Source organism: Thamnophis elegans, chromosome 1 (assembly GCF_009769535.1).
Source record: "Thamnophis elegans isolate rThaEle1 chromosome 1, rThaEle1.pri, whole genome shotgun sequence".
Lineage (NCBI taxonomy): Eukaryota > Metazoa > Chordata > Lepidosauria > Squamata > Colubridae > Thamnophis > Thamnophis elegans.
The window spans coordinates 165,588,882-165,659,854 of NC_045541.1; the positions used below are offsets into that span (position 1 = coordinate 165,588,882).

Genomic DNA, 70,973 nt, shown 5'->3' on the forward strand with positions numbered 1-70,973 from the left:
GCCTGGAAAGAAGAACTACAGGGACAGAGCGTGACTTGCGAACCTCATGAATCATCTTAACGATGCTGTCCTTCCGATCCTGAGAGAGGAACACCTCCCCCGCTACAGAGTCGATAATGGACCCTAGGTGAAGCAGCCTGGTGGAGGGCACGAGGTGGCTCTTCTCCAGGTTAATGGAGAACCCCAGGGATCTGAGAGTGTCGATGGTAGTATTCAGATCCCTTGCAGCTGAAGCAGAGGACCTGGCCAGGACGAGTATGTCGTCAAGGTAACAAAATAAACGGACAGGGAGGGAACGTAGGTGACCAGCAGCTGCAGCTAGCACCTTGGTGAAAGTCCTGGGGGCTGAGGCCAACCCAAAGGGCAGGGCTCTGTATTGGAAATGGTCCCCCTCATGGGAGAACCTCAGAAACTTACGGTGTTCCGGGGCGATCCTGATATGCAGGTATGCCTCTGTAAGGTCGATGGAGGCAAGGAAGTCGCCCGGCCGGATGCCCTCCAGGATGGATCTTAGAGAAGCCATTTTGAATTTACGGTATACCACCCTGGAGTTGAGTAACTTAAGGTCCAGGATGGCTCTCCAACCCCCCGAGCTTTTGGGCACTAGGAAGAGGTTTGAATAAAATCCTGACCCTTTTTCCCCCTCTGGGACCCTCTCGATGGCCCTGATGTCGAGGAGATGTTTAATGGCCTTGGCCTTACGGGCCCTCCTGTTTGGGTCTGAGGAGGAGGAGAAGGTGCGGAACCTACTGGGAGGAAGGGAGCGGAACTCCAGGCGAAGCCCGAGCCTTACCGTCTGGAGAACCCACTCATCCGATGTGATACGCTCCCAGGCATCCGCAAACATGGAGAGGCGACCGCCGATGGGGTGATCCGGGGGCGGATCACTTGAATCTGCGGAAGGGACGACCGCCTCCTCCACGAAAGGGCCGCTTCCCCTGGTGTTGGCCCCTGAATCTGTTCTGAAATTGTCTATCCCCCTGCCTCTGAAATCTGGGGTTTTGGTACCTCTGGCCTTGGCTGTCTCCTTCAGGTGGTCTGTAGGAGGTCCTCCTAGGGTACGGTGCATGGCGGAAATCCGACCGCTTGTTCGTTGACGGGAGGATCTTCCGCTTGTTTTTATCCTCCACAAGGAGAGGCTCCAACGCCGTCCCGAATAACTTGTCCCCGGTGTAATCCGCGCCGGTTAGGTGCCACTTCATTCGGGATTCCGCCTGCCAGTGACGTAGCCAGAGTAGTCGCCTAGAAGCAACTGAAGAAGACATAGCACGCGACACATACTTTACCGCGTCCAAGGTGGCGTCCGCTGAGAACTGCGTTGCCGCAAGCATCTTGGAGATGTCCTGCAGGAGTCGCACTTCAGAGGCTGGGGTCCTATCCCTCAGTTGCTCCAGCCACAGGACCGTGGACCTATTAAAAAAGGAGGCAGAGGCGGCTGCTCTGATAGCCCAGGTGATGGCCTGGAACGTCTTGCGCAGAACAATGTCTGCTCTCTTATCCTCAGGCTTGAGGCAATTAGCGGTGTCTCCTGCTACGACCGTTGAGGAAGATGTCAAGGTTGCCACCGGGTTATCCACTTCCGGAACCTGCAAGGCTTGGGCAAAGGCTTGGTTAAGATTATAAAACCTTCTTTCATTCCCCCCTGGGGTTGGAAAAGACCCTGGCTTTACCCACTGAGATTTGAGCACCTCCATAAACATATCTGGGGTGGGGATTTCTTCCTTAGCTACGGGGGGCCTATGGAAGGGCCCTTTCTTCTTCTTGCTTTTGCCCTTGCCCGAGGACTCAGCTGCGGGTTGGGGATCCGAGGGTGGATCCAGATCAGCTGTGGCTACTGCCTTGCGTAAAAGGGAGCTGAACAAGGAGGGGGGGAAAAGTCCCGCTACGGTGGAATCCTCCTCCCCCTGGGGGACCTCATCCTCCGAAAACCCCACATCCTTTAGTTCCCCTTCCTCGAGGTCGGATGCCTCACTAGCCGTGGATGGGGAGGGAGACCTGGCTTCCCTTGCAGCCGAGGTGCTAGGGCGATCGCTCAGCCCTCTGGGGGGATCCTGGGGGGCCCTGCTCCTGGGAGCCTGTGGCTGCTGAGTTAAGCTAGAAGCCATAACCTGGGCCAAAGCTCTGGCAAACATGTCCTGAAAGCTGCTGGTTAGATCAGGCAGCTGAGGCTGAAGCTCTGGTGGTTGGGAATATTCCCTGGGTTCAGGGGATAGAGGTGTTAGGCGAGGCCGGGCTGGGCTGGCTGCTCTGCGGCCAAAGGGATCCGCTCTCGAATCCAGTAGGGGAGCAGGGGAGAGAGGAGGAGAAAGAGAGCTGTGCCTTCTCAGAGATCCCCCTGGAGAGGCTGGGGATGGAGATCTGCGTACAGCCCGGGCAGAGGCCCTGCGTGGGGAGCGAGATCTGGGGGGGGAAGGGCTGATGGTTGCCCTGTAGTCCCTGGCCGAGGCCTTGGTTGCTCTGGTTTCCCTCCTGGGGGATGGATTCCTGGGTGCCCTGGCTTTGTCCCTCCTAGATGGGGATCTGCCTCTGGGAGCAGGGGAAATCGCTCTAGAGGACCCTTCCTCTGGATCCACACCCCCCGGGGCTCTGGGCCTAGAGTTTTTGCTCCTAGTCGCCTCTGCCATTACTCACGGTTTGTTGCTCACCCACGTGCTCCTTCTGCAGCCGGCTGAAATAAATTCCCTTCCTAGGGATAGGCTCCGCCTCTCTCTGATTGCTTGCAGGCTCTGCTGCTGCCGGCAGGCAAGGCCCTGAATTTCCCCCCGGATCACCGGCGGGGCAGAGCAGAAAGGAAGCCTCTTCCGGCTTCCTACGGCCTTGTGAGTGCTTTCAGTGTCAGAACACTATTTACACACTCCCACGTGCTCCTAAAATGGCGACAATCCAAAATGGAGGCAGCTGGTGCCGTCTGGAGTCTCCTTCCTTCCTCCGGTGGAAGCCTCTTTGCAATCCTGGAAGGGTTCTGGGTTCTCCGGCTTCCCTGGGCTCCTCCAATCTTTGTCTGTAAGTTTTTCTGTGATCCTGGCCCTTCCTTGCAGGCTTCTAATCGCGCGCTCTGGCAAGCCGAGGCTTGATGAGCAGCTGGAGCACAGCAGAAGGCAGGTGAGGTCAATTTAAATTGAAATCCCTTGCTGAGGCTTTTCTTGAGAGTAAAAAAAACCAAAAAACTCCTGAATCTCGGATGGAAAGGAGAGCAGGAAAATCGCTCCAATTAGGCCGAGATTGAGGTTAAAGTGGGGAGCCACCGGACCAGCAGGAGGTGTGGCTTCCAAAGATTTCCTCAATCTCCAATAGGCAATCAAGATTAGGTTAATACCCAATGGTTACTCCTCCCACACTTTCTCTTCGGAAACTGATCTGTTTCCGGCTTCCGGAGGGCTTCTGAGGGGCTGGGGGAGGCCATTTTCGCTTCCCCAGGCTTCAGGAAAGCCTCCAGAACCAGGGGAGGGTCGTGCATGCATGCATGGGAGGGGGTGTGTCGCGCCTGCATGTGCAGGTGAGCGGGGAGGATTAAATTAGTGTGGGCATACATGCATGCGCAATAGCGCGCCCACGGACAATTTTGGCACACCATAAGAAAAAGGTTCGCCATAACTGGACTAGGTCATGAATGACGTAACGGAGTCTCCTTCCGTGTAATTTCCCACAGATAGTAGGACCGTTGAATAAAACAGCAAATAAGTTAAGAAAAGTGTAGCTGAGCACCACTAGGATGCCCAGTTGGAGCCATAGAAGCATCCCCAGCAAGAGGAACAAATTGCGGCCTAGCAGCTTGCTTCAGCCTAACCCAATGGGGCTCCTGGCGATGGTTCCACCACAAAACCGCACTCGACTAAACCGCGTCCAACTAAACCGCGTAGCTGACATCATCAACAGAGCGACAACAGCACGGAGACAGAAGCACACTGTAAACCCTAAACTTAAAATTAACCCCTAAACCTAACCCCCCTAAAACCTAATCCTAAACATAACACTAAACATAACCCTTAACCTAATCCTAAATCTAACCCTAAACCTAACCCTTAACCTAACCCTAAACCTAATCCTAATCCTAACCCTAACCCTTAACCTAACCCTAACCCTAACCCTAACCCTTACCTTAAGTTGAATCGGCTTGCTTTCAAAGCGCTATTTAAAGCGCCCTTCTTTCTCCGCGCTGGCTGTTGTCGCCCTGTTGATGACGTCAGCGACGCGGTTTAATCAGGCGCGGCATAGTCGAGCGCGGTTTTGACGGGTCACGCCTGGCGATAGCAGGAATTGCTTGACTGACGCATGCCACCAACTTCCAGGAAGCCTTTTCTCTCGAGAATGGGAGGGCACTGCTTCTCTGGCACCATTGGGATCTTCAGACAGTGACAATGGGGAGCTGAGGCAAAGCATGATTTGGGCAGGGAAACAGGAATCAGAAGGTGGCACTGCCTGAGCAAATGGGGAACAAGATGGCCAAGGAAGGCCGCGTCTGGCTTCTCAGCTGTAAGGGCCGTTCTGCCAGCTCAGGAAGCGGGAGATCTTTCTGTTAGGAGAAAGGATTTGTACCAGGCATGGGGGGGTGGGAGAGAAGCATATTTGGGGTAGGTTTTGGGAGTAGGCTTCCTAAATTATCCTATAAAACCCTAACCCTATTAGCAGGGGTGGGTTCCAGCTGCCATTACTACCAGTTCGGTATTAAAAAAAATTGCGCCCGTGCAAGCGAAGCAAGGACACATGCCAGACATGCCCTCCGCTTGCATGCACATTTTCATTTAAAGGGATCTGCGCATGCGCACATTAAAAAATGAATGAAAATTACATTTTTTAAATGAAGATTGTTCTGCGCATGTGCAGAACAGAAAATCAAGATGGCGCTGCTGATTATAGAACTGGTATGGTCACATCTCCACCAGAATTACTACCGGACTGAATAGGTAGGAACCCACCTCTGCTAGAGCCACGGTGGCGCATTGGCTAACGTGATCACCGGCTGCCAGCAGTTTGACAGATCGAATCTCACCAGGTTCAAGGTTCACTCAGAGTTCCATCCTTCCAAGGTCAGTAAAATGAAGACCCAAATTGTTGGGGGCAATAACTGACTCTGTAAACCGCTTAGAGAGGGTTGTAAAGAAACTGTAAAGCAGTATATAAGTCTAAGTGCTATTGCTATAAATCAAGGGAGGGCAACTATGAGAACTTCTATGACCTGTGGACTTCAACTTCCAGAATTCATAGTTGGCCACTTTATAAATTGTGATGACAAAATAATACAGTGTGTACTACCAAACCGGGAAAGAAAACTAAATATTGGAATATTAGTTACTGAAAAAGTTGCCAGCCAAGAGGGCCACAATGAAACCTATTAAGTTCAAGGACTAAAATTGTATTTTATGCTGTAGTTTGAGAACTTTGTTTTTAATTTTTGTATCAAGTTATGAAAAGACACCAGGGTTGGCAGTTCTGAGGGGTTGGTGCTTGTTAAGGTTTGAGAACGCTGATTTATGTGCAGAGACATCATTTTTCACTTCTTCTTTCTACAAAAAGCATCAGGCTACCCACTTCCTTCTCAGGAAAAAACCTTCTTTAAAAATTATCACTGCTCTGTCTTGGTCTTGCTTGACAGGCCTTCCACCCGCCAACTCTCTGCTTTTTTAAAAAATACCTTGAATTATTTTTTTCCATTTTAAGAATCAAGCACGTGAGGAGCAAAGCGAGAAACATAAGCATGTGCATTTTTGCGTTAACACATTTCATTTTATTATTATTTTTTATGTTGAAGTACCGTACAAAACTTTTCATTTTCTTTTTATCTTACAGTAACAAATCCTGACGCAAATACTGGAGTTTACAATGATGTAATAAACATTTCTTTCCTTTTTTTTAAAGTGAAGGAGCCTGGAAAGTATGGCTGGAATGATGTGAGGAAGGGAAATAAAGAGGTGGTTGGTATTATTGCATATATCTAGGATGAGAACACACACAGACACGGAAAAAAAAAGGAAAACTTTTGCTGCTGGAATCCCATTCATTCAAGATTGCCCTTTTTCTGCACGGGAGGAGCACGCAGATCCAGAGGGGCATATGGCCGTGAACCAAGAAAGAGCCCTCCTCCTTGCTAACTGGAAAAGAACGATGAAAATTACAAAAATAATCATAATTCCATCCTTTAATGGAGGTCAGCAATGGCATCAAATTGGGGCTTTGATAGGAAGACAAAAGAGAAAAAAAAATGCAGGCTCAGACCAGAGACCGTTGTTTGCGTGTGCGCCCGCATGACACAAAAATCACAAGGGTTTGTGTGCGATATGGGTGGTACGGACCAAATGGCTTTAGAGCAGCTCTTGGAAATGGAAGCCAGCCCTATGTAAAGCAGGCCAGGTAAGATACAGGTGGACGAAAGCCTACGGGTGAGAATTACCGAGAACTTCCTGCCTCCCTTTCCTTTTGGGCAAAAGTTTGGAAATGAGGTTATGGCTTTTTATGCCAAAGAGCATGCAGTCAAGCCGGCAATCTCCAGGTTCATCCAGAAATGTGGTACAGGTACAGCCCTGAGAAGCAGGACTGGCTGGGATGCCGAAGCGGAGCCCTATCAGAAGGGATGTCACACCTGGTCTCGCGGGAAGGCTGGGGATCTCCAGCACGGCTTGCTAGCCACAGCATGAGGGTTCAGAGAAAAGGCAGGCTCCGTCTGCATCCTGGTTAAATGGAGCCATGGGGGTGGGGGGTGGGGAGGCTGAAGTTGTGAGAGCATTTGAATGGGCATCATTCCCTCCCTCCTCCCCCCTGCCCCCCATCGCCCATTCAGCAGCAGGTAAAGTGCTTGGAAAGCAAGGCAGATTGAAAGAGTGGGTAGAAGCTTCGAAAGACCACGATCATGGAGTTTTCTTTTCCGCTCTCCACTTTTGCATATTTAAGAACAGAAGCAGCTGCATAGGAAGCTAGAAAGGGATCACTGTCATATCACTCTACACTGGGAAAGGGAAAGAAAGCCGGCACATGGGGAAGAGAGCCACTGCAAAGCAGGCTGAGTTTTGCCAGGTGAAGGCCGACATAGATGGAGGCAAGGCAGCGGTGTATCCCTCTGAAGTCTGCTACCGGTTTGGTGAGTCTGCTACCGAGGCGCACCCACGCAGCGCTAAAAAAGGAACATTTTGAAACCTTCCGAGTCTGCAAAGGTAAGTAGAACAGCAAGGGGGAAGAATCCGCTGTGCCACACGATTTAGATTAGCTAGAAAGCAGGAAACCTGATGATTCCAGCTAATATAAGTCGCGCGTCACAGCTGATCGTCACCCAGCTGATTGTCAGAAATACCAGTTTGCGTGAACTGGTAGCATTTGTTACTACCGGTTCAGGTGAATTGGTCAGAACTGGTAGCATTTCACCCCTGATGCAGGGCCTGAGGGGTTCTTAAACCATCTCATCCGGCCCTTCCCAGGCAAATCCAGGAGGGAGAAAACGAGGAAAGGAAATAATGGTCTCTCCACGAATTCTTAGGGTTTGCCATCCTGCAGAAGCAAACCCCCCTCTCCCCGAAGAATAGCTTCTCTGTTGAGATCGTGCCCAGCAGTATAAGGTAGGATCCCTAGCACCAAAAAAAAGCCACTAGGAGAAAATGAAGAAGGAATTCAAAATGCACCAGCGAATGTAAAAAGAAGTTAGCTTAGAACAGTGATGTTCAACCTTGACCACTTTAAGTTGCATGGACTTCAATTCCCAGAATTCTGCAGCCAGCATGCTGAGCTGAAGTCCAAGTATCTTAACGTTGACAAGGTTGGGGAAAAAAAATTCCAGCTTAGAGAAAGGAGGGTAGGCAGGAAAAGGAAGTAGAAGAGAAGAGCCACCGATGGAAAGCAAGAACGATAGGCAGAGTTAACAGTGAACACAAGAAGGAAATCTGGTGGGGAGGGGGCTATTTGATCCCATTGGGCAGTCAAGGAAAGGCAGGCCATTCATCGGAGGTTCTGGAAGGGGAGGAAGTGGGAAGTGGTAGGAGAGGGAAGTGTTCATCTCGGAGGAGGCTGGGAGAGGATCGGGTGTGCCAGCGTGACATTGAGTGAGTCATTGTGCTGCACGAGGGAGGTGTGCTTGTAGTGCAAAACCAACTCCTTAAGCGAGGCGTAGAGGTTGTAAGGTTCTGCAAAGCCGTAGCCTGTTGCTGTCTTGTAAATCACGCAGTGTTTCGTGTCTCCATCCACCCTGCAAGAAGAAGAAATTGAGAACTTAATTAACAACTAACACTTTGTGTCATTAAACATTGTTCAAGAAAGACAAAGAACCACATAAAGGCAAGGAGGGACAACTGGGAATGGGATGAGGAGCACATCCACAGAGAAAGTGGTTGTTATTCAAGATGCAGCATTTAGAATAATATTGAAAATTTCTTGGAAGAACAGGTACTGTATTTTTCGGAGTATAAGATGCACCAAGATTTTGAAGAGGTAATTTTTTTAAAAAAAGTTTTTGCACTCTGCAGACCTCCCAAACCCTCTGCACGCCTCGTTTTTTGTGGAAAACGGGGCAAGCAGAGAGTTTGAGAGGCCTGCAAAGTGCTCCTGGAGGCTGAGGGGGAGGGCCAAAAACAAGCAAAAAACAGCACATTTTTGTGAAAACGGGCCCATTTTTTGCCAACAAAAGGGCATGCATAGTCTTTAGAAGGCTTATAAAGTACTCCTGGGGGCTGGGGGGGGGGAAATGAGCTAAAAACAGATCATTTTTTGCTCATTTTTGCCCTCCCCAGCCCGCAGCAGCACATTGCAGGCCTCCCAAACCCTCTGCACAGCCATTTTTGTGACGGGGATGGGGTTTCGGGAGGCCAAAAATGCTGTATTCAGTGTATAAGATGCACCCAGATTTTCAGCCTCTTTTTGAGGGGGGAAAAGGTGCATCTTATACTCTGAAAAATACGGTAATCCTCAGTTAACTATCATAATCAGGTCTGGGAACTCTTGTCGCTAAACAACTCCGGCATAAAGTCAAAAATAATGTAACCGCCCTGATTTATGATGGCAATTCCGTTTGTTAAGTTTGAAGTTATGTGACTGCAACTTGCAGCCAGCTTCCCTGGTGGATCTGCTTGTTGAAAGTCAGCAGTGAAAGTCGCAAATGGCAATCACATGATTATGAGTTACATCTGAAATTCAGTCATGTGACTGCTGGGATGCCTGGTACCTCGAGGACCAGCCATAACCCTTCTCATTCAGCACCATCATAACTTCAAATAGTCGCTGAACAAGCGATTGCTAAACGAGGATCACACGCTTTTATTAAAGTAAACCAAAAAAAAAAGGCAAATACTGCATCTACAGAAAATTCAGGTCATAATTGGAGAAGCTTTTTGTACCAGGTCCCCAACCTTTCTGGTGGGAGGGGGGGGAGAGAGAGGATGACTGTGCACACACCTGCAGTTTGCATAAATGTAGTTTCACAAACAAGTGTGAATGCTAATGCAAGTGGAGCTGCATGCGCAAACATGCTCATCACTTGTGCAGCTCAGCTCCAAAGGAGCCACGGCCCGATACAGGGCTGCACCCCGCGGGTTGGGTATTCCTGATAGAGAACAGATACAATATCTTTTCTAAGGTACAATGTCTTTTCTAAGTCACAAATGTTTTTTATAGGCATGCTTTATTTTTATCCTTGTTAAGCGTTGGAATTATTTGATTAAGATAGGCGGCCGTATAGTTTTGCCAAAGAAATAAGTAAATAAATCCATCATAGACAGTGTATGCTCCTAGCAATTTCTGAAAGCGTTTATTGCAGTGGTTCCCAAAGTAGGCCCCACGCCCCACAGGGGGGCAATTTGATTTTTAATGGGGGCAATTTGAGCCTTGTTTAAACCAAGTGAATGGCCTTTTAGGCTTTCTCCGCCTGAGTAGAGTTCACTTTTTGAATAAAGTAAGAACGATATGCCAGGATTTTAGAGATGCTTAGGTGGGGCATGGCCAAAAAAACATTGGGAACCACTGGTTTACCGTGAAAAATAACGAATATTTCTAGGTGTTACAAAGAAGAGCATCTTGGAAGAGGCATCCTGTGCCGTGTGAGATAAAACAACTTTTAGGGAATATTGACTATCGTATTTTTCACTCCATAAGATGCTCCTGACTATAAGATGCATTTAGGTTTAGAGAAAGAAAACAAGAAAAAAATCTGCCTCTGCCTCCCAGCGCCCATCCGGTATTCATATGTCTAACGTCCTTGCAGCAAACAGCATACAGTCTGCCCACTCCATGTCGGCTGCCTCCGCAGGGGAACGCTGGAGCCTTCGCCTCCAACAGCTGATCGACTGTTGGATCGGCCTAGCGGAATACCACCGATCAGCTGTTTCACTGCTGCTGTTCAACGCTGCTGGCTGTCACCCATATTCACTCCATAAGACGCACAGACATTTCCACCCTCTTTTGGGAGGAAAAAAAGTGTGTCTTATGAAGCAAAAAATACGGTACATGATACCAAGTTTCACCACAACACAGGCAGCAACTGATTCAGGTCAGACAATCCAGCAAGTCAACTAAAATGAACGAAGTTTGGTTTCTAAATGAATGGAAAAAAAGACGACTCACACCACAGAGCAGGCGTAGCATCCTCGCTGGCTGCTCTCCCGAATAAGAAAAGTCCCATCACGCTTGCCTATCAGCATTTCCTCTGCCTGGGTGCGGTTGATCTTGCCTACATACCATGTCCGCTCGTCGTGATGGGGCAGCTCTTCCTCATCCTCCATCATGGAATATTGGCTGAAAGGCAGAACTAATGGTGAGAACGCAAAGGGGAAGCCTGGCCAGTTCCCCCAAAAGCAGTTGCCCAGAAGACTGGCCTCCAAGGGCACTGCCACTACCAACAGAGAACCCCACAGCCTTCTTGCCAGAGCCCTGAACCACGGGCATAATCCTCCACCTTGATTTGTCTTAAAGTATGTCCTATTGTGGAGCCTAAGCATCTTAAACATCCCATTAAGATACTTCCTATAGAGAGCCATAGTGGCATAGTGGTTAGAATGCAGTACTGCAGGCAAACTTTGCCCCCAGCCTGGAGTTTGATCCTGATAGGGCTCAAGGTTGACTCAGCCTTCCATCCTTCAGTAAATTGGTCAGTAAATTGAGGGCCCAGATTGTTTGGGCAATATGCTGATTTTATAAACTGCTAAGAGAGAGTTGTAATACTCTGTGAAGTGATATGTAAGTCTAAGTGCTATTGTTATTGCTGTCAGCACTGAAATCGAAAAATGGCCTCAGTAGGCCAGCTGTGGGTATGTTACTTGGAGCCCTGCCAATTGCCTCCAAAATACCAATGACTACCCTCTATTCTCCACTTTCAAGATGATGAGATATTACTAAAGAACATTCTGCCTTATTACCGCGTTTCCCTGAAAATAAGACAGGGTCTTATTTTCTTTTGACCGTCAAAACAAGCGCTTGGCCTTATTATTTTTGAGGTGCAGGAGGCCCCTTGACCTTGGCCTGTGGCTCGCGGATCAGCCGATCCAGAGAGGGCCGGAAATTCTGTTTCTGGCACACTCTTGCCAGCCTTAGCGCCGCTGGGCCTGCCGCTCTTTTTGCGGCTGCCACTAAGAGAAGGGGCGTGGTGGCTAGGGTTTGCCGGGGTGGCCTCCATGAGGCCATTCCGCATGGATGGCTATTGCATGTGGGGCACGTCCCCCCACCCAAGAAATGACGGGGACTGGCTGCACATGCGCTTAAATATTTTAGGAAAGGGCTTATTTTCAGGGGAGGGCTTATTTTAGTGCATGCGCTCAAAGGCCCGATTGGGATTATTATCCAGGGAGGTCTTATTTTTAGGGAAACAGGGTACAAAGTAGCAATTTCCTTCTTTAAGAAGGCAATAGATGTGGTGGAATTCCAGGCCTATGCAAAACAAAAAGATCTAGAAGCCAGAAGTCAGTCCAAGATCATATGTTGATCCCTTTGAATTTTATGGTAAGCTTATTTAAAATCTTGGAAAGCTGGTATTTATCCTGGTGGACCGATGCACTGACTTGATGTAGGACAGAGACAAAAGGCCAAGGCTGGTGGTAGAGCCCTTGCCCAGTTTCTGTTATCTGATCCTTTTATTATTAATTCATGAAAATGAATTTTATAGCCCCATGTTCGAAAATAACTCCAAATGATGCCCAGCAATAACCAAAATGAAAGGGAAAAGCAATACCCAAATAATAAATTCATTAAAACCAACACCTCATTTAACACTATTCATTTTTGCATGAAGGTCTGACAGCTGGATCATAAATAAAGACTCTTCTGAACACCTTTATTTTAATGGCTTTTTCTGAACATCAGGGGTGATGGGGCCATTCAGATTTCTGGTGGAAGATACTTCTAAATCCAGCACAGCCAAACAGAAATGTCTTGTTCCACCCCCACCCGCTTAATATCTCACAGGAGAGGAACCAACCATCCCTTTCCAATTCTTTCCAATTCAAAGGGGTGGGATCCAGGAGCCAGTTGAAGGAGACCGCCTTGCAGATATCCAGGTCTCAAGCCAGAATGTTGGGAAACTCGTCTACCATCTGTTTGTATTCAACTGTTTGAGAAAGATCAATCTAGAGGCTTTCCCTCAGGGGTGAAATGCTCTGAAGTCTGCTATCGGTTCATTTCGCTACCAGTTCACCGCATGAGCACAAAACCCGTGCATGCGCACAGCAGGCGTTACCGCTCAGCGCTTGAAAAGGAGGATTAAGAAGCCTTTTCTGAGTCTGCAAAGTAAGTAGAACAGCCGGGGGGGGGGGGGAGAGGAATAGCTGTGCCACGCAATTTAGATTCGCTAGAAAGCAGGATTTCCTGCTTTCTAGCTAATATAAATTGCGTGGCACATGTGATTGTCGCACAGCTGATCGTCGGAGCTACCGGTTCACCCAAACCGGTTGTAAAAACTGCTACCAGTTCGGGTAGACCAGTAGTTCCAATGATCAGCTGTGCGACAATCAGTTGTGCTGCGCAATATCTAAATGGTGTGGCACAGCTGATTGTCACATAGCTGATCGTCGGAACCAAACCAATAGTAAAAAAAAATGCTACCGGTTCGCCTGGTAGCATTTTTTTTACTACTGGTTTGGGCAAACCGGTGCAAACCGGTAGCATTTCACCCTGCTTTCCCTGCCCTACCAGTTGCTTGAAGCAGAAATAAAATCAGAGGAAGCACGCCTAAAGGTTAATAGCCACTTCTTCTGCCAGATCATCAAGCAACTCCAAGTCTCATCCCAAGGCATGGAGTCCCCCAGGGAGACCCTGTGAGAGGGCAAGCTGCCTCTCTAGAATCTGGACTGATGGTGCCCTGTCCCCTTAAGACCTCTACCCAGCCAGCCCTGCTGCTTAGGGAAGAGCAACTAGAACAGCCCTGCAGCAAAGCAGCTGGGTGTGGTACAATGGTGGTTTTGGTCCTTGTAGTGGGAGCAATTGGGAGGTGACGGGCTGTGAATTTTGCTATTCTGTATAGGAAACTGAGAGCAACTTGAAGTTAAGGAGAACTGTAATTCACTTCTGCCAGCAAGGAACAGTAGTAGACCTGGGGAGAACATGATGACAAATTGACGCTACTATCCAAGGATCTGCTTGGTGTGTGGGTTACCTAAAGTCCAGGAAGGCTAGAGTGGGCCCTCTGGGGTATGGGAGCCCACAGAACTGGTATAGACAAAAGGACCCTGTGGCAATCTCCAGCTCAAACAATGAGGTCTTATGGAAGGGATTCTGCTTTGCCCATGGGAAACAATACTCAAGCAACAATGCAAGCTTGTCCCTGCAGGGCAATGCAAGTAAGTGCTAACTACTTGGGCACCATTCGATTTCCTCTTAGGACTGTCACACCTCCTCCCATTCCTTGATGTTGTGGTTGATGCTGGATCGAGATGCTGGGATGGTAGAAGTCCAAGAGGGGATCCCTACCAACCCACCCAGCTAGGTCTTGGTAAACATTTCTTTCAACTTAGGATATCAGGATTTGAAATGCTGCAAACAAAACGGCAATAACATTTAGACTTATATACCGCTTCACAGTGCTTTACAGCCCTCTCTTAGCAGTTTACAGAGTCAGCCTATTGCCCCCAACAATCTGGGTCCTCATTTTACCGACCTCGGAAAGATGAAAGGCTGAGTCAACCTTGAACCAGTGAGGATCGAACTGCTGGCAGTGGGCAGAGTTGGCCTGCCATACTGCATTCTAACCACTGGGCCAAGCACTTATCCAACTGCAACCCTGTAGGAGGTCTAGCTTTAATTCCTATATTGTGAAGCCAACTGCTTCACAATGTAGGAATTAAAGCTAGGCCTCCTACAGGACAGATCAGGATGCGGAAGATTCTAAGAATCTCTAAGAATGCCTTTCCAATCCCCTACTAGCTGTCCATTTGTAACTGGACATACCAGTGTTTCAATCTGGAACCTTCTGAATGCAAAACAGTGTCCTGTAGATGTAGACTTTGAGCTAATAAGCCCTCTTGTAGCAAAAATAAGAATGGAGCCACTTACTCCTCAGTTTCACTCTTGATACCAAGCCATTCATTGATCTTCTTCTGACGAGTCCCCTTCTGGGTCAACCATCTGGAGGCATTAAAAAAAAGGAACAAAAACTGCTCATTTTCAAACAGCATTTAAGGGACGTGCACAAAAGCTGCTCTTCCAGGCTGCAGCCAAGTCTAATAAAATAAAATGACAACTGTGACCACATCAAGAAGGCATTGGTGCACATTTCTAAAATGGTAATTTATTTGCATTCCCCCAATGGGTTGGAAAAATTCTAAAGTTAAAAGAACAGCTTTAAAAAAAAGATCATTAAATAGCTATTTTTAAACTTAGCTGTCCCAAGATCATGTTAATATAATGTTCTGTTAAAGGTAAAGGTTCCTCTCGCACATATGTGCTAGTCGTTCCCGACTCTAGGGGGCGGTGCTCATCTCCGTTTCTAAGCCGAAGGGTCAGCACTGTCCGAAAACATCTCTGGGGTCATGTGGCCGAAATGACCAAACACCAAAAGCGCATGGAACGCTGTTATCTTCCCACCAAAAGTGGTCCCTATTTTTCTACTGGCATTTTTGCATGCTTTTCAACTGCTAGTTTGGCAGAAGCTGGGACAAGTAACGGGAGCTCACTCCGTTACGCGGTGCTAGGGATTCGAACCGCTGAACTGCCGACCTTTCTGGTCGACAAGCTCAGCGTCTTAGTCACTGAGCCACCGCGTCCCCTAATGTTCTGTTAAACGTAACCAGAAAAATAACATTTTAGAAGCAGGTCATGCCCTCTTCAGATAAGCAAAGCCAATCATTAGATAGCTGTCGTCAGCATCTTTCTAAGGCTTTTAACTATTTTACACACAGTAGCAATCAGGTTGAAAGCCTTGCAGATCTGTACTTGCTTCAGCACTGAATTAGGTGAGCACCTGCATTTTGCAGACAGGCCACTGGGGGGCAGGATTACACTATCAGAAAGGCAGCTGGAAATCAAGGTAGCTCTTCATTTTGACCCTAATGGAACCCAGAATTTTTCATCATAGATTAGGAAGACCATACATCAAGGCACTTACATGACTGACCCCAATTTTATGACGTTTTCTGCAGCAGTTTTTAAGCAAATGTGGCCATTGTTAAGCAAATCCACTGCAAGCAATAGGCATCTCCCCCCCCCAAAAAAACTAAGAAAATGCTTGTTTCTAGCACAAAAAAAAGTTGTGAGTTGCAGTCACATGATCTCAATATGCTTCAGACGGCTGCAAATGAGGGCCAATTGTTAAGTCCCCCAAAGTGCCCATGACTCTGTATGTGTCCATTATAAATTTGGATCTGGGTCAACATAGATGATTAGGGGACTGGAGGCTAAAACATATGAAGAACCGCTGCAGGAACTGGGTATGTCTAGTTTAATGAAAAGAAGGACTAGGAGAGAATGATAGCAGTCTTCCAATATCTCAGGGGCTGCCACAAAGAAGAGGGAGTCAAGCTATTCTCCAAGGCACCTGAGGGTAGAAGAAGCAATGGGTGGAAACTAATCAAGGAGAGAAACAATTTAGAACTAAGGAGAAATTTCCTGACAGTTAGAACAATTAATCAGTGGAACAGCTTGCCTCCAGAAATTGTGGTCCTCCAACACTGGAGGTTTTTAAGGAGAGATTGGATAACCATTTGTCTGAAATGGTATATGGTTTCTTGCCTGAGCAGGGGGTTGGACTAGAAGACCTCCAAGGTCCCTTCCAATTCCGCTATTCTTTTCTATTCTTTTCTTTTCTATTCTATTCTAGTATTCTATTCTACTCTATTCTACTCTGCTCTACGCTGCTCTATACTACTCTACTCTACATTGTATTGCAACTTTGACTGGTCTTTAAGAGACCAGTTGTAAGATAAGGACTACCCGTATAGACATCCAACCCATTTGGTTAGGGAAGGCAGATTTTAAACCACATTTATGCTAGTACTTCTCAGGATGGTTATGAAGAGCACATACACTAGGTACTGGTCACGGAGTTTGCGCAGCTGCAACAAGTCAGGTTTAAGACTGTTCATGCGCTTGTCGATCTCCCGGTTTTCGGAGGCCTGCTGCTTGAGGTCCTGCTCCAGCTTCATCTTGCTGTCATGAATTTCGGTAATGCGAGACTTCAGCTTTTCTGAATTCATCATGATCCTGGGGAGGGAAAAGGGTAGGGACAGGCTGTTAGAGAAGCAAGAAAGGCTCAGAAGTTGCCTTAGCAGAGCAAGTTTGGTGAAGTGGTGGCCTAGAAACTAGGACACTGTGAGTTCCAGTCCTGCCTTAGGCATGAAAGTTGACTGGGTGACTTTGTGCCAATCACCAGGAGACTGAATTCTAGTCCCATCTTGGGACTAGATGACTTGGGCTAATCACCTGGAGACAGTGAGTTCTAGTCTTGCTTTAGGAATGAAAGCCAGCTGGGTAACTCTGAGTCAGGAGACTGTGAATTCTAGTCCTACCTTAGGCACAAAAGCTGGCTGTGTGACTATCAGCTAGTCACTCTATCTCAGCCCAAACTCATGTCATAGAGTTGTTGTGGAGAACAAAGGAGGAGGATTTAGATATGTTTGCCACCTTGAGTTACTTATAAAGTAATAAAGGTGGGGAGAAAAATCTAATAAATAACAGCTCTGTTAGGATGTGTGAGGGAATGTAATGAGCAGGTGGATCCCCAGCAGGGAGGAGTAGCAGGAGATCCCCAGCAGCTGCATTCCAAAGCAGGGGTCTCCAACCTTGGCAACTTTAAGACTTCAACTCCCAAAATTCCTCAGCCAGCTTTGCTGCTTGAGGAACTCTGGGAGTTGAAGTCCATAAGTCTTAAAGTTGCCAAGGTTGGAGACCCCTGTTCCAGAGGAGTAAGAGACAATTCAGCCCAGATATTATTATGTGTGAGAGAAAGAGGGTGAGAATGGCCCCTGCTTAATGGTTCACAGAATATACAGTATTGTAGAAGCAGATAGTAGGGCCTTCAGTCTGGCAAGTTTTTGCCTATAGGTGTGAAACAATAACGAGCACAGCTTGGAAGAATTACATGTCTTTTTTTTGGTTTGAGGTTCGGCAAGATGAGCACACAGTAAAAACGAGAAATTCTCCCCCCAAGTTTAGAGACAACCACATTGCCTTCTTGACAACACTACAGAAGTGGTTTGTCTCAGCGTTAAAAAAATAATAATTCCAGTCTAACCTATAATGCTGTTTCCTGGTGCTTTCCCATCCAAATAGTCCTGTTGAGGTTTTTCAAATCAATAATGGTGGCCCACGATAAAAGCAGTTGGAAAGGCCACAGAGCAGCACCAAGAATTTGCCTGCAAATTCTAGCTTTTAACTTGACAGCTGGGGAAAATTAAACACACAGGGATCAACCCTATTAGCTGTACTTCATTCATTTCCATTAACTGGAAATTTGTTGTTTTTTCCTGGGCTCCGCCTTCTTCTCTGTTCTGTTCTGTGAAATTCAGCCCATGTAGGGGAGGGGGGGAAAGATGCAGTTTTATTCTGAAAGGGTCTCACCGCTGCACCTCCTTCTCATTCCCTTCCCTCCGGAAACGCTCCACGTAATCCCGGCTGCATTTCTCCTGCGTCTGGCACTGCTCTTCAAAGATCTTGATGGTTTCGTTGAAGGCCTCGATGGCCGTCCGTTTCATTTGCAATTCCTGAACAGGAGGGAGAAAGAGGACGATGAAGTCAAGAGGAAGTACTACGGAAACCCACCATGAATAGGTAGCAGGTACTGGTAAATCCTGAATGACCGTAACAGAGCCAACTCATCAAGTTGTAAATCACGATGGCTAAATTGACTGCTTTGATAAAAGAAAAAGAAAAAAACACAAATACTTTTGTTTCTATTTGGAAACCACTTCTGGACTTTGTGCTTGAGGTGGGGAAAAAAATGAAACTTTGATTTGGGGTTTTACTGACCTGTTGTTATAGAAATGGCTAGTTGATACTACTGTTCTGACCAAGGCTTTCCAAGAGCATGAAGCAAACTCCGTGTCCCGACAAAAAAATTGACTGTGAATTCTGCTCATTCACATCCAACAAAGTCTTTTGAGGGAGGATTTACAGTCACAGACCTCATCTGGCTTGGAGAGCTGCCAGGCCAATCTCTGCAGAACTTGGCCAGGAGTCTCGGAGAGTCACGAAACAATGAAGCGAACTAATTGTCTCCTGCAAACTCCATTCCCCTTCCTCTCCTCTTTTATTTCCTCTGGGAGGGGCCATTCACCGTCCACCTGTGACCTTACTCCCAAGTCGACCCCTGTTCTTTAGCTGTTCCCTTCGTCCGCACATCCAGATGAACAGGCTCCAGCTGTTCATCTGCCTCACTGATGTCTGACTCTGAAGGCAGCTGATAACTGGCATATGGATCTGGCCCCCTCTCTGCCTCCGACACAGAGCCCTCATCAGAGCCTTCCCCCGACTCCAGGACTGGCCTAAGTTCCTCCCCAACCTCCCCACTGTCCGAATCTGCTGCCAGCTCGGCTGGCTGCTGGTGGGCCACAACACCTTCTATGTAAAAGTACAAGTTGAGGTTAGATGTTACTTCTTTTTCTACTGCACCAAAGCGAGTCGGAAATCAATGCCTTTTCTTCCCCCCCCCTTCTTCTCTACACTTTTTTTTCTCTTCCCTTTTCCCCTATTATTTGCTTTTGTATTTTATATTGTAAACTAATAAAGAGGATTGACATAGCAAAAAAAAAGTAAACTGTGGCAGTGGCAATTGTTATGCTGCAGTTGTTAAGCCAACCCATGGGCTACTATGGGTACAATTTTGCCCCTACCAGAAGTAAGTGCACGTTCTCAGCAAAACTGTTGTAAAACGTATTCGTGGGACTGGGGGTTGTTGCAGATGATCACAAATGATGCCTGGCTGCTGAGTGCCTGAACTTTGGTCACCATGACTGCAGGTGGCGGCGGGGCACTGTTGTAAGTGTGAATTGGGGTTGTAAGAACTCCGTAGTACCATGATGGCGAAACTACGGCATGCGTGCCAGGTGTCACGCAGCGCACTCTCTGTGGGCCCGTGAGCTCAGCTCTACTGCACATGCGTCCCTCCCGACGGCCAGCTGGTCTTTGGTTCTCTGCCATGCAACCGCGGGGCGCATGCACGGGGCCCATGTGTGTGTTCTGTGCATGCATGAGCGGGGTACTTGCTGGGGCCCGCTTGCGTATTGTGTTTGAACCTATGGCCTTCTCTGAGAGCATGTGAGCCGTCGCTCCAGCTCAGCTCAGCTGTGCATGCGCACCTCCCACCGGTCAGCTGGTCTTTGGGTCTTTGTCGTGCAAGTGCAGAGCGCATGCACGGAACCCATGTGTGCACGAGCGGGGCGCATGCGGAAGCCCATCTGCGCATTGTGTTGGAGGTTCAGGCACGCATGCGCACGCGCTTTGGGCAGGCCATAAGTACCTGCGAGGTGCGTGTGTATTCCTCGTACAGGAGGTCGTACTCGCGGCTCTTGTCCTGGTACTGTTGGTGATAGACTTTCAGCTGCTCCCCAACTGCCTCCACGCTGTCCTCCTTCACCACCTGGTCCTGCCAAAACAGAGCAAAGGATTAAGAGAATGGCCGTTAGCATCAGAGGTGGTATTCAGCCAGTACTCTCTGGTTCGGGCGAAAAGGTAGCGGCGACTGTGGGAGGCTCCTGATGCAATGTTTGAGCACTGCGCATATGCAGAAGGAGGTGCACATGCGCAGATGAGGTGTGTGCACATACATCTGCGAACCAATAGGGAAGTACCATATTTTTCGGACTATAAGACGCACCAGTTTTTAAGACGCACCAAGATTTCGAAGAGGTAAGTAAGAGGGAAAAAAAAAACACAGGCGGAAAATGGGCCGTTTTTCGTAAAAATTGGGGCGTTTTTGCCTTCCCACAGCCCTGCTGAAGCCTGCAGAGTGCTTTTGGGGGCAGCGGGAAGGCAAAAACGCCTGTTTTTGCAAAAAACGACCCCCTTTTCACAAAAATGGGATGCGGGGGAAGGGCTTCAGGAAGCCAAAAATGGCTGTATTTGGTGTACAAGACGCATCAACTTTCCACGCACTTTTAAGGTGGGGGGGAAGGTGCTTCTTATACTTCAAAAAATACAGTAAGTGAATTCCACCCTTGGTTATCATCCCTGGAAATGATATGAGAGATGTTCCTATGGAGCATCCTCCCCCATTGCTCCCCCAAAGCAAGACACTCCAAAATACTTTGCCAAGTTTCTCTTGAACGAAGGAAAGCCTCCTTAAGACAGTTAGCTTAACTGCTCTGGGAAAAGCAGAGTTGGCAACTTTCTGTAATTTAACCTTCCTGGGTTTTAAGAATCTTGGCTCCTCTTCAGTTCGGAGAAAGCCACTTTTCCCTTCTTTGTTCCAACAGTGAATTGCTTGCATATTCCTCCCTCCCCATGTTCTTTTCGGTAAATTAGTGAGGCCAGCAGACCAATTCTTCCATTGATTAATTGAAGATTAATGCCTGGTCACCCAAGACAGCCTTTTCAAGTCTGCTGCCTTCCAAATGTAGGAATAATGGAAATAGTTGCACATTATATCTCCAGGTTGCCGGGACAGCGAGCATTTAAGACTGCTGTGGTTAATTGCTGCCGAATGTCACTTTCTGATATATTAATCTAAATCCATTTTTTTTTAAAATTTAGCAGCTCTAGAGGCTGAGGTGACTAGCTCAGCATTCTCTTTCCAAAGAGAAGGCAGCCAGGGCAGTAAAGAAACTGCATAGGGCAGCACATAAATCTAGGAAACTATTCTTTTCCCTTCATGTTGCTTCTTCTGCACAATTAGTTTACAAGATAGACTGCTGCTAGATATGGAGGCTTTGCTAAGCCATCTCAACTTGTTGATACTGGTAGGAGTATCTATGGCAGTGGTGGGTTCCGGGCGGTACGGCCGGTGGTAGCCAGGAGCAGCGGCCACCCTACCGGAACGGTGGCTCGTTTGGCCCACCCGCCCGCCCACATCCCTTTTTGATGCAAACGGGCCAATTGCGCACACAATCATAGCGTGCGACGCCTGCGTGACCTCCACCGAGCAGCTGGGTGTCGCAGGGTGGTGCCGTGCGCATACTGCGCAGCTCACGTTCCTGACGAGGACGTCCGTTCCAGCTGCGATGGGATCCGGAACCCACTACTGATCTATGGAGATTCTCAAGTCATCCAGCTCATGGTTGTCCCCAAAGCTGCTTTTTTCAAGAGGCAACTGGACTTTCTGGTTTTTCTTGGAAGAAGTTTCTCTTCTCATCCAAGAAGCTTCTTCAGCTTGGATGGTGGGGAATGGAAGGATTTATACTCCTTGCAGACAGCTGGTCATTTGCATGCTTTTAAAGAGCTGTTAAGGCCACCTGGAGGTTTATCCAGTATTGTCAAGGTCACCTGAATAGTGCAAACGGGTGTGGAGCCTTCTTGGAGCTGCTGCAAGGACTGTGTTGTAAACTGGAGGCAGATGATGTCCTATTCCCCCCCCCCCTCTGTTGAGAGAGGGATGTTCAATTTTGACACAGGTGGCCTCTTTGATCCCGCTTTCAAACCAGCGGTCTTCTCTGCCCAAAATGTGGACTGTGCTCTCTACAAAAGAGTGGCTTTTATTTTTTAAAAGCAGATTTAAATGCTGAATCTAGTCCGGGTGGGTTTGTTCTCCTGTTATGCCATGAGCTTATGAAGAAGCTTCTTGGATGAGAAGCGAAACGTCTTCAAAGAAAAAACAGAACGTCCTGCTGCCTCTTGAAAAAGCACCTTTGGGGCCTTGTTGATACATGGAACTAAATTCCCCTATGGATTTGCCTAATCTTTGGATCATAAATCCAGCCCAAGGTCCCATTTGGGCCATAGGCCAGCTGTGTGCTTTAATGAGTTGCGCATCAAACCAAAGATGGAGATATTGTATTTTTCAGAGTATAAATGCACCTTTTTCCCTCAAAAAAGAGGATGAAAATCTGGGTGTGTCTTATACAGCATTTTTGGCCTCCCCAAACCCCACCCCCTTCACCAAAATGGCCGTGCCTAGCCTTTAGGAGGCTTCCAGAGTGCTCCTGCACCCTGAGGAGGGCAGAAATGAGCGTAAAACAGGCCACTTTTTGCTCATTTTTTGGGGGGGGAGCTCCCGGGAGCACTCTGGAAACCTCCTAAAGGCTATGCATGCCCCCCCCTTGTTTTGACAAAAATGGGCCTGTCTTTGCAAAAAACAGGGCGTTCTCCCCCCCCTCCGAGCACTCTATAAGTCTCCTAAAGGCTATGCATGCCTTTTTTTTTTTTTTTGACAAAAACGGCCCCATCTTCGCAAAAAACAGGGCGTTTTTTGCTTGTCACCCCTCTCCCAGGAGCACTCTATAAGCCCCCTAAAGGCTATGCATGCCCTTTTTTTGGACAAAAAACAGGCCCATTTTCACAAAAAACAGGCCATTTTTGGGAGGTCTGTAGAGTGCAAAAACCTTTAAAAAAAAAAAATTGCCTCTTCAAAATCTTGGTGCGTCTTATACTCCGGTGCGTCTTATACTTCGAAAAATATGGTAGATATCTTCCACTTGAGTTCTTAATATCCAGCATCAGGCTGCTTCTTGAGGAAGACATTTCACTTAGCAACCATAACCAACAACTCTACCCACTTCCGATCAGACGACTTCCTTCCACTCAGGAAGTGCTCAGGTGATTTGGCATCCTGTTTCCATTCTGTTGGTGCACAGTGAGTAACAACCACCTCTCACCTGCTGGTACTTGGAGATGGGGTACAGTAACCGAGTGTCCAGCTTGGCGTTGTACTGGGCCAGGGACTCGTGCCGGTAGTGGTTGATGAGTTCCACCACAGAGCCAAAGGTCAGTGGCTCTGAGAAGCCATATTTGCCTTCCCGGTGGAAAATCTTGATCAGTTTGTTGTTTCCCCCTTTCCTGTCAAGAGAGATGGACGACCCGACATTCAGCCCATCCAGGCTTGGAAGCAACACACCACTTCTCCCCCTTGTCTCTTTCCCCACTGCATGCCTGGGCCCCTCACCCTCTCTAAAGCCCAAACCCAGAGAAGAGACAGTGAGATGCAGTCAAGTTCAATCCTCTATTGCTCACACCTAGTGGACAGAATCTTGCCAAATGAAAGTTATAGTATTCCAACCTACTAGATACATCCTGAGAGATTCTAGGGCAGTGATGGCGAGCCTTTTCCGCACTCAGTGCCCAAACTGAAACGCACGTGCGTATGACCAGCCATCTGGTCTTTGGCTTTCCAGTTGGTCTTCAGGTTTCTGGTTCTCCGGTGCACACGAAGACCTGTGCTGGCTGCCACGCACCGGAAACTCAAAGACCAGGTGGCCAGTGCGGGTACCCACAGAGAGGGCTCTGTGCAGAGTGGGTTGCCAATTTTTTTACTACTGGTTTGGGCGCGCTCTCGCGTGCGTGCAATGCTTCTGCGCATGTGTCCGGGTGGATGGGCGGAGCCTCCCGCCATCACTACTACCGGCTTCGCCAATCTGGGTCCAACCGGCAGCAACCCACCTCTGGCTCTGTGTGCCATCTCTGGCACGTCTGCCATACGTTTGCCATCCCGATTCTAGGGTATGGTTACCCTAAGCCTCTTCTGTTCCCCTTTCTAGTTTGGAACTATGCAATGTCTTAACTCAGGCCTTTCTCTGGGAAAGCTCTGTGTGTCTGTTGTCATTCCCCCCCCCCCGCTCTTCCAACCGCATATTCCATCCTACAAGCCCCCCAACAAAGTGAAATTGGGACGTACCGGAGGGTCAATGTATATTCACCCTGGATCTTGCTGGAAGCATCCCTCACCAGGAAGGTACCATCAGGAGTGTCTCGGAGTTTTTCATTCACTTCCTCCCTGAAAAAGAGGCAGGAAGATTTGGATCAAGACTTACGATCTCCATACACACAAATGCATTTGGAACATGTTGGCAATGCTGTTTGGAGGAGCCCCTGTAAGTGCCAGGCCTCCTCTAGAAAGTTAAATCTCTCGTCCAGAGTAATTAGCTTAACACGGGTGGCCATAACTATTTGTAAAGTCTGTTGGTTTATACAATTTAAAAGCAGCCCAACTGAAAGAAAGACAAGGAAAGATGAGGAGAGGAGAGGAGGGGAGGGGAGGAAAGGAAAGGAGCAGAGGAGAGGAAAGGGAAAGGAAAGGAAGGAGGGGAGGAAGGGAAGGGAGGAGAGAAGAAGAAAGGAAAGGAGGGGAGCGGAGGAGAGGAGAGGAAAAGGAAGGAAAGGAGGGGAGGAAGGGAAGGCAGGAGAGAAGAAAGGAAAGGAGGGAAGGGGATCAGAGGAGAGGAGAAGAAAGGAAAACGAAAGGAAAAGGGAAAAAAAATAAGAAAGAACACCAGTCCTCTTGTATTATTTTTACCCTGTCAGTCTGCTCTATTTAGTTCCCTGATACACTCCATGTGAGAAGGGAAGGGAATAGGTGCTCTGGGCTATCCACGGGCCAAGAGAAATGGAAAATAACGTTGGCCGTCTTTTGAAGGCAACAAGAATTGTAGGTAGGTCTTGGGAGAAAGGGAAGAACAAGTTCTTTATCCACAATGGTGGCATCATGTCTCAGGAGGAGTTCACAGAACAAGCCTCAAAAGAATGTGTGTGTTTGTGTGTGTTTGCACTGCACATACGCACCTCCAGTCCACCTGGAATCACCGTTTAGTTGCCGTTTGACACTCATCTCCCTAAGAGTCTCCTAAGAGCTAATCCCCTCTGATTTTATTTTATCCTCACAACAATCCCACAGTTGGGTGGAGAAAGAGAGGGACTGGGGCAATTTGTAGCACACTGAGAACTTGGCCCAGATTGTGCAATATTGTTCTTCGAACGCTAGTACCGGTCCTGGCTTTCCAACAGTGAGATCCTCTCCATCCAATTCTTCCACAGGAAATGGCAAATGGGACAGAGAATACCAGGCTCCTTTCGCTGCCAAGGGGCACCTGACTCTCCAAACCCACAAGGAGGCATCAATCTCTGCCAGGGTCCAAATGATTCAGACAACCATTTGTCTGAAATGGCATAGTGCAGGGGTTAGCAACCCACGGGGGGCTGGAGCTGCATGTGGCTCTTTCATCCCTCTGCTGTGGCTCCCTGTCATTCAAAATATGCGCCGCAACTGCCAATGTGCAATACTCGCCCGGCATGCGATTTATTGAGGTTTTTGACCCCCTGATAGGCCAACCATGGATAAATCCAAGAAAATTAAAAGTTTCAGAAGAAAACAGAATGTTTAATTCAACTACATATGCTAGTTTTTGTAACCGTTCAGGAAATAGTCAGGCACCGGAAGGGTTTTGTGGCTCCTGGTGTTTTCTTTCCTGTGGGAAATGGGTCCAAATGGCTCTTTGAGTGTTTAAGGTTGCCGACCCCTGGTATAGCATCTCCTGCTTGAGCAGGGGGTGGGATTAGAAGGCCCCCAAAGTCCCTTCCAACTCTATTGTTCTATGTTTCGTGTTCTAAATCTCTTCTTTCAAACAGTTTCCTGAAAATTACCTGGAGGCACCATTTTCGACAGAAGAAAGACTGGCAAACCCATTTACAGTTGAATTAACCACTGAAAGGTTTGTGGAGAGAGCAAGGAAAGTCTCAACACACTTTTCCATCCCACTTCCAGAAAGTCCCATTCTGACCCAATTGTCCCTCCCACATACCCCCTCCCCCCATGACTGCAGTCTAGCTCACTTGGGTGTCCCTCCCCCACTCTTTTACCTGGAGATGTCTCCCCAGTACCACTCTGCATCCTGCAGGGTTGTGCCGTTCCCGTTGGTTAGAGAAACCGCTGCAGGTTTGGCTTTGGGTGGCTTCGGAGGCAAAGCTGAAAGAGAGAAGACCAGGGCGGCTGAAAGGAACCCTATCAACTCTATCCTGGAAGACCACTATGCTATTTGAAAAGGAGCATGGAGACCCAATAGTATTTCATAATAAGGAAGTCCTCCCATTCATCATCTTCTTTTAACCACCCCATCATCCCTTGCGGAGCTGAGTCTTGGCAACTGAATGGAGCTAGCAGAGTGTTTAATGGCCCGATGCTCTTCCTGTCACCAGTGCGGAGTTTTGTTCAGCATATACATTCTCAATTGTGCCCAAGAGAGAAATATCTGCCTTTACCTAGGATCAAACTCACAGCCTCCTGATTGTGAGGCAAGAGCTCCACCTTTAGGCCACTGCACCACTCCTCCCATTCCTCTCAATTACATGCACAAGAGTCAACCCACCCTGGAGGGGTTGAACAAACTAGGGACCTTGGCATTCAGCACATACACATACACCACACCTTGGTTAGGTGTGTTGATCTCCAACTTCCTAACCAAGGAAGCTGTTCAGTACATCTGGAGGAATCGCTGGTCAAGGCTGCTGCCGTGTTCCAACTACATCTACCCAGGGTTGACCTTCAAAAATTTCATCAAGTTAACATATAACTTGATATGAATTGTAGGTGATGACTGTGGAAGGGATGCACGAAAGCTCTTTGTAGCCAATTGACACACTCTTTACAATTTGTAATGGAAGATATTTTTTGTGGTGTTTGTTGTGTTTTGTCTGTTTGTGTTTATTCAAAAATAAAAAATTATTATAATTTTTTTAAATCATGGTGTTCTCTGCCTGGTTGCTGGGTGGGCGTGGCCATGGTGGGTGTGGCCTAGTCGGCCTCCTGCACAAGGGCGGAGGGGTGGGGTGAGCTTTTTGCCCTCCCCTGGCTCTGGAGGCTTTCCTCGACCCTCCGGGAGAGCAAAAACAGCCTCCCTAGGCTCCGGAGCCCCGAAGTTCTGATAGGCCCGTTTTTTGCCCTCCCCGAGCTTCCGCATGTGCCCTGCACTTACCTGCATCCAAAATGTGGGGACTCCTGGGAGGGACAGGATGTGGTGGGCTGGCTCAGCCAGGAGTGGGATTTGGGGGTTCTCCAAACTGCACAGAACCTTAGCTAGAGGTTCTCCCAAACCCCTGCAAACTCCCAGTAGCTCACCCTTGCATCTACCTGTCTCCCAGGCCAAGCACCCCTTCCCCATAATCCCTTCTCCTGCACCATACACAAAGACACAAGGTTTCCCTACCTGGAGGGGGAAGGTCTGGCTCAGTGTCCTTTGCCTGCAGAAGAGTCTCCAGGAAGAGGTTTGGAAAATCAGGCGCCGTCTCAGAGCTGTGGGAGGAACAGGAGAAGGTTATGCATCGGCGTGTACGGGGGCAGCAGCTGAGCGCCTCAGCTAATGAAAGAAATTCAGAGCCCGAGCTCCTCACTATGAGAAAATAATTTTTGAAAATACAAGCTTTCCTCTTTCACAGAGGATATTTGGTAAGCTCAGGGTTGACACGAGGGGTCCTTGGTGCTCTCTAAGCTTGGTTGTTATTTTGCAGGCGTTTCATTACCCAAACTAGGTAACATCATCAGTGCTTTTCATGCCAGAAGCTGCCATAAGTCTGATCCGCCCCATGCAAATTTCTAATTTCTGACTGCAAATCCAAACAGAATGTTCTGACCTAGGCTCCACAAGAGCATGAAGCAAACTCCTGGTCCCGAAAAAAAAACACACCCTTTTATTAATTGACTGTGGATTCTGCTCATTCACATCCAACAAAGTCTTTTGAGGGAGGATTTACAGTCGCAGGCCTTATCTGGCTTGGAGAGCTGACAGGCCGATATCTGCAAAACTTGGCAAGGAATCTCAGAGAGTCACTAACCAATTAAGGGAACTAATTGTCTCCTGCAAACTCCACTCCCCTTTCACTCCTCTTTTACTTCCTCTGGGAGGGGCCATTCATCGTCCACCTGCGGCCTTACTCCCAAGTCGACCCCTGTTCTTGAGCTGTTCCCTTCGTCTGGCAACTCTGCGCATGCGCACACTGGGAAGAGGCTCCAGCTGTTCATCTGCCTCACTGAAGTTTAACTCCAAAGGTAGCTGATAACCGTCAGACGGCCCCATCTCTGCCTCTGATGCAGAGCCCTCATCAGAGCCTTCCCCAGACTCCAGGACTGGCCCATGTTTCCCCCCCAACCTCCTCACTGTCTGAATCTGCTGCCAGTTCTGCTGGCCACTGGCAGGCCACAACACAGAATCTAAATTAAATAAAGGAGAATATAAACAGCTCAGGATTGAAATGAGGTTTTGAGCTTGGTTGTTTTCTTGCAGGCGTTTCATTACCCAAACTAGGTAACATCATGAGTGCTTATTGGATAATGAAAAACCTACCCAAGCTCAGAGAGCACTAAGGACCCTTCAGAATCCAAATCTATAGATAAACATGCCGGTCTCACCATAGAATTGGAAGCGACAACAAGGACCACCTAATCTTACCCTTGGCAATGCACCCAAAAACCAACTAAAGCAGGGGTCTCCAACCTTGGCAACTTTAAGACTTGTGGACTTCAATTCCCAGAATTCTTTGCTGGCTGAGGATTTCTGGGAATTGAAATCCACAAGTCTTAAGGTTGCCAAGGTTGGAGATCGCTGAACTGAACCATGCTCCTAAACAGGGAAGCTCAGCATCTTCGTACAAGCTTCCAGAGATGGAGAACCCACAACCTCCATAGATACCCTGTTCCACTGTTGTAATGGTTTTGTGTCTGTGTGTGTGTGTGTGTGTGTGTGTGTGTGTGTGTGTGTCTTTTCCCATGTAAAAAAAGACCTCTCCATTCCATCCCCTTTTTATTTATTTTTATTAAATTTATATGCCATTCATCTTGTTATCCAAAGTGTCTCTTACAATGGAGTGGAATGGAATGAAATAGAATAGAAACAGAATAGAATAGAAATAGAAATAGAGTAGAAAAAATAGAATAGAATAGAATAGAATGGAAATAGAAATAGAAAAGAAATAGAATAGAATGGAAATAGAGTAGAAATAGAAATATAATAGAATAGAATAACAGAGTTGGAAGGAATCGTGGAGTCTTCTAGTCCAACGCCCTGCTTAGGCAATGCAATGCAATGCAATGCAAAAAAATTGAATTATAAAAGCAATTATAACTATAGGAGCATTAAAATGACAAAAATCAAATAGGCTTCAGCTCCATTTTAAAGAAGGATTGGCTACTTCTGGCTCAGCAACTTTCCAGACCTATTTCCACCCCCCTGTTGTATTTTCAGGAGCTCCGATAAAAGGGAGAATCCTTGCCCTAAAGCAGAGGGGGATTTGGGGGTCACCCACCTGGCAGCTGCAGGGAGCCGAAGGAGCAGAACCCCAAAGATCTCACTCAGGGTCCGAGGTGACAACCCATTGCTTTCGGCTTGTTCGGCCACCTTGGAAAAGTGCCGGAGCAGGAACTGGAAGGTGAGGAGGTGTGGCAGAGGCATGGCTGGAGACTCCAACACTGAAAGCAGCTGCTTTTGACAAAGCTCCGGCTGGGGAACATCTGGAGAGGAGCAGGAGTTGGTTCCCAAAAGGAAAAGAGAGAGAGAGAGAGGCTTGAGAATCTGTGCATCTGTAGGAAGTTAAAACCTACCCCTCTGCTAGAAAAATGAAATATCCTTGGAAATATTAAGAAGGCAGAATATTATATTTCCCTGGATAAGAAATGGAGAGACATGTTTTTAGGTAGGAAAGAGACTCACTCTTAATAGCCCCCACTTTTGTCAATGGGCCATTAAAAGACCCGTGCCAGTCTATTCTACATAACAAAGACCTCCCCCTTCAGCTCCAGGGCGATGGGATTAAGACATGATAGTATAAGCCCTTTACCCATCTCCCCACAGGGCACCTGGGAAGAAGCGATGCTCAACCAAACATGGACTCAAAGCACAGTCTAGAGAGTTGCCCTTGCATGGCCCTGTGGGAGTCTGACAACCAATCAGAATACAAGCTCAAGATCAAAGGCCAGAGAGGGCATAAAGCCAGGAACTTTCAGCATTTGCTCTCTTTTCTTCTTCACCCAACATCTGGAAGCATGTGACACCCCTTTTCTGTTCAGGACCTTAAGCCACGTGATCCTGTCCACCATTAAACCATCTTTCCAAGCAGCCTCCATGTTTCTGGTGTCTTTTTCCCCACTTGGAACTGAACCCAGAAGGATATTTCTTCCAACACATCTTTGCATCCAAAGGTTGGGCATACTGAAACATGTCTATGTCTTCTAGGAAGACTAGGGAAACTGGCACTCCTTACATACCTAGAACCCCACCGAGCGTTCAAATTAAATCCTGGGAGGGAAAAAAAAACATGGAGAGAATCCAGAAGTTACGGGGCAAAATTACTGAGAAAACAAGAGGCTGAAGCAAGGCAGAGAATCGGGATATGATGTCAGTCCTGCTGACCGACCAAATCTTTGTGGCTTTCTCCCGTGTCTCAGATGTTTTTATTAAGAGAACTTTAAGAGCTGATGCCCGGATTGATTGATGGATTGATTGCTTCTTTCCTTCTCAGCCTTGCTTCTTTCCCTCTCTTTTATGCTGTGTATTTTACACTATAAGCCAGAAGCCTTCAAACTTGGCAACTTTTAAGACTTGTGGACTTCAACTCTGGCTGGAGAATTCTGGGAGTTGAAGTCCACAAGTCTTAAAGTGGCCAGGTTTGAAGGCCTCTGCTGTAAACTTACATGCTGGGACAAATCTCTCTCTTACTGATTTTACATAAGCTGTGCTAGATCCTTTCCTGGTGTAAGGCGAGCAAAAAGGATTTAAGTCAGTGTTTATTTTTTTTAAGAGGCTGTCTTCTTCTGCCAGGCCCGTACTTCCTGCTCTTTGTCCCAGCTTGCAGCTGTTCGTGCTTCTCTCCTCCTGCCTAGCCTCCACTCTAAAGCTTTCCTTTCCCATCAAAGTTCTTTGTCAGGCCTGCAGCCATTTTTTCTTTTGGATCTTTGGCCTGCCATACTTTCTGTTATTCTACTAGGCATTTTCTAATGTGGGGAAATGGGAGGAGGGATTGTACGGAGTGAGATGCAATGTAGCCATAACAAAATTCTTTCTAGAAAGCCAAGGTCATCCTTTGTCTTTCCACCTCTGCACCTGACCGGAACTGGATGGGTGGAACTGCCAGCATGGCAGTGGGAGATTGGACCATGTGATGGACTTGTGGGTGTGGGGGCAAGATCTTGAACTTTCAACAGGGTGGGGAAAACCGGGAAGCTTTCAAATTCGGGTTTTCCCAGATGTGCCAACGTGGCTCTCTTAATAAATTGGAACTTTGAGCAATACTTTGCCTTGGACTCTGATTTACTTTTGGATGCTACTTGGAACCCTGACACTCTTCTCACCTTGGAGCACTCGTAAGATTTCACCCTGCACGCAAGGGGGTACCATGGGGGTTGGCAGATCTTGCAGGTACCCCTTGAGAGCCTCGCCCAGGGAATGCACATCCAAGGTCTCCAAATCACCAGTCACAGCCCAGTCTGCAGGGACAGAAACAGCGAGAATGTCAACTCACAAACCAATCATGGTCTGCTCGAGGCTCACGAGTTAATTAGGGCATCCGTTGGAACCCTGATTTGTTCCAGGAAGCGACTCAGAAGCTGACCCTGGTTCATTCTGGCCAGATTTCCATCTCCCAGCTTACAGCCTTGACTATCCCGATGATTCTGACAATGGGAAATGCAAGCTGAACTCAAGCAAGGGCTCCACCATCACTTTCTGGCACCTTGACTCTACAGGTCTTAAAGCATGGCATGCTGGACTACTGTTGGCTCATGTATTTCAGCCAGCCTCTACCAGCAGCAGCAGTGGTGGTGGGATTCGAATAATTTAACAACCGGTTCATCCGGAATGAGGTTGGCTGTCGTGGGAGGTGTGGCCCATCCCCGTCCTCCAGCTCCACCACACATGGACAAGCTTCCCACGACGGCCAACCTGACCCTGGATAAACCCGTTGTGAAATTACCCCTCCCCCCTGCTATCAAAGTGGATCCTGGGTGCTGCGCTGCAATTGAGAAACAGGAAATGGAGCGGAGCAATAGCAATAGCAGTTAGACTTATATACCGCTTCATAGGGCTTTCAGCCCTCTCTAAGCGGTTTACAGAGTCAGCATATCGCCCCCAACAATCCGGGTCCTCATTTTACCCACCTCGGAAGGATGGAAGGCTGAGTCAACCCTGAGCCAGTGAGATTTGAACAGCTGAACTGCTGAACTGTAGTCAGCTGAAGTAGCCTGCAGTGCTGCATTTAACCACTGCGCCACCTCGGCTCTCAGCACAAGGGAAGGAGGAGGAGCAGGGAGAAGGAAGAGGGAAAGTGTCCTTCTCCTTCCCTCGCGTGGGCTGCTCCGTTGCCCCTTTCTCCATTACAGCACAGTGCCCAGGATCCACTTTGATAGCGGGGGTGGGTGGGTGGTAATTTAACAACCAGTTTGCCCGAACCAGTGCGAACTGGCTGAATCCCATCACTAATACTGCTTGTAGATCTTCTTACAACACCTACCAGGCCTTCTGACTCTCCAACTGCCTTAAAGTTCCTTTTAATACAAGCACTTCCCAGATGACCTAAACTAACTTGTGTGGGCTAAAGTCAACGGAAGGAATTCAAAACAGGGCAGCTGAAAGTTCAGAGATGCACCAGTGTGGCTGCTGGTGGTTTTGGCATCCACGCACATGGCAGCCCATCTAAGCAAAAAGTTGACTTTCAGAAAGAACCCAGCCTCAAGTATCAGCTACTTAAAAAAATAAATAAACTGAATGTGAGTTTAGAAAATAAAAATGGGGATGTGTCTAGGATCACCATTTCCTGACAATGATAAACTGAGATAGCCAGGAACTTGGGGGGATTTTAGGGATGGTGACAAAAGGCAAGCTTATCTGTTTTCCTTCTGGTAAGTGGTTCTTTGGTGACTAATTATCCCTACGGCGGCAGCCATGTTGTGGATGCACGACACCCACCCACCCACCCACCCACCCCCGTGGCATCCATTTTGCAGGAAGAGGGAAACCAAAATATGCTTCCCAGATTTAAATGTGTCCAGTGTTTCCCAATTTACTTTCTCTTCCTACGCATGCAGAAAACCCAAGTAGATCTTGAACAAGAGTGGCCTCCTGCCAGTCAAAACAGCCCATTTAGGCTGAGGTGGCCAACTTGGCAATGTCCTGCGATCTTCTGCCTGCAGAACACAAGGCCACCCAAACCCACAGAAAAAATATTCAGAGCCCTGCGGGTGGGTGGTATAACCCTCCGGCCTCCCTCCGCTTTTGAACTGAGAGCGAGTTAACTAAATGGGCTGACGACTCACGGGGTGCTTTTTCCGGCTTTTTAAATCAGAAAGAGGCGCCCTGCCCCCCTCAACCCCCCCCCCTCATCTCTTTGCTTCTGCCCTCCCTGCCTCAGCCTGCGAAGCTCTGAATACAGGCACTGCTGCTGCAGCCTCTAATCTCTTCCATCTGATCAGCCTCGCTTGCTCCCCGCAGAACTGGTTCTTACCGGTTCTCAGTGCTTGCCTTAGTTCGGAGCCAGATGTTCTGTAGAGCATCTTGCTGTCTAACCCTGCAAAAGCAACACACAGCAGATTGGATTAGCTTCACAAAGGAGATTTTCCCCCCCCCCTTCCTGGTGGGGGGCAGGGAGCTGGGGACGCTGCACTTTTGGAGGCAGGGAAATAGAAAAGGAAGGAGTAAGGCCAAGGCTTAGGAAAAGAAAAACTGTTTCCTGTTTCCCCACCTGCACATCTTCATATTTATACTTTGGTATCCCATCCTTTCCTTAAGATGCTCGGGGCCTACACCAAGAACCTCGTTAGGATAGGCAGAAGGAAGCCGATTGGGATAATGTCACCCGATGAGCTTCCACACCTCCAATTTATAAATCTGGCCTTTCCACTCCTTGCCTGTTACTCCAATCATTGTACCAGACTGACTCATGGATGTCTATCTACTTTGGCCGCAGAGCGGAAATCTTAGTAGCGCCAGCATCCCGGGGGAATCAACCCTTCCAAAAAGGGAGGGAAGACAGCTTTTCCACGCACCCCACCCCCCTCTTAAGAGAATTAACGACAGGAAATAACCCTGCCAATATATTCCTCTCTTCAACTCCAATTCCGCTGATTTGTCTGTGCGCTACCCAACATGCTGAATCCTAACCGGGGTTTTGAGAAGATGGGCTACGCATTGAACTTTGGCCCCAAGCCTATTTTGAACCAGCAACCCAGTGGTGAAATTCAAATATTTTTACTACTGGTTCTGTGGGTGTGGCTTAGTGGGCATGGCAGGGGAAGGATACTGCAAAATCTCCATTCCCACCCCATTCTGGGTCCAGCCAGAGGTGGTATTTGCCGGTTCTCTGAACTACTCAAAATTTCCGCTACCGGTTCTCCAGAACCTGCAATATTTCACCCCTGCAGCAACCCCTGAGCCAGAGAATCTCTGAGCCACCAGCTCTGAGTACGATTCCTCCCTTCTATTAAGCCCTTGTTACCTAGAAAGCAAGGGATTAATAATACAAATTTATTTATTTATTTTAAAATAGGGCCTCACTAGAACTATTTATACTCCATTTGGTATGGACAAGCCCTTGATTTTGCTTGCTTTTACTTTATTACATTTATATCTTGCTTTTTTGCTCAGGAATTCAATTAATAGGGCTCTGCTCTCTCCTTCATTTTTTCTACAACAACCCTGCGAGGTAAATTGGATTGAGAGAATGGCTTAAAGCTACCCTATGAGCTCCTGTCAGTTGAAAATGGAAAACAAAATCTAGGTAACCCAACCCATTAATCACTGATTTTTTATTATCCGTCATTGTTCTGACCTAGGCTTCCCAAGAGCATGAAGCAAACTCCTTGTCCTGACAAAAACCCCTTTTATTAAATTACTGTTCATAAATAATGAATATGTGAATAATGTTCATTCACATCCAGCAAACTCTTTCAAGGGAGGATTTACAGTCACAGGCCTTCTCTGGCTTGGAGAGCTGCCAGGCCGATATCTGCAAGGAGTCTCAGAGAGTCAAGAACCATTTAAGTGAACTAATGGTCTCCTGCAAACTCCACTCCCCTTTCGCTCCTCTTTTATTTCCTCTGGAAGAGCAATTCATTGGCCTTCCTCCCAAGTTGACCCCTGTTCTTTAGTTGTTCCTTTCGTATGGCAACTCTGCGCATACGCACACCAGGAACAGGCTCCAGCTGTTCATCTGCCTCACTGATGTCTGACTCTGAAGGCAGCTGATAACCGGCATACGGCTCTGGCCCCCTCTCTGCCTCCGACACAGAGCGCTCATCAGAGCCTTCCCCAGACTCCAGGACTGGCCCATGTTTCTCCCCAACCTCCTCACTGTTCAAATCTGCTGCCAGCTCCACTGGCGGGCCACAACAGTCATGTAAGTGAGTCCCCATAAAAAGCACCAGGTGGTCTTCCATCCAGACTGTCTTAACACCAGCAGGGAAGCTTCAAAAGGTTACCCTAAATACCAGCATCCCCCCTGTTTAGCTTGCAGGCGCTGCCTCTGGGCCAAATTTCTCACACCACCCTGCTGTCTCCTTTGGCTCACCTTTCTTCTCAATGACATCCACCAGCCTACACAGCAGAGGTGGGGCGACTTCGGGCGGGGCAAACTGCTCAGAAAGTTCTGGAAGTGTCACCCCTGAAACATGGACAGAAAGACAGGTCAGCAAAAGGCCTGAAATAATTGGGGAAAGCAAAAAAGCAGATTTCAAAAGGGAAGACCTTTTTAAAATTTATTAAATTTGTATGCTGTCTTTCTCTCTCTCCAAGGCAACTCTGGAAATAGAAGGAAAAGATCATGTTTTTTTTTTTCATGGGTACAGAGGGAGGATTTGGGGGGGGGGCTATAAATGCCCAAAACAATTGCCCTGGGCTCAAAATTATGGCACAATAACAGGAAGCCACAATCCTTGTGATTAAGTGGTAATTTCTTGAGTTGCTTGGCTTACCAAAATTCCTAAATCCAGAATGTTGATAAAAATGGAGAAACTATGACAGTAGTGACACTGAGGGGTCAGAGGTATTCTCATCTTGGGCAGTACCAAAATCTAATTAAAAAAATAACAATACTTTGAAAATAACATGGAATTCTCTTCCATCGCCCCCCACCCCGTTTTTCCTTTGATTTTTAGTAAACAAGGTATTTATGAAAATCATTTTTGGGGGCAAAGACCTGTACCTGATAAGAAATTGTATTTGATAATTGTATATTACAGTACAGGTTTGGTACATTTTTTATATATTGATAGAGATTATCTATATTGGGCTATATCTTATAAATTATGTGAGCAGCAGCAAAAAAATTTAAATGAGAAAAATTGATATTTGAATTCAGGGGTGGAATTCACTTACCTTCCCTACCTGTTTGCAAATGTGAGCACGCACGCCCTGTCTGCGCATGCACTTAGCCTTCTGTGCAAGTGCTTTGGCTTGAAAAGGTGCCTAAATGGGACAGCATAGAGCCATGATGGCGAACTTATGGCACGCATGCCACAGGTGGTACGCAGAGCCATATTTGGTGACACGCCAGCCATCAGCTCTGGTGAGCATGCGCGCTCCGACCAGCTAATTTTTCGCCCTTCCGGAGGGCCAGAGGATGCTGTTTTCGCCCTCCCCAGGCTTCAGGAAAGCCGCTGGAAGTTGGGGAGGGCAGAAAACGACCCCAACGGGCCAAACGGAAGTTCGAGAATGAACTTCCGGTTAGTCCGTTGGGCTGTTTTTCGCCCTCCCCAGGCTTCAGGAAAGCCTCCGGAGGCTGGGGAGGGTGCACAATTTTGGCATGCCGTAAGAAAAAGGTTCGCCATCACTGGCATAAAGCCAGGGTGGTTGGGGGGGAGGCCTCCCACGATTTCCACTACCAGTTCAGGCAAACTGGTCCAAAACACCTCTGATGTAATTGTTTCGAATGGTTTATACTTGTTATTAACTGTTTTATTGTATGTTGCCCAGAGTCACATTTGTGACAAGAGCGTACCTACAAGTAGTCGCTTGGTGAACTTTTAAGTTATAGCATACCCCCCAAAAGCTATTTAAAAATCTAATCTGAATTCGAAGTTCCAACATCCACAACATCCTCACGGCTACATGCCCATTTTGGCCATGCTTGGCAATTGGACCGCATTTACGGCTCTGTCCTATAGTCATGTGATTGAAATTTATAATGTTTTTGCCAAAATCCAGCATTTGGGCTATGTATACACAACATACCAATATTTCTGGCAAAAGAAAAGCCACATCATGAATAATGGATTTGTTTAACAAAGGTGGCATTCGTTTAATGTCCATAGCATACGGCAAAAAAAAAAAAAAAGGCTGTACAATCAGGTGCGGTCACATGGAAACTCACTTTATGACCGTCACGAATTAAAGCCAAAATTGCAGGTTTAATTACAATTGTACGAAAAGGACTACCTGTATACATTTGATAACTGAATAAATATGTCCAGTGATAACCTATCATTAATACAGCTACTGTCACCTATTATTAATACAGAATCACAATGAAAGGAATGAACAGAAACAAGACTGAATTCCTGCAGCTCAAGACAGTGGGTTCAAATGACGTGCGTAGTTTGTGATTCAGTGTGATAAGGAACATGATCCACGGATTGTCTTAATGAGTTGTGTGACAAGGTCATCACAGTAGGCAAAACAGGTTTATATGAGGGTAGTATGTGTGTGACCCAAGCATATGTGGGACATTGCTATCTTAAATTTAGGGTGATGTATGTTGTGCAAACATAACCAAACAGCGACTCTGGGATTAGGATCCTTCCAACTGCAATTTGGGATAATAACACTGGGCATGTTTTTGAACAATTGTTGGAAAGATTACGGATGGCATAACTGAAGGACTCTAAGGAGTCAAAAGGATACAGACATTTTTAAGGAACTCAAGGTAAAAATAAATAAATATAAAAGCTGGATGATCATAAAGGTGGAACCTGTCCAGATGCCAAGGGCTAGAATTTTAATCTTTATATTTATTCACTTATAATCTCCGAGAACCATAAAAGTGGCAAGGAACTTCCACTATGACCTGCTAATTGTCCTGATTTTATTTAAATAAGGTCTGGTTTTTCCAGACTCAACTGGGCATCTGGCAATCAGTTGGCTTCACTTGTGAAACAGGTGCCAATTCCTCTTGCCCAGGAGTGCCCTTTGCAGCTGCCCTGGCTCTACTTTGCACTCTGTAAGGAAAAAAAAAGAAATTTAAAACCTATTCCTACCTCTTTTAAAGCACTCTTGGTCACCCCACTAAAAAAAAAAAAAAAAAAAAAAAGCCAGAAACGCTCCCGGACTGTTTCCTTGCAAGCTGGCCTTAGGCCAGCTCTGGCCCCCAAGCCCCACAGCCGACAGCGTCAAATCCTCTGGCTCAGCCGGAGAATGTCAAGTCAGCACATTCCTGATTGTGAAACAGTGTGTGCACGCACGCACGCTCATTTATCTGTGTGTGTGTGTGTGAGTAAAACACATACACCAACCAGGCCATTTCCCCCTTCCAATGGTTCAGCATTGGGCCTCCCTTCTTCAATGAAAATTAGCCGATGAAAAAGGAAACGGGAAGGAAAGCTGATTTTGGCTGCCTGTAAAGAATTCTGTTTCTGTTCTCAGCTACCTTGATAAGAATTTTTTTTCAAGGGAAAATGGAAGAAAAATGGGCCAAGAGAACTTTGCTTCTGGTGCTATTATTCTTTCTTTTTTTCCTTCCTTCCTTCTTTCTCTTTCTCTTTTCTCTCTCTCTCTTTCTTTTTCTCTCTTTTTCTCTCTCCTTCTTTCCTTCCTTCTTTCTCTCTTTTTCTTTCTCTTTTCTTTCTTTTCTCTTTCTCTTTACTTCCCTTTCTTTCTCTTTTTTTCCTGTTTCTTTCTTTCTTTCTCTCTCTCTTTCTTTTTTCTCTTTCTTTCTCTCTTTCCTTCCTTCTTTTTCTTTTTCTCTTTCTCTCTCTTTTTTCACTCTCTTTCTTTCCTTCTTTCTTTCTCTCTTTTTTTTCTCTTTTTCTTTCTTTCTCTCTCTTTCTCTCCTTTCCTTTCCTTTCTTTCTTTCTTTCTTTCTTCCTTCCTTTTCATTTCTCTCTCTCTCTTTCTTTCTCTCTCTTTTTCTCTCTCTCTCTCTTTCCTTCCTTCTTTTTCTTTTTCTCTTTCTCTCTCTTTTTTCTCTCTCTTTCCTTCTTTCTCTCTTTCTTTCTCTCTCCCTTCTTTCTCTTTCTCTCTTTCATTCTTTCTTTCTCTTTTTCATTCTTTCTTTCCTTTCTCTTTCTCTCTCTTTCTTTTTTCTTTTCTTTCTCTTGCTTTCTTTCTCTCTTTCTTTCTCTCTCTTTCTTTCCTTCTTTCTCTCTTTTTCTCTTTTTCTTTTTCTCTTTTTTTCCAGCAAGCACTTAAACTATTCCCTCACTCAGCATTGTTCACATATGAATGCAGAAAGTTTTTCAAATTATTTTCAATGTCTCCAATGTGGGGATTTTAAACCAAAAAAAATTCTCACACCTGTCCTGTCAAGGAGACAAAACAAAACTTCTTCCTAGAAACATTTACCACAACTGGTAGCCCTGCACCCAGATTATTGTATTTTCTCACAATCTGTCCAGACTTTTAGGGACCAGCTGAGTCATCACAGCAAGGCAGGGATTGGGGTTCAGAGACAGCTCAGCCCATAACCCACCAAGGATTATATTAGTAGTAAGTCACATGTGAAAAAAGAAAGCTGAATCATTCATTCTGAAAATCAACAGGAGCCACAATACCAGGAAGGAGTCATTATCTCCCAAAGATGTGGCTAGTCAGGTACAGATAATCCTTGACATGCGACCACAATTAAGCCCAAAATGTATGTTGCTAAGCGAGACAGTTAATGGAGTTTTGCTCCCATTTTATGGCCTTTCGTATCACAGTTGTTAAGTGAATCACTGCAATTGTTAAGTTAGTAACATGGTTATTAAGTAAATCTGACTTCCCCAATGACTTTGCTTGTCAGAAGGTCACAAACACGGATCATTTTTTGTGACCCAAAAGTGAATCTGTTGCTAAGTGTCCAAATTTTGATCACATGACCATGGGAAGGCTGCAATGGTCGTAAATGTGAAAAATGATCATAAATCACATTTTTAGTGCTATTGCAACTTTGAACAGTCACTAAATAAACTGTTGTAAATCAAGGACTACCTGCAATGGAAAGGGAAGAAAACATTTACAGGTAGTCCTCGACTTATAACAGTTCATTTAGTGACCCTTTAAAGTTACAATGGCGCCGAAAAAAGTGACTTATGATCATTTTTCACACAACCGTTTCAGAGAGGTCATGTGATTTACATTTGGATGCCTGACAACTGACTCACATTTATGACGGTTGCAGTGTCCCAGAGAAAGGGCATTGGTACCTACCTGATAGTGGGGGAGGAGTATCCAGTATGGGTTGACCTTATCCTCTCGTTGATTGGACTGAGTTCAGATAAGCTCTTGGGATACGCCCCTGGCCCACCAGGCACCGCCCAGTTATCGGCGAAGAACTCTATCCGACCCGTTGTGCCATCCACTCGAGACCTTTGTTAAGGTTTCAAACTTTTTATTGAATTATAACTTGAACATATTAGTACAACCTTCATCATAATGCATGTTACATTACCATGACGGAGGGTCTGGATACTCCTCCCCCACTATGAGAAGAGGCATATCAGGTAAGTACCAACGCCCTTTCTCCACAGTGAGGGGAGGAGTATCCAGGATGGGACGTACCAAAGCTAACACGTCCCTAGGGAGGGTAACATACACCACCTTAAGGGTTAAAAACTTTAGTGACACTGTTCGCAACGGCTCAAACGGGCCCCCCGTCAGAGCGTCCAACACCTTGTGCAAGTCCCAGGAAGGGTACCTGTGTACCGTGGGTGGTTTGAGGTTGGATGCCTGACCAAGGGTTGGTGAGTGAGTGTCTGGGCTCTACCGCACATAAACATGGATTAGACGGCCGAGACCTGTCTCCTAATCGTGTTGGGAGCTAGCCCCCCTGTCCAGGCCTGCCTGGAGGAATTCTAGCACTAAGGGAACGGTGGCTCTCACTGGGTTCTGTCCCCGGGAGTTAAACCATGAGGAAAAGGCCCGCCAGGTCACGCCATAAATGTGCCTACCATACCTCCTGTGACTAGCTGGGTAGCTAGCCGTCTTAGGGAGAGCTGTCTTTCTGGTGAATCTATCAGAGCCCCTAGGTGGATTAGCCTAGTGGATGGGTAGAGATGGCTTTTAGCCAGATTCACCGAGAACCCATGGTCCCTCAGGATTGTCAACGTGATGTCTAGATTCCTTAGAGCCCTCTCAAAGGAGGATGACTGTATCAGCAGGTCATCTAAATAACATTGAATCCTGACCGGGACCTGTCTCAGACACGCTGCCAGAGCAGCCATTACTTTGGTGAAAACTTGTGGGGCGGAAGACAGGCCGAAGGGCAGAGCCCGATATTGGAAGTAATACCCTAGGTAGCAGAACCTGAGATACTTCTGGTGGTCCTTAATGATTGGAATGTGTAGGTAGGCCTCTGTGAGGTCTATGGAAGTGAGAAAGTCCCCCTGCCTGATCCCCTCCAAGATGGAGTGGAGAGAGTGCATTTTGAACCTCCTATAATGGATGAAGCGCTTCAGACGTTTCAGGTCGAGAACTGTCCTCCAGCCCCCTGATGCCTTGGGGATTACAAAAAGGATAGAATAATGCCCCTGACCCTGCTGGTCTAGAGGCACTGGCTGGATGGCTCGGATGTCCAGCAGGTGCTGTATGGCCTCCTGCATCAGTAACCTCCATGCCGGGTTATTTGAAACCGGGCAGATCCGGAAAAACTTTGGGGGGCTGGAAAGGAACTCCAGTGACAGGCCATGCCTAATGGTGTTCTGTACCCATTTATCAGATGAGGAGCGGTCCCAGCGATCAGTGAAGTACGCCAAGCGCCCCCCGATGGGAGGTGAATTGGGTTTAGAATTAGTTCTTGCAGAAGGAGCGCCCCCCGCCGCCTCCTCCACCCCCTCGAAAGCGCCGCTTATGCTGCCTGCCCCTCTGCTGTCTATCTGGGTATCTCTGCCTGGCAGAACAACCCCCCTGGTACTGCCTGGCACCTGAGTACCCCGCATCTGAGCCCCTGAAGGGATCCTGACCCCGGAAGGAGGACCCAAAGTCTTGTCCCCGGGAGTAGAAGCGTCTGGGGTAAGGCGCCGTCCTGAACTGTCCCTTCTTTGGGGCTGTGAGAAGCACCTTCCTCTTGTCCTTATTCTTGACCAGGTAGGGGTCCGGAGCTGTCCCAAAAAGGGCATCTCCTGTGAAAAGAGCGAATGCCAGGCGCCACTTGTGGCAAACATCCGCCTGCCACTGTCTCAGCCACAGCAACCTACGAGATGCAATGGTTGAAGCAATAGCCCTGGAGGCAAACCTGGCTGCGGACAAGGTGGCATCCGCTGAAAATTGGATGGCCGGTACCAGTTTATTGATGACCTCGGTAATGGGGATACGGTGCTGCAGTTCCTGTAGCCAGAGTAGGGAAGACCTGTTGAAGAAGGAGGTGGTGGTGGCTGCCTTCACCGCCCAGGCTGCTGCTTGATGCCCCCTTTGGAGGGTGAAGTCCGCCTTCCTGTCCTCCAACTTCAGAGCCTCCTCTGGTTCCCCTGGCGGAGTAGGGGGGAGGTATGTAGTGCCAATACTGGAGCATCAATGGAGGGTTGAGATAGCACCCTGGCCATGTCCTGGTCCACATTGAAGAAGGTCTTGTCTGTGGATGTGGGCATGGGCCCCGCTGTGGGGGCAGCCCATTGGCGCTTGACCAACTCAAGAAAGGTCTTGGGCGTTGACACCATGTCGGTCTCAATGGACTGCTCATCAAAGATGGTTTCTGCAGAAAACCCCTGGTGTTGAGGTAGTACTTCTGCTGCTCTGTTTCTGAGCTTGACGGCTGCTTTTGCCTTGAACAAGAGTGACTTATACAATGAAGGCTGGAACAACCTGTTGAAGGCCGGCTTAGGAGGGGGCATGCCTTCATCTTCGGATAGTTTATCCTCCCTAACTTCCCCCTCCTCGCAATCCAGGTCACTGTCCTCTTGTGATGAGGCTGAGGAACTAGAACTGTCTTCCCCCTAGGTTTCCAGCCCCTCTGATATCCTAGGAGAGGATGCCACCTGAGGTTCCATTTGTGGCTGCTGAAATGCCGCGGTCATGCATTGCTGGAAGGCCTGCATCATTAGGTCTTGAAAATTGGGGACCCCTGTGGGGGGTTGCTGACTGGAACCCATGCCCACCTGTGTGTGGAGGGGAAACCAGAGGTGGTAGCCCCGTGGGCAGGACTGATCATATGTGGGGGGGACTGCCACCCCTGAAGAAGACCCCAAAGACCTGATGCATCAATAGGGATCTTTGCTTGCAGTGTGGGTCCCTCCCCTGTAGCCCCGCCTGTTGCAGGAACTCCAGGGGCCTTCCCCTTCTGTCCCAGGCCTGGAATGGACTTAAGGACACTTGCCTTTTTGTAGAGCTGCTCCAGCTTCCTGTGCTTTCGCCTTTCATACTTAGATAGCTTGGAAGGCTTGTGAGGCTTGTGACCACACTCTGCCTCCAGCTCTGCCCTGGGGGAAAGGTGCTTCTTCTTATCTCTAGCCTTTGCTCCCCCCCCCCTTCTGAGCAGCCTCAGGGGTGGTCACTAACCTTGGTTGATCCTCTGCCCCTGCTGTTGCTGCAGGTACTTGAGTCCTGCCGGTCTCCTTGTTGCCAGTGGGCGCCGCCATCTTGGAACACATGGCTCCTTCCGGCTTCAAGATGGCGCCCGTGCCAGGAGACAAAGGGTGCCTCTTTTAAAACTCCTGTTCTGGCGGCTTGTGCTCCGAAGAGCTGTCGCGCATCTCTGCCGCCGGTTTTTCTGCTTTCTGGCACCGCTAGAGCCTTGGCTCTGCCCGTGGACCCCCTCCAATGAGGTGGGCCACGTGGACAATGGTGCGGGTGCTCCGCAGCGTTTGGGAAGCTGTAGTTTTCTGCTCAACCCAGCAGGGAGCAGGCGCCCGGCAGAGTTCCCACATGAGGCTCATCTTCTGGGCAGGGGTCCAACGCCGCCCTCGCTTGCCGGCAATCCGATTTGCGCCCTGTGGTGTTTGGGGAAGCTGCGGCTTGCCGCTCAACTCTGTGGGGAGCAGCAGAACGTTCCGGCGCCGCTGGTGCCTTCGTGACTGGGCTTGCCTTTGGAAGGCTTGTGCCCTTTGTCTCCTGCTTGCCCGGCAGATTTCTTTTCTGAGTGATGCTTGTCTCACTCAAAGGCCTGGGCAGTGTGCCGCCTCCCTGGTGGGGGGGCTTTTGGGAATTCTTTCGCAGCTCAGGGAGCTTCCAGCTCGCATGCGGCTGCTGCGGTAGGGAGACAAATGAATTTTTTCACTTTCTTTAAATTTCTTCAAATTTATCGGAGATCCAGGATGGCAAACCGTCCAGTTGAGGGACTGAGTCAATAACTGGGCGGTGCCTGGTGGACCAGGGGCGTATCCCAAGAGCTTGTCTGACTCAGTCCAATCAGCGAGAGGATAAGGTCAACCCATCCTGGATACTTCTCCCCCCACTATGAAGAATTAAGATCTCCTTTTCCCCCCTTCTGACAAGCAAAGTCCATGGGGAAACCAGAGTCACTTAACAACCATGTTACTAATTTAAGAATGCAGTGATTCGCTTAACAAATGTGGCAAGAAAAGTCGTAAAATGGGGCAAAACTCAAATTTAACAAATGTCTCGTTTAGCAACAGACTCATAATTGGGCTCAACTATGGTTGTAAGTTGAAGACGACTTGTCTTGAGAAAGAAAAACTGATAGCGGTTTAAAGAAAACTTCTCTTTAGTTAGGGCTTTAGACCAGGGGTCCCCAACCTTTTTTTGATCATGTCCCACCTAAACATCTCTAAAATCCTGATGCCCTCCCTGTAATTCTTACTTTGCTCAAAAAGTGAACTCTGCTCACAGGGAGGAAGCCTAAAAGACCATCAACTTGGTTAAAACAAGGTTCAAATTGCCCCCATTAAAAACCAAATTGCCTCGCTATGGGGAGTTGGCCTCACATTGGGAACCACTGATTTAAACCAAACTTGTCTAACCAAACATCTTCCATTCTGGCATGGACTATAACTCCCAAAATTCTTAGCCGCAGGAGAGTATCCACACCATCAAAAAACTCAGCACAGTGGTTACAATCAAATTCTACCTGTTTTTTAATGTGTGTTTGACCACATCCCAGCTTAGCCAGCTGGGAACCCACCTATTTTTGGAAAGTGCCAAATTGGGATGTATCTATCCATCAATCTTTCAATTTCATGTGCCTAGGATCTTGGGTTCTGGCATTATTTATAAGCGTTTTTACAAAAATAAATCCATGCTTCTTTTTAACATTCGCAGCTCCCTGATGGGAGTACCTGGTTTGTCCATTAAAAAAAACAACAACCCACATATAAATAGATTTTACGATTTAACAGAACAACAACACATCCTGGCAGGACTTCCTCTCCTCCGCTGGCTAAATGCTGGGAAGCCTAATGAGAAAAATGGTCTCCCTTGGCTAGCTTATGATTTCTTTTCCGACAACCTCTCTGCCCTTTGATGTGGTAGTTACTGCACGTGACCCCGAAGCCCATAATTTGAGGCCACACTGCTTGCTGGCTTCAAGTGTGCACCCAGGCATCACTTTTCTGTGTAGATGCCCCTTATTCTGGGCAGGGCATCTCAAGCCTCCGGGCTGTTCCCGCTCAGGAGACCGGGAGCAGCTGGGCCTACCTACCCGCTCTGCGGGGGCAGATGGCAAGTCCAGCCAACAGGAACCAGGAAACTGGTTGGAGCAGAACAATGAATGGTGTGTTCTTGTTGTTGGTAGACTTTCCCTGGACTGGACATTCCTGGAACAGTATTTTTCAAAAGCCTGACTTCAAGTCACTTTCTTCCTCCCTCTTGCAAGCCCTTCCTCTCACTTTGCACCCGGACGCAGGTACTCACCCTGTTCCTCTGGAGCATGGGAGGCCCCTGTTCCAGGAGTGGCGGGCAATGGCCTGGTGACCCTGGGACGATGGGACGGGAGAGAGATTTTCACTGGCCCCACATATTCCACATAGGTGCCTGGAAAATCCCCCTTTTGTTTGGTGCGCTCGTTGACCCCCAAAATCCAGCCAATCTGGTTTGGCATCTGCTCATCTCCATCCTTAAAGCCCAGTGATTGCAAGGCCCCCTTGCTCACCACCAAGGTGTCCCCAGGTAACAGATCGATGTCTTCATTGCGTTCCTTGCGGTAGGGGTAGAGGGCCCGATACTGGAAGCCTTCTGTGCTCCCCATAGTCCCCTGGAAAAAGCCAAGCAAATGCACCGGCGAGGGAAAAAGTGGAAGAGAGGGGTGAGCTGAAGGTGGCTGTCCCACTTCCCTCTCAAGAGCTCTGCATGAAGGTGAAAGTCTCCCGGGTCCGCTGGCATGAACAGCCGGGCCCTAAGTACAGCCCCGTCGTTCCCGTAACTTGAAGCCACGATTCAACCAGATGATGAAGCAAAGGGAGAACGTGACAAGCATAATCCAGCCCTTGCAGGTGGTCTGGGGAGGAGAGGCAACCACAGCTCAGGATCTCAAAGATGTTCGGGAAGAAGTTGTGATGTGCAGGACTCTGGAAAAGGTAGAGGAAGGGAGACCGTCACTCAGACAACTTCAACAGCATGCTTCCTTAGTAAGAGGGCTAATACTTAATGGTAAAGGTTCCCCTCGCACATATGTGCTAGTCGTTCCCGACTCTAGGGGGCGGTGCTCATCTGTGTTACAAAGCCGAAGAGCCAGTGCTGTCATGTGGCCGGCATGACTAAACGTCAAAGATGCCCGGAGCACTGTTACCTTCCCACCAAAGGTGGTCCCTATTTTTTTACTTGCATTTTTACATGCCTTCAAACTGCTAGGTTAGCAGAAGCTGGGACAAGTAACGGGGGCTCACTCCATTACGCAGCGCTAGGGATTCGAAATGTCGAATTGCCGACTTTTCTGATTAACAAGCTCAGCATCTTAGCCACTGAGCAACATGTCCCTCTAGCTAATACTTATATTTAATTTTAGGAGGTGTCCCAAGCAGCTAGCAGAAATGGAGCTCAGAACCACAGCAAAATTAAAAGAGAAAAATACAAAGAACAAGGAAAAAGAAGACCGAAATACAACTGAGACAGCAGAAAAGACTATCATTCTTTATATTAGCAAAATTCACTCGAGTCTTTCAGGCAACCTTAAAGAGGAAAAAAACTTTTTCTCAACATCCATCTAAAAACCTTTCTTTAATCCTATTTGTAAAATCATTAAATTCTAATACATCTTTTTCACTTTCTCTTAACAAGATACTTTCAAATATACTTTCAATAATATTTTACAAGCTTTAGGAATTACTCAAGCATTATATACAATAAAAACTGTATTTTCAAACCCACTTTACAAATACAAAGCTATATCAGAACTTTATTTCAATTATGTATGTCAGACTAGTAAAAATCTGTCCTAACTCCAATTAACTCATAAAATTTAAGTCACTCCTTCCAGCTTATCCTCACAGAATAGTGCAAATAGAAATATGTATTATTTTCTACACCAGGAAAAAAAAAAGTAGAGACAGTTACATTGTTTTATTCAAAGAAAAGAATAGTAATTTTGTCTTTATTTGGAAACCGCTCCTGGATTTTGTGCTTCTGGTGAAAAAAATGAAGCTCTGATTTTGGTTTTGCTGATTAGATAGGTTCGTTGTTAGAGAAATGGCTAGTATATATTATAAAAGTAAACTAGAAGTTGTAATGTTATTTTCTACTGTGCTAAAAAGAGTCAGAAATCAATGCCTTTTTCTTTTTTCCTTTCTACCCCACTTTTTTCCCCTCCTCTCTTCTTCCCTAGTTTCCCATTATTTTCATTCTCCCTTGTATTTTACATTCTGAGAAACTAATAACATTTTTGATACTAAAAAGACAGCAGAAAGGAAGCAGTGGGGGGAGGTCTCAATAAAAACACAGAAATACAATTACAATTGTGCAAAAACGAAAGGAAAGAGAAGTCCAAGTACAGGCACCATGTACTTTTAAAGACGGTTCAAAGTTACAACAGAAAGGAAAAAGGTGACTTACGACCATTTTTCACACAACTGTTGCAGAATCTCCATGGTTATATTAATCAAAATTCAGATGTCTGGCAACTGGCTCACATCTGTGATGGCTGCAATGTCCCAGGGGTCATACCTTTTGCGACCTTCTGACAAACAAAATCAACGGGGAAGCCAAATTCACTTAACAACGGTGTTACTAACTTAACTGTAGTGATTCATTTAACAACTGTGGCCAGGAAGGTCGGCGAAACTCTCTTAGCCGTCTCATTCAGCAATAGAAATGTTTCTACTCAATTGTGGTAGTAAGTCAAGGAATACCTGTATAGCCATTTTAGGTGCCAGAAACCTCTCCCCAGGTATATTAAACAGCTAGGAAAACCTAGATAAGAAACACTGCTCTGAGGTAACCATGAGATACTTTGATCCCAAGTCATGTTTCTCAGAACAAGCAACCTTTGTCGTTAGGCCAGGCAGTGAGCAGCTCTTCGCTTCACAAAGCACACTAACAAGAGTCCAGAAGATCTATCTATCTACAAGTGTGTGTGTGTGTGTGTGTGTGTGTGTGTGTGTGTGTGTGTGTGTTCCAGCATAACTCTGGAATACCTTGAGGAATTTCAACCAAACTTGGTATACAGATGAGTTACTCTCTGGAAAAAAATACTGTGGGGGTTAGACACCCTTAACACCCCTTGGTGGGGGGTGGTAGGGGTGTTCTGTTAAGATACAGCCTGTTGTTCCTTTAAATGGCTTCTACTGTACTGCCATAAAATGGCTTCTACTGTACAGTGCAGTGGAGTTGCCATGGTAACGGCTTCACAGTACTCCACAAGGGGGCTCCCTCTGGCAAGGGGGAAAATCCAACATTAGAAATTACATTTGGTCCGGACATTTTCCCTCTTAGAAATAAATACCCGGGCAAACCCGGGTTATCGGCTAGTTGGGAATAAAAGCAGCCAGATGCGCATGATAGTGACCAGAGACCTGACCAGTTTTGTTCTCAAGTAAATCTCCGAAAACAAGAATAGAATTTCTCAATTGCAACGCAAATCCATCTCGATTCCCAGCCCGACATTTATGAACAAGGAAAGTTTTATCTCCCTTCTCCCTTTTAAGCTGGATATCTCAAGTTCTCCTGCTCCCAGTTCTCAGTATTTCTTGCAGGCTAGAAAATGTATGACAATGGATTTATTTAGGACATTTCTTTTAAAAAATGGCTGGAAAGACTTGGAGCAAGCCGCAGAGAAGGGCATTAGAAGTTCACACTGTACTGGGAACAGAAGTCTGGAATTCATCTCTCTTTCACTCTCCCCTCTTTCAACCAATAGCTCTCTCTTGCGCCTCTCTTTCTCTCTGTCTGTTTGTGTGTGTGTGTCTCTCTCTCTCACACACACACACATACACAAACATGCACATTTGCAAAATTTGAACCAAGTCCAGGGAAGAGATTGAAGGAGGCGGCAGGAGGAACTTCTGCCCTATTGTGCCTCGGAAATCTCTATCCCAGGGAACGCTATCTCCCATCAGCCCTTCCCCCACGCCAACACATACAATCTCTGCTACTGCCTAAGTTAAACAGGCTGAGTGTGTGTGTGTGTGTCTGTGTGTGTGTGTGTGTTGTTAACTCCTGTCCAAGTACAACAATCTAGCATTCTCCCTAGAAAAATGTTCCATGGATCTAGAATGGGCTGGGAGGGGGGGGGAATGGAGATAGATCAGGAAACACTACAATGGCAATAATAAACAGGATGGTTAAACTTCCAGCTCTTGTGACAGTCTACCTTAGAGTCTCTCTTACATTTAAAAAAAAAGTACACAATGTTGCTTCCTTGTGAGTATTTCAGCTTTCCGGGGACTATTCTGTTTGACCAAGTCTCAGCATTATCTATCATGGTTGAGCAGATTAGTTCTTGGATGGTAGATGATTCCAGGTATATGCTAACATAGGAGGCTAAAAAAAAGCCACCAGAGAAAACCATGGCAAACTAATGCCATACCATTGTCAAGAAAACAAACTACCGGGAAGTGGGGGGGGGGGGAGGGAAGGTTGGGGGGGTTGGGGGGGAGGGGGGAGGGAGCGGAGTTTACTAAGTTGGAGGAGGGGTGTTGGACTTTAAGGTATTATGATTGTACATGTATACTGCTATTTTTTCTTTTTTATGTATATTGAAATGGAATTATAAATACCATCATCACAAAAGGGAGTTTGCTCTGAAGCTGAAATACACCAAGTGAATTAGAGGAAGCGTGGGAAACAGAGGAGAGAAGAAAGATAGGAAGAGAGGGACAGGAGAGAGGGTGAGGGGGGAAGATGAGGTATACAAGGAGGAGTGGTAAGGGGAGAGAGGAGAAGGAGAAAGGAAGGGGAAGTAGAGTAGATAATGATGGAGGGAGGAAAGGATGTAGAAAGGGGAAGGAGAGAGGGGGAAGAAAGTGTCGTATAAGGTATAAATATGGTGTATGGAGAGCAGAAGAGCCAATAACTGTTTTTTTCCTTCTTTCTTTGGTAGTTGATGGTAAGATGAATTGATGTAATTAATAATACAGCATGATATTGACTATGTAATAGTATACATGTGATTATATGCTATGAAAATGGAAAATAAAAAAAAATTATATCGGAAAGAAAACAAACTACCAACAGGCCCTTTTAATCTGATCTGGCAAGATCCTTCCCATATTCTTAATATATATGGATTTGAATTGATTGGCTTTGGTTAAGGGGACTCCAAATCTGACTAAAAATGCAGCACTTTGATGATTTACTTAGTTTCAGTCAATACATTTCCCTCCTTCCCTAATTCAGCCTTTGCCCACCTGGATATCTCCCCTACTGATTTCAAACTCCAATATGAGAATTATGTACATCAAAGTTAAATACCAAATATTTGGACATCTTTTGCTTCAAAGAATTGAATATAAATCCGTGGCTTGTCTCAAAGAGGATCTCAAGATGGCAAAATGTCCTTCCAAAGACGTCCATTAAGTTCACCCACTTGGAAGGAGCAACTGTAGGAATGTGAGAATCCCATTCAGGAGCTATTTTAACCTTGCTTTCAGGGTCCATTTTAGAATCCAGAACACCAAATATGGATCCTCTCTATACCCTTCTTCTCTGTCATCAACCTTCATGAAAATGGTGGCTAGTTACTTACAGCTCCTTTCTTATCTGCTGAGCTGAGAGTGAACCAGTGATATCTAGGCCAGGGGTGTCAAAACTTGGGAATTTTGTGGACTTCAACTCCCAGAATTCCCCAGCCAGCAATGCTGGCTGGGGAATTCTGGGAGTTGAAGTCCACAAGTGTTAAAGTTCCCACGTTTGGAGACCCTTGATCTAGCCTTCACATTTCCTTCCTTATCTTCTTTATTGCTATTGAACAATACTACAGGCAGTCCTCGACTCACAACAGTTTGTTTAGTGACCGTTTGAAGTTACATCTTCACTCCAAAAAGCGACTTATGACCATTTTTCCACACAAATGGGGATCATGTGATCCCCTTTTGCAATCTTCTAACAAGCAAGTCAATGGAGAAGCCAAGTTCACTGAACAACTGTTTTACTAATTTAACAAGTGTAGCGATTCACTTAACAACTGTGGCAAGGAAGGTCGTAAAATTGAGCAACCCTCAACAAATGTCTCATTTAGCAAAGGATATTTTGGGCTCAATTGTGGTTGTAAGTCAAGGACTACCTATAATGTGTTTGAATTGTAATATATAGAAGCCACCAAACATACAAATACTAAGGGGGTTACAACAGGTACCAGAACAGAAAAGGTAGACTTATTTTGCAAAAGAGAGACCAAAACAAGCAAATACATCTTACACAAGCTTGCAAATTTTCATCTTATGTCTCTCTACCTTGAGAGCAGACCTGGAAAGATCCCAATTGCTCAAATCCATTATCTCTGGTTGATTGTTGCTATCCTTGTGATTCTGGATAGAAATCCATGATTCTTGGACAACTTGCAGCCTCCTGAATTACCGTATTTTTCAGACTATAAGACACACTCCCCCCCCACACTAAAAGAGGGTGGAAATGTTGATGCGTCTTATACACCGAATACAGTCACTTTTGGCCTACCGAAACCCTGCCCTGCGCATCCTGTTTTTCGCAAAAATGGATATGCAGAGGGTTTGGGAGGCCTGCAAAGTGCTCCTGGGGGCTGGGAAGGGCAAAAACGAGCAAAAAACAGGCCCATTTTTCGCAAAAACCTGGGCATGCAGAGGGTTTGGGAGGCCTGTAGAGTGCTCCTAAGGCTGGGGATGGCAAAAATGAAAGAAAACGGGTCCATTTTTCACAAAAATGGGGGTATTTTTGCCCTCCCAAGTCCCCAGGAGCACTCTGCTGGCCTTCCAAACTCTCTACACATCCTGGGTTTTTTTTTGCAAAAAAAGGGGGGCATTTTTCACCTCCCAAACCCCCCCACGCATCACGTTTTTGCCCTCCCCGGCCCCCAGGAGCAATTTGCACGCCTCCCAAACTCTCCTAAACCCCAAAAACAGGGCGTGCAGAGTGTTTGGGAGGCCTGCAAAGTGCTCCTGGTGGCCGGGAAGGGCAAAAACCTTTTTTTAAAAAAAAAAAATTACCTCCTCTTCAAAATCTTGGTCCATCTTATACTCCAAAATGTCTTATTGTCTGAAAAATATGGTAAGCCCTTTCTCTGCCCATCCCTTTGAAACAGTTTACTTTTGCCATCTCCATCAGTAATGACATCTTTTCTTTAGATCAGGGGTGTCCAACCTTGGCAACTTTAAGACTTGGGCACTTCAATTCCCAGAATTCTCCAGCCAGCCACAAGTCTTAAAGTTGCCAAGGCTGGACACCTCTGCTATTGATCTCAAATGTCTCCAGGGGAGTTTTTCTTTGAAATTTTAATATTCCAAAATCAAAAGGAGTCTAGAGATACCTTTCCCGATGAACATAACTAATTAAAACTCATGGGTTTCAGTGAGCTGCAGGTCACTTTATCAGATTCACCTTCGGCTTATGACTTTTAATCAAGTCTATAAGCCTGAAAAGGTGCTGTCAGATTCCTTCTGACTTTTTGATATCATGGAGGAACATGGCTTTTTTCCCAGCAGTATCTTTGTCTATCCAAAAACTCCTTTGGCTTTACAGTATCCTCCTCTGACCTTTCCAGAGCTCATGAAGTGGGCCTCACTCGCCTCGGCATATTTAATAGTTCTACTTTAATTAAGTCCATATGGGTTGTATCTGAAATTGGCTCTTTATTCACAGTTTCTAATTTAGTGCAGAATAATACTGAAACCTGACATCCTTCACTCCCTAAAATAAACTTGGGGCCATTCCAAATTTTATGCTCTCATTAGACATTTCTAATATGCAGATGGGTAAGCCAGAGAGCCCTCTGGATTCGGTTTCTACAATGCACACACACTCTTGCCTTGCAACCATGTTGGTTGGCACTGAAGACAACTGAAGCTCAAATCAAGTAAAGGCACCAGGTTTTTTGATCTACTGTCCAACGGCTTCATTTCTGCTCACAATCCTCTTCAACTATGTCCTAAAGGTAAAGGTTCCCCTCGCACATATGTGCTAGTCGTTCCCGACTCTAGGGGGTGATGCTTATCTCCGTTTGAAAGCCAAAGAGCCAGCGCTGTCCAAAGACATCTCTGTGGTCATGTGGTCGGCATGATTAAACACCAAAGGTGCACGGAACGCTGTTACCTTCCCACCAAAGGTGGTACCTATTTTTCTACTTGCATTTTTACTTGCTTTTGAACTGCTAGGTTGGCAGAAGCTGGGACAAGTAATGGGAGCTCACTCCATTATGTTCAAACTAGGAATTCGAACTGCCAACCTTTCTCACTGACAAGCTGAGCATCTTAGGCACTGAGCTACCGTGTCCCTAACTACGTTCTAAGAGTCACTTATTTTAACTTGCCAGGGATGGAATACTGGTAATGCTCAATTTATGACTACCTTTGAGCCCCAAAGTTCTGTTGCTAAATGAGACCGTTGTTAACTGTGTTTTGCCCCATTTTATGACCTTTCTTGCCACACCTGTTAAGTGAAACACTGCAATTGTTAAATTAATAAAACAGCTGTTAATTGAATCTGGCTTCCTCATTGACTTTGCTTGTCAGAAGGCTGCAAAAAGTGATCATGTGACCCTGGGAGGTTGCAACCATTATAAATGTGGACCAGTTGCCAGGCATCTGAATTCTCATCACGTGACTGTGGGGATACAGCAAATGGTCGTAAGTATGAAAAACGGTCCTAACTCACTTTTGTCTGCACCATTGTCGTTGGAATGCTCCAACACGGTAAGTTGTTAAGATGTTGGATAACCATTTGTCTGAAATGGTATAGGGTTTCCTGTCTAGGCAGGGGGCTGGACTAGAAGACCTCCAAGGTTCCTTCCAACTTTGGTATTCTATTCTATTGTAAGTTCGAACAGACACTAAACAAAAGGTTGAAAGTCAAGGACTCCCTATACTGCAAATAACTTTCAGAGCTACACTGATTTTGGAGAGAAGAGAGTGCTGTTTCTTTTACACAGGCTCCTTCTGAAACATAGAGAAGGAACATGGTTCAGATGCCCGTCTTTGCAGGATGCAAAAAAGGAGAGAAGCCACTGAAAACTCCTGGGAGAAAAGCTCGCTTGAGCGAGCGACATTTTGGCTGTGCCAGATGCAGCCTGGAATGTGGGCAGCAGCTGCTGCTGTTCAGAATAAGCCTGCTCTGGGAGGCAGAGCCTTCTCCAGCCCAACTTTTTACGACAGATGTGGCAGCTCATCCAGGATTTGTGCTGAAGGAAGCACCAGGTGCATGCAAGACACAAAAGGAGTACAGTCTCTTGGCCAGAGGGCTTAATTTTATCAGAGTCAGATGAATGCTGGATGGGCACAGGCTGTGGGAACAGGGAAGGTGGCCCTAGGAGCTTCAAGGAAGGATCCTGGGGAAAAATGGGAGCTGCCTGAGGAGCTGAGAAGAGCTTTGTTGGCAGGTGAGCTTGTGAAAACACAGGGAGCAGGAAGAGGCAGGAAGAAGAGGAGGAGCCCTAATCCAGGGATTAAAAAGGAATAAACTTTTAAAACTGAGGACCAGATTCTTGATGTGGACACTGTATGAATGCTAGATAAGGAAATCTCATTGTAATTCCAAGGGGGAAGGGTGGAAAATAAGATTAGACCAACTTTGAAAATCAGGTAGAAATGACACATACAGCAGATAACTTCCCTTGACCCTGGTATCTTTCATGAAAAGATTGACAATTGCAATCTCAGCACTACCAGCAAGTTTAAGAAGCCCGATCCGAAGGAGGGAGGGCAAAGGTTGCAACAGGGAACACCAGCATGGCCCAAAGAGCCAAAATCAAGATTGGAAAAAGACCTCTGCAACACCACACCGCCATTTCTAAACACACACAAAAACCACAATTTCTACACAGTAAGGCAAAAACCGCCTGCTTTAGGCCCCAAAACGTTTTAGCAACCAGGATCATCCAAAATAATTGGCAAAGCCTGGAAATATTTGCCTCCCCCCCCCCCCTCTTTGAACCATGGAAGACCATCAAAAAGGAAACTCAAAGGATGCCTTTTAGAACTTCACAAAGAGATGCTCTGGGCAAAATAAGTTCTGATTTTTTTTTAAAGAAAAGAAAATAAAAGCAACACATTATTCACTATGGTGAAATATTACCATCACCAACCCTCTTTTTTTTTTTAACTTGGAAATCCCAAGCGGATGACGGTGGCTGTTCCTGCCCCATCAGTCTTGGGTTCAAGAACCAGATTCAAATTCTAGAGATCATCAGACTCCACTTAGCTGCTTCCTGCTCTCCCCACCATAAAAGCCACAGCACTCCAGAGTGGGGGGGGGGGGGGAAGTCCCGGTCTCCCCCCAACTTCACTTCAACTGTCAGGTTTCCCTCTCCCGCAAGCCATTTCCTCTTGCAAAAAATGTTTTTAAAATTGATTGTACCTTCTGGGCCGGCGAGGGCATTACAGTACCAGCGCAAAGCTCAAGTACATGAAGAGGGACAGGAATGCACAAGTCCCCCCTCCTTTTTTTCCACAGATGGGGAGCGGGAAGGAAGTAGCACAGAAAAAAAATTACAATAATTTGAGCAGAAAATATCTCTCCCCCCTCCACCCCTCATCCTAGCGCCCATTTCCCCAAAATAAACCTTATTTTAATTTTGTTTCCAAAGCGGAGGCAGAGACTTATTTCCACCCCCGGGCACCCAGATAAGAGTCTACGGCTGCAATAAAGCACGGAGAATCGCCCCTTCTTTTTGCTCTCCCGACCCCATCGAATCTGCCCCCCCAGACCCCTCACCCCCCGCCAACGACTGGAAATGGTGGATTTGCATGGCACAAATTTCAAGCACACCCCCGGGAAGGCTCCTTTGCAATGCACCCAGGAGCTGGAGAAGACTGGCCGTCCATTCTCCCTGCATAAAAAGGGAGGGCTCCCCTATTGTGGAACAATCAACTCCCCTTCCCTGCACCCCAAAACTTACCTTTTTGCCCACGAAGCGCTCCCGTTCCTCCTCAACCTCCCCCCACTCCTCGCTCCAGCCAGCTCTTGGCGCTGGGAACGCAGCTGCAACCCAGGGAAAGAGGGAAAACCGGGAAGGGCCGAGAGTTGACGACCAAACCCGAGAATAACCGAAGTCTCATCCTTCGGAGAGAGGGAGGGAGGAAAGAAAAAAAAACAACCACCACGCGATCCGAACACGATTGGCGGAAAGAAACGAGTCTCTGCCCGAGCGCGGCCGAAGAGTCGAAAAGCGACAAATTCGTCCTTTTGTCTGCAAAAGTTGGATTGTTGTGCGCTTCCTTTCCCCGCAGTAAATAAATAAATAACCCTCTAGGCGATACCAAGCTTTCTTACTGTCTACTGATAGGAGAGGCCAAAACTTAAGTTGGTTCTGTTTAATATTTTGGCAAGCATCTCCTATCTTAGCAATAACCGTAGCCGGGCAAGGCTTTTTTAAAAAGAATATGCAATCGTTGGAATAAGGTGTTTCTTAGCCCGGATTTCGCTAGCACAGCGCTGGGGTTTGAAGCAGCGGACGCTTTTAGAGGTCTTAGTTGCCGTTGAGCGATGCTGGTCTTTCTTCCTGGGTGAATAGAATAGAATAGAATAGAATAGAATAGAATTCTTTATTGGTCAAGTTTGATTGGATACCCAAGGAATTTGTCTTTGGCGCATATGCTCTCAGTGTACATAAAAAGACAATCACGCCAAGGGGTGAATGGTTTTCCCTGTAAGGAAGGGGCCGTGGGTGGAAGATGCGTGGAAACGGGGGGGGAGGGGGTCTTAAAAAGCCAACCGAGCAATATATCCCGAGTGTAAATCCTGCTTCTTTTGTAAACTAAGCAAAGCCAACATTTGCTTGGTATAGAAAGAAAGCAATCCGTGGAAGGATTTTGCCACTTCCAACAAGCAGGGGAAAACCCCATTATGTACCTGAAAATAAAGGTCGCCCTGATTTGTCGTTATTTATTATTATTACCTCTCCGCGGTGAAAGCTAAAACGAGAGTCCATAAGCTAACAGGACCGAGGCATAAATTCCGGAGACAGCCGAAAACATCCGAATCGGAGTTGCTCGCGTTCACCGAAAGGGACACGAATATAACCGACGGGACGCGGAAATGGACGAAACCTCGAGCTATGTAGACGCGGAACAGCTCTGCTATGACGTCATTGAAATGCTCTGATGGAGGCGGGGGAGGAGACACCATAATTTGTGGAAGCGATTTTTAAATCTTTGCGAAGCTATTTTTGCTTATCTGTCACCTGCTAAGTGGCAGCAACCGTTCGCTTAATAGAGAGGTATAATAAAGGCAGGGCTATGCAGATGGGGGCTGCGAAAATCTGAGCGGTCGCTAGATGGCAGCAAAGAAAGGCCTCTGATAGCCTTCCCCAAATATATTCTCAGTCAATCCAGGTCGTGGTTGTCCCAAAGGTGCTTTTTCAGGAGGCAACTGGACTTTCTGGTTTTTTTTCTTCTTTTGAAGTCGTTTTGCTTCTCATCCAAGAAGCTTCTTCGGCTCTGATAGGACACTGGGGAATGGAAGGATTTATATTCCTTGCAGACAGACAGTCATTTGCACCCTTTTAGAGCAGGGGTGTCAAACTCGGTTTCATTGAGGGCTGCATCAGGGTGGGGATAATCAACATCACTTGTGTCAGGGGTGCTTGTGGTGGCCCAAGTGCTCTGCCACCAAAATCGGACTCCCAAGCTCTGTTTTCAGCTGCAAAGGCCTCCTGCAACCCTCTGCCAGCAAAATGGCTCCCTTTTCTCTGGCAGAGGCACTGTGGGCCAGTCCTTTGCTGATTCCAGGGGAGCCCCCAGGCCAGATCTAAGCACCCTGTGGGCCGGATCCAACCCTTGGGCTTTGACACCCCTGTTTTAGAGGGTCGGTGAAGCCCTTGGAGGTTTATCTGTGTCCTCAGAGTCACCTGAGTGGTGCTCCTGGTTCCTGTAGTCTGCAACTTTTTTCTCTGGAAATCCATTCCTACTCCCACCCCATTCAAAAGGTCTTCATCCCAAATTGTATAGCTAAAAGTCTAGAGATTCTCAGTCATCCAGGTCATGGTTGTCCCAAAAGTGCTTTTTCAGGAGGCAGCTGGACTTCCTGGTTTTTTCTTTTGAAGATGTTTCGCTTCTCCTCCAAGATGCTTCTTCAGCTCTGACACTATCCTGTCAGAGCTGAAGAAGCTTCTTGGATGAGAAGTGAAATGTCTTCAAAAGAAAAACAAGAAAGTCTAGTTGCCTCCTGAAAAAGCACCTTTCGGGACTTCCCCAGATACATTTTGGACTAGAGTATCTTGTGGTACTTCTTTTTAAACCAAGATGATTTAAATTAGTGTTTTTGCAAACCAGGCAAGGTTAAGATGTGTGGACTTTGTCTCACAACTCCTCAGCCAGCATGCTGACATGGTTTTATTTAGGAGGATGGTTATTTCAACTAACAAGCATTTGAAACACACAAGGTGGACTGGATGAAGCTCCTCCACACGGGAAGCAAAGTTCATCAACTAGTTTTCAGTAGCTTTGGAATAATTGTGACTTAGGAGAAGCTCCGTGACATGTGTTGAATATCTTTACCTCAGCCTGAGTCATAAAACGATTAGTTCCCTCCCGGGTTAAACTGGGAAATTGAGCAAGCTGAAGCTGCATTTTTGTGGTTATCTCCAGGGCTGTTGAACTTACATTTGAATACCGTATATTAAAAATAGATACATCCATGTAATGTTCTTGGCAACCGCGTGGAAGAAGTTCACACTGCCGCCTTCTGAAAGTTTTCAACTTTGAAGGGAATCGTGGCTGCACCTGTTTATAGGCCAAGCTCAGCCAAAATTAGTATTTGCTTTAAAAAGCCTATGGGATAGGCTTTGCGCATGGTCCTTGACTTATGACCGTCAGTAGGATCAGAATTTCTGCTGTACAGCAAGGCAATTAAGTGAATCACACCCAATTTTACCACTTTTCGCTTGTCGCAATTAAGCAAATCACTGCAGTTAGGTGAATCATGCAATCTTAAAGCAAATCCAGCTTTCCTTAATGCAGGGGTATCAAGTGGCCTGCAGAGTGCTTAGATCTGGCCCGCCAGCCTGCCCTGAAAACAGTGACGGACCGGCCCATGGTGCCTCTGCCAGCAAAAACAGAGCTCGGGAGGGCCGCACAGCCCTCCCAGGCTCCGTTTTTGGCCACAACGGCCTCCTGCAGCCCTTTGTCAGTGAAAAGAGAGTTAGGGAGATCCACAAAGGCTTTTCGGGCTCCATTTTTGGCTGCAACGGCCTCCTGCAGCCCTTTGTCAGTGAAAACAGAGCTTGGGAGCAGGCCCTTCTGAGCTCCATTTCATTAAGAGAGGGCTGCAGGAGGCCATCATGGCCAAAAATGGAGCCTCGATGAGTGATGTTGAGCTACCATGTCCCCCCAGCCCCCCAAGGTCAAATACTACCCTGATGCACCCCTCAATGTTACAAATGGTGATCACAGGATCCTGGGATGCTACAACTATTATAAATATGTACGGATAGTCAAGAACCCGAATTTTCATTATGTGACCATAGGGTTGCCGTAACATAAGAGTGAGGATAAATTCTAAGTCTCTTCTCTCATTGCCATTGTAACCTAAAAGTTGTGGGCTATCTGTACTGATTACTACCGTGTGTCTTTTCTGAGCCAGTTCAAGCTCATTTATCTAAATCAGGCTGTCTAACCTTGACAATTTAGAGACTTGTAGAATTCTGGGAGTTAAAGTTCATAAGTTTTAAAAGTTATCAAGGTTGGACATACCTGATCAACATGAAGCCCAAGTAATATGTGGGATGTTTTCTTGTACAGTTCATAAATCACTGTTTCTCATCACACCATGGTTAGGTTTAAGACCTATAATTGTTTCTACTTTTTCTGTAATGCCTGTAATATTACAGAACAGGCTCTGTGATTGGAACAAATATCCTCATCTCCAATCTGCCTAGAGCTTTTATGAGGTCTAAATGAGTAAATAAGAGAGAATGAAAAGAAAAGAAATGGACTGTGTCTTGTAGGGAAGCTTGTTGGTTGCTCTTTGCTCAACATGCCTCATGGAGTTATGGGGGGAAATGGAGGTGTCTGCTACATATGCCACCCCATACTCCTGAAGCTAAACATCTTCAAACAAAAACCAAGAATAGAATAGAATAGAATAAAATAACAGAGTTGGAAGGGACCTTGAAGGTCTTCTAGTCCAACCTCTGCTTAGTTAGGAAACTATACACCATTTCAGACAAATGGTTGTCCAATCTTTTCTTTAAAACTTCCAGTGTTGGAACATTCACAACTTCTGGAGGCAAGTTGTTCCACTGATTGTTCTGTCAGGAAATTTCTTCTTATTCTAAGTTGCTTCTCTCCTTGATTAGTTTCCACCCATTGCTTCTTGTTCTACCCTCAGGTGCTTTGGAGAATAGCTTGACTCCCTCTTCTTTGTGGCAACCCCTGAGATATTGGAACACTGCTATCATGTCTCTCCAAGTCCTTCTTTTCATTAAACTAGACATATCCAGTTCCTGCAGTGGTTCTTCATATGTTTTAGTCTTCAGTTCCCTATCATCTTTGTCCAGTTGCTTCTTGAAAAAAACATCTTTGGGACAACCATGACCTGGATGACTGAGAATCTCCATAGACATTCTGGAGCTAAAGTGGAGTTGAGATTCCTCAAATATGTAAAGATAGCAGCAGGCTTATATTTTCATTTAGGAATAAAATGTAATGTAATTTTCAGGTAAAGGAATGCAGTTTTCTCCTTTAAAAAACATTTCAGATACATCTGATGTGCAACATGTCTTATTTTGGGAAATTTAGTTCCTCTATTTTAATGCTTCATTTCAGACCTGCTTCTTGTGAAAGGACAGTAAATAAATTTAAGTTATACACACTGAAACCTATAAGGAAATTTGTCATAATGACTCATCTTGTCCTATCCATTTTTGATTTGATTAACTTAAATTGGGATGTTACTCAGAAATTCTTGAAATAACAGGCACACATGTCATTCTAAAGTCTTACCATGTGCTTTTTATTTTGCAGTTCTTCGGATGTTAATCTTAACTGACGATCTGCTTGCACCATTTGTCGTGCAGCTGAAGTCCCAGAGTGGAAATATTACAGTGATGCAGTGAATAAAAAGTATGGAAACTTCTGTCAAAACATTTCTTCCCACCACTCCCAATGAACTTCTTCTTTTCTCAACTGCAGGACAGAAATATTACTATTTCCAGGAGCCGCGTGACACGCAGACCCAAATATGCCTAAACTCCTCTTTCCCAACTCAATGCCTTCCAGATGTACTTTTTGGCACCTAAAATTCCCAGGCCAGTATGCTAATTCTGAGAAGTGTAGTTCCATTTCCTCTGAAGGGCATCAGAGGGCTGGCCTAAAATGTAGAGTTCCTTTCAAAACTCAGTCTTTCTCTTGGCAGTGAGGAAGAAAGGAATACCGGGATCTTCCATCTTTGGCAAATTTAAGACCTGTGGGCTTCAACTCCCAGAATTCCTCATGTTGGTTGAAGAATTCTGGGAGTTGAAGTCCACAAATCTTAAAAGTTGCCAAGGTTGGAGATCCCTGCATATACGTTGAGATTTGTTTTCCCCTGGCCCAGTTGTTTTATCACCTTTATTTTTAAAAAAGATCTTTATTAGCCTGAAGACATTAGCACTTGTGTAGGGAGTCATGATACCATTTTGTGTAATGCCATTGCGAAAAGTATGGCGTATTAAAAATGATAAATGCCTCTTCTTTTGAAGAACACCTGTTTTGGATGTATCTTGGTGAGCTTTGAGAGAAAAAGAACTTCAGAAGAGATCAAAGTCTACTCTCCTTCCCCAGTGTAAATCTCCTCAGCATTTACAGGTAAGGAAAGGAGGCCGAGGAAACCAAATCCATTTGGAGAAGCTCAGAAGGCCCACAGAAAGCGAAGATGGGGGAATGATTTGAAAAGTAGCCTGCCTCCTGCAACCCAAGTAGCATATGTAAGAAACATGGTTTATTGCTGATCTTGAGAAACTTAAGCTGCGTTGAGCCAGGTTAATGCTTGGATGATAGGTCACTGAGAAGTCTCTAGCTGGCTGCTCAACTGGAACTTTTAAAAAAATCCCCAAAGAGAGAAATGAGGATCCACGACGTCATATTGTCGCCAATAAAACTACAGGCACGTTTGTAAAGCCAGATGAAACTGAGTGTGACTCAAGGAAATCGTTACACTTTGCCCTCCTGGTAGATCACAAAGAGCCATTAAGCATTCCTGGGCTGGACGACAATGAATGTGAGCCTCTTAGGCACAGGATTTCCAGCACCAGACAAAATTCGGTCTTCTATTGTCCAGCAAAAGGACCAGTCAAATCCTGCAAACTATTTCCATGGCCTATAGCTAAAATATTTTCAGAGAGAAAAAAAAACAGACCAACCAGTACAATGGCTTGGTGGGAAAGGAGAACCTGAAGTGGTGCCACCTCATGTCTTTGGCACCGAAGGGAAGCATTTTGAGGAAAAGGAGGACACGAGAACCAGTGGTGGTGGCTCAGCAGGTGCCCACCTTAGTTGAGTAAGGAGTACAGGTAGTTCTCAGCTTTTTGTTTTTCTTCCATGTCTAATCAAACTTTAAACTGCCAGAATTAAGTCACTTTCTTGGCTTTGCCGTTGGCCAAAACTAAGTCATTATCGGTACACATTCCAGGTAGTCCTTGTCTTACAATCATTCGTTTAGTGACCATTTGAAGTTACAATGGCACTGGAAAAAAGTGGCTCATGCCTGGTTTTCACACTTATAACCACGGCAGCATTCCCAGGGTCACATGAGGCACTTGGCAACTGGTATGTATCTATGACAGCTGCACTAACATGTGGGATTGTGTGATCACAATTTGTAACCTTCCCACCTGCCGTCCGGCAAGCAAAATCAATAGCGGAAAGCCAGATTCACTTAATGACCACATGATTCAGTTAACAACCACAGTGATTTGTTTAACAGCTGTGACAATAGTAAAATAGCAATAGCACTGAGACTTGCATACCACTTCACAGTGCTTTACATTTCTAAGAGGTTTTACAGAGTTGGCATATTGCCCCCAACAATCTGGGTCCTCATTTTATTGACCTCAGAAGGATGGAAAGCTGAGTCATCCTTGAGCGGGTGAAAATCAAACTGCTGGCAGTTGGCAGAATTTGCCTGCAATTCTGCACTTTTACAACTCAAGGCTCTGATGGGGCAAAACGCACTTAACAACAGTCCTGCTTAGCAACAGAAACTTTGGACTCAATCATGGTTGTAAGTGGCAGACTAACTGTACGTTGCTCATTCCTTGAATCATCATTTTAAAGAGGAACTCCTGTAGGTACTGGTATAATTGAGAGGTTATCAGTGATGAAACTGGTAATTCACTAGCCTCTGTTTTCCAAGTATGATGAGATTTTTGTGAGAATGATTTAGGAAGAAGATTTGGAGTTCTTCCCCTCCTCCTCCTCCCCTCTGGGAAAGCATTTATCATGTTCCAGTGACAGTTTTCTATGAATTTTTACTTCGGAGCCATCAAGCCTAGTTCCTCCCTTCTGTGTGAAAAAGAAGCCAGTTTTCCTTCATGTGCTGGGCAACTGCTCAAATAAGAGCTTAAAAATTACACCCCCACCCACCCAAAAAAGGAGGGGAAACAAAGCTTTCCCCAATGAAACAAAATGTAAAGTGTGTACTGCTGCCAACAGTTATAAATGCGCTTTGGGTAAAAAGGTTATTGAGAGGACCACAAACTGGTGATTAGAAGACATCTGAACATTATGAAATAACTGCAGTTCAACCACTGTGACTATATCAGGCCTTGATCTTGTGGTTTTGTAAAAGGATAAGGAACCAAGAGTAGCATTTGAGGAAAGGAATATTATCAGGGGATATCAGGGAAAGATGTAACCGATTGCAAGCAGAACTCAACTTTCAATTGTTCATTTAACAATGGTTCAAAGTTATGATGACCTTGGAAAAAGCAATTTAATGATGTGCATTCACACTGACGACTGTCGCATTATCTCTACAGTCGCAGGATTGCAATTGAAGGGCTTGGGAACTGACTCACATTTACAATCGGTTGCAATGTCCTGTGGACATGTGATTGTGATCCTTTAAAAAAAAAAAAACTATTTCCAACAAAAAGGGGAACTGGATTTGTTTAACGACTGTCTAATTTGCTACATGACTACCAGAAAAAACCATCATAAATCTGGATTCCCCTTTACTTATGACCACGACAATTTACGATCGAAATTCCAGTCCAATTGTGGCCATAAATGCATTTATTTTAAGCATTCAATGAACCTTAGAAATGAGAGAATGCAGAGCTGGGTATACACTTTCAGAAACGTCTTGCTTTTGACTCTCACCCAACTGTCCACCAAGCCACATTCATCTGTAGGGACCCATCCTTACATCCAGATTAAACTTAAAAAATAATCATGGATAGCTGTCTTTGAGAAAATAGGACAAACTGCTTCAATTTGGCAACTGCAACTTCCTAGATACTATTGGGAAATTTAAAAGAAGCAAGCAGGACAAAATAGGACATGGAATGGCAAATTAGAGTTGCCTTGTGTTAGTTGCAGAGTCGTGTCCGATCCATTGTGACCCCATGGACAACATTCCTCCAGTCCTCTACCATCCTCCATTTAAGCTCACGCCTACTGCTTCGGTGCCTCTATCCAGCCACCTCATTCTCTGTCATCCCCTTCTTCTTTTGCCCTCAATTGTTCCCAGCATCAGGCTCTTCTCCAGTGAGTCCTTCCTTCTCATTAGGTGGCCCAAGTACTTGAGTTTCATCTTCAGGATCTGGCCTTCTAAAGAGCAGTCAGGGTTGATCTCCTCTAGGACTGACCGGTTTGATCCCCTTGCAGTCCAAGGGACTTGCAGGAATCTTCCCCAGCACCATAGTTCAAAGTCCTCAGTCCTTTGGCGCTCAGCCTTTCTTATGATCCAACTTTCACAGCCATACATTGCAACTGAAAACCCCATGGACAGTACCAAAAGCCCCCCCTCCCCCCAAAAAAGAGAGAGAGAGTTGTCTTATTCTAGATCTAACCTTTGAACCATCTAAGCTGAAACTGTCAGTGCTGGCAAAGTCTCACGCAGAGAGATATTTCTTGCTACCTTGATACTTAGGATCCTTCATTGGAAATGCCAATAAGAACTGACTAACCCTCGATTTATGACTACCATTGAGCCTGGAATTTTGGTTACAAGTTGTTGCGGTCATAAGTCAAGTCACCATGTTGACCAGATGTCATTTACAAAATGTCATAAACTGTGATCACATGACCATAGGAGACCGCAACTGGTTGTAAAAGCGAGCCAGCTGCCAAGCACCCAAACTGCACTCGCATGACTGCAGGGGTGGTGTGGCAGTCATAACTTTGAAGACAACTGGTAGCTTTTTTGAGTCCATCATAACTTTGAACTGTTGTTAAACAACCGGTCCTAAGTCGACCGGTTGTACTTTGCTGAATTGGAACCTCTATGCACTCGGCTGTGACCTCCTGAGAATGAGTGCATCATTTGGAAGGTGTGTTGATGTGACTGACTCATATTCAAAGACAGAGTCTCCTCCAAAACCTTTTTGACCACACACCCCAACCCTCCAAAAAGTGTCCATTTGCTGCAGAGAAGATGTAAAGAGGGAGACAATGTGATCCAAATCTCATTTCCCCCCTTTTCGTGGGATTTTGCAGTAGATCTAGAAATGGTGCAAGATGAAGAACACCCACCTTATTCTTCCACAGTAACTAGGATACAACCAAATGGGAATCCCCACAACAGTCCCCCCCCCCAAAAGAAAGTCTCAAGGTCATAGATAGAAAAGATAATGCAATGGAACCGAAATCTCGGATGAAAGTTTCTGGATATAAACAGAACAGGACCACACTGATTTTCTTTCTTTGTTTACCCCCTTAGCTTTTCTTCTCAATTTTAGATCAAATGTTTGCAAGACAAGAGCTGGCGTTGGGTTAGGGTATCAACGGCATACATAGGCACTGCAACGTTTACAGATGTCACAGGATTGGGATTTGGAGTTTTCCAACCACTGCTACAATACCTCCTTTGACCAGTTTCAATACAAGAGAAGAGGCTCCCCAGAATGAACCAATTCTGCCCCTAGCTACCTACACAAGGCAGAAAAGATATTTTGTATGCTTTTACTACTTCATTTGTTACCTTTTCTCACATTCGGCAGGAGCCGAGGGGACAGTGGGAAAAATTATTAATTGTGGAGAATATTCACACTCCAGAAGATACTCAGTGCATGGATGGGAAAGTTTAATGCTTGGTTTTAGGAAATGGGAATGTTTCTAATTAGTAAAAAAGCAGCATTGCCTTTATCTCCAGCCTGAATCACCACCAACCCTGCCCTGTGAGGAGGAACACGGAGTGCTGCCCAAGAAGGAGGAGGATGTGGTAAATAGCTGGAAAAGACCACATCAGCAGAATGAAAATGGGACCCCAAAGTTCTCAATCCTTGGCATTAGCTTACTTCCTTTGAAGCACCCCCTTTACTCCGCTAGGGACAAGTGGCTTTAACAGGTCTTCCAGTCATTTTTCCAAATTCTCCGGTAATTGCTACTTCCGGGAGGGTGAAGGTGAGTTCACTGCCTTCTCCCCATGGGTTGTCCTGTGCGTGACTGCAACAGTGGGCGAAGACTCCCTCTGTTCCCAATTTCCCCAGTGCTGGGAGGAGACACTCTTGTACTCAACGGCCATTGTCCCATCATCTTGCTCAGTGTAGACCCGGGCCTCCAGATGGACAGGATATGATCCTTGGCATTCCCACGTGGCTGTGATTCCTGCTGGCTCATCCCCTTGCACTGCAATGTCGGGCACGAGGGGCACCTGGGGATCAGGGACAGGTGAGCAGTAGGACCCGTCCTCTACCCAGGAAGCTGCATGAGATCCACGCTGCCAGTCTCCAGCTTTACTCTCTGCTGGGACCTCACCACCGGATGTCAGTTCTGGCTCATCAAAGCTCACCTCCTGGACTGCTTCTTGCTTCTTGAAAGAGTCCCGGCGTTCAGATAAGTTCAGCCGCCGCATCACCACGACTTCGTGGTCTCGATCTTGACGTTCCTCAGACCAGTCCCGAAGCCGAGAAATACCAGCGTCTCCCAGGGTGACCATGCAACTCTCTCTGGCACCTCCATTTCCCAAGTTGGGCGTCTCCAGGGTGAGCTTCCGGCTGCCAACCACTTTTTCAGCCAGGGAAGTAGGGATTTTCTCTGTGGACTGGACTCGTTTGAGAAGTGGGGAACGGGAGCTGTCTGCACTGCGAGGCCGGGACACTTGACGGACCATTGTGGGCGGAGACAAGGTCTTGCCTTGGAATGCCTGGACGTTCTTTGTAAACAATGGAAGTGGGGAAGGGGATCTTTGTGGGGAGGGAGGTTGGGGGACGGAGGAAGGAGTGCAGGCCAATGGGGAAGGTGGGATGCTGCTGGTTGATTTGCGGCGCCCAACCTTGTAGCGATGACTGCTGACTTTTGGGGCCAAGCCATGTAGGGAACTTGGTCGGATCTGTCCTGCTGGAGAAGTCGGGGTGCTGGAGGCTGGAGAGGGACTCTGGGGCGAGACAGAATCTGACAAAAATAGAAAGCAATTAGGAGGAACATACTGTATATATCTGGTAGCAGCAGATACTTCTACCACTGTTGACTTCCTTTATATTAAAAGTATAAACACATAAAAATACACATTTCAAACTGTTAGCCTAGAATTAGTTTGTTCTAAGAAGCCTTTAAAAGCTTGATGCGTTAATACATGGCTGGAGACACCATTTGGTTAGAGTGCAGTACTGCAGGCCACTTCAGCTGATTGCTATCTGCAGTTCGGCGGTTCAAATCTCACCGGCTCAAGGTTGACTCAGCCTTCCATCCTTCCGAGGTGGGTGAAATGAGGACCCAGATTGTGGGGGCAATATGCTGACTCTGTAAACCGCTTAGAGAGGGCTGAAAGCCCTATGAAGCGGTATATAAGTCTTTAAAGAAAAGAATAAAGAAAAGACTTGGTGGAGGCCCGGCCCCGTCACAGCGTACTGGTTGCGAAGGGATCCGGAACCCACCACTGGAATGTACCTGTTCAGTTGGATTATGGAGGGAAGTCTTGTTGAGTGTCCCATTACTGAGGGGATTTTATCTACAAAACTTCTCAGTGGTGGCACCCCTTATCCTTTTCTTGTTCTGTTCCTGTCGTCTGTTTTTTGAATTTGTGTTGTTTTTAATACAGTGTCTTTTCTTAAAGTCACTTTGTAGTAGAGTGACACAGAATCTTTTTATTATTATTATGCATATTCTATTATTTCACAACAGGGTGGGAAAGGACTGTGTTTTTATGAACTCTTTTAATAAATCAAGGAGCCTGTATGATTTCTCTTTTCAAACAGCTGGGCTTTGCTTGCTAAAACTTCTTCACTTTGATAAAGAAGATAAATCTGTTAATAATAGAGATTAAGATTAACCTTTTGGTCAAAGTAAAGAAGTAATCTGAGGAGTCTAACTTTTCTTTTCAGTAATTAATTCACGGTTACAGCAAGAAACAAAGTCTGAAGCTTTACTCTTTAATGAAAGTAATTATTCAACCAGCAGCTTGAGAAGAGAGTCCTAAAAGCAACAGGATGTTGCTGATAAAATCTGGAGCAACTGGGGTGTAATAGACGGATAAAGGTAAATGCTAAACTTCTTAGTAGGAATTACTTCCAAAAACCTTCCCATCAGTTACTTAAAGACAAGTACAAAAGTTTGTTTAGTGACCGTTCAAAATTATACTGGCACTGAAAAAAGTGACCTATGAGTTTTTCACACTTACAACTATTGTGGCATCCCCTTGGTCACGTGATCAAAATTCAGATGCTTGGCATATTTATGACAGTTGCAGTGTCCTGGGCTCGTGTGATCCCCTTTTGTGACCCTCTAACTTAACAACTGTGGCAGGAAAGTTCATAAAACAGGGCAAAACTCACTTAACAAATGTCTCACTTAGCAATAGAAATAGACTCAACTGTAGTGGTAAATCAAGGATTGCCCGGGTGGATTTTTTTACATAAAGGATAATGTGTTCGGTTTTAGTGGAAATGAAAATAAACCAGGTGGTCTGCATAATAGAACTTATAATTTTAGGGAAAAAATAATAGCAATAGCACTTGAGACTTATATACCGCGTCATCGTTCTTTACAGCCCTCTCTAAGCAGTTTACAAATATCAACTTATTGCCCCCAACAATCTGGGTCCTCATTTTACTGACTTTGGAAGGATGGAAGGCTGACTCAACCTTGAGCCTGGTGAGAATCAAACTGCTGGCAATCAGCAGAGTTAGCCTGCAACACTGCATTCTAACCACTGCGCCACCACGGCTCTTACAACCTTTATTCATCCCAACAGACGTAGCTGATGAAGAAGTCTAGGTGAGAAAAGGACTTTGTGAGAGATTCACAAGATCCTACCTGGCACGAAATCCGGGACAGGGCTGCGGCAAGAAGCAGTAGATCCAGGGGATGAGCTGTGTGTTGGGGATCCAGGAAGGCTCTCGCTGGATGAGAGAGAATGATGGAGCCCAGAGGAAAAACTGCGGCTGGTGTGCAGAACGGAAGTTTGCTTTGAGATCTTCTTGAATAGGGATTTCCGTCTAGGAAGGAGGGGGAAGAGGGGGAGGGGAGAAGGACACTTGCTAAGGGTGAAGAACTAGGCTGAGACTTACCAGAACAATTGTTGATTTGAGGTTTGATTTATCAGCTGTGTCTCGATGTAGACTTCAAATCATTGTCCTGTCCTACTCAGCCAGTTTTAGCATCAACAGATAAAACATCACTGAAGCAAGAACATAAGTGGAGGAAGAATTTCTCATTGTGAGGGTATATATATATTTATTCTATTTTAAAAGATTGGAGCTCTGAGGGTTACAGGGGTGTGGCTGAGTCACTGCAGCTGACTCAATGGATAAGAGGCTTGTGAGATTTTATATGCAGTGGTACCTTGGGACTCAACTGCTTTGAAACTCCTTGAATTTGGAACTCAATGCGTTTTGACATAAAATTTTTTTGTCCTGGTGCTCATTGTTTGTTTGGTACCCAACACACAAGCTAGAACTTGTCACTGTCAGTTGCC

General features: G+C 46.3%; 2 protein-coding genes across 7 annotated transcripts in view; both read right to left on the bottom strand.

The window, feature by feature from the left end:
* Positions 1-7,315: 7,315 nt before the first annotated feature.
* On the bottom strand, positions 7,316-56,936 carry PIK3R2 (phosphoinositide-3-kinase regulatory subunit 2). Its single transcript, XM_032238197.1, has 16 exons — positions 56,818-56,936; positions 46,218-46,870; positions 35,794-35,886; positions 33,733-33,795; positions 31,586-31,720; positions 29,545-29,749; positions 27,453-27,538; positions 26,110-26,215; positions 24,152-24,250; positions 23,136-23,316; positions 19,847-19,972; positions 17,950-18,092; positions 16,417-16,593; positions 14,449-14,520; positions 10,534-10,704; positions 7,316-8,167 (listed from the first exon to the last, which is right to left on the bottom strand). The coding sequence occupies exons 2-16, from the start codon at positions 46,549-46,551 to the stop codon at positions 7,975-7,977; spliced, it is 2,184 nt and encodes a 727-aa protein (XP_032094088.1). The 5' UTR covers positions 46,552-46,870; positions 56,818-56,936; the 3' UTR covers positions 7,316-7,974.
* Positions 56,937-66,772: 9,836 nt separating this feature from the next.
* The window catches only part of MAST3 (microtubule associated serine/threonine kinase 3), a 74,942-nt gene continuing 70,741 nt past the window's right edge, over positions 66,773-70,973 (bottom strand). For 5 of the 6 annotated variants that reach the window (XM_032238234.1, XM_032238227.1, XM_032238217.1 and 2 more), the window contains 2 exons: positions 70,313-70,494; positions 66,773-68,452 (listed from right to left, as the gene is read on the bottom strand). In XM_032238234.1, the coding sequence (XP_032094125.1) occupies positions 67,443-68,452; positions 70,313-70,494 (1,192 nt within the window). In that variant the 3' untranslated portion in view covers positions 66,773-67,442. Of the gene's footprint in view, positions 68,453-70,312; positions 70,495-70,536; positions 70,677-70,973 lie in introns of those variants that run through there. The other variant, XM_032238250.1, reaches the window with a different exon arrangement.

What these genes read in the sequence shown, in the direction of transcription:
- PIK3R2 (XM_032238197.1), bottom strand. Translation starts at nt 46,551, where the DNA reads ATGGGGAGCACAGAAGGCTTCCAGTATCGGGCCCTCTACCCCTACCGC. An exon ending in AAGGCAAGCACTGAGAACCG is followed by an intron (nt 31,721 to 33,732) that starts GTAAGAACCAGT and finishes CTGTCCCTGCAG; the next exon opens with ACTGGGCTGTGACTGGTGAT. An exon ending in CGGCTCCCTGCAGCTGCCAG is followed by an intron (nt 27,539 to 29,544) that starts GTGGGTGACCCC and finishes TTCCTCCCACAG; the next exon opens with CTCTGAGACGGCGCCTGATT.